Genomic DNA, 64,381 nt, shown 5'->3' on the forward strand with positions numbered 1-64,381 from the left:
AGATGAGGTGACTGATGGTGGAGAACAAGAGGAGAGAACTGATGGTGGAGAACAAGAGGAGATAACTGATGGTGGAGAACAAGATGAGGTGACTGATAGTGGAGAACAAGAGGAAAGGACTGATGGTGGAGAACAAATAGGAGACAACTGATGGTGGAGAACAAGAGGAGACAACTGATGGTGAGGAACAACAGCAGGTGACTGATGGTGGTGAATAATATGAGGTGACTGATGGTGGAGAACAGGAGGAGGTGACTGATGGTGGAGAATAAAAACACCTGATTCAACTTTTAAAAGGCTTGATAGAAGAAGGACAACTAGGAGAGAGAGAGATGTCTATTAAAATGTTGTAAATATACAGTTGAAGTCGGAAGTTTACATACACTTAGGTTGGATTCATTAAAACTAGTTTTTCAACCACTCCACAAATGTCTTGTTAACAAACTACAGTTTTGGCAAGTCGGTTAGGACATCTGCTTTGTGTATGACACAAGTCATTTTTCAAACAATTGTTTACAGACAGATTATTTCACATATAATTCACTGTATCACAATTCCAGTGGGTCGGAAGTTTACATACACTAAGTTGACTGTGCCTTTAAACACCTTGGAAAATACAAGATAATTATGTCATGGCTTTAGAATCTTCTGATAGGCTAATTGACATTATCTGAGTCAATTGGAGGTGTACCTGTGGATGTATTTCAAGGCCTACCTTCAAACTCAGTGCCTCTTTGCTTGACATCACGGGAAAATCAAAAGAAACCAGCCAAGACCTCAGAAACAAAAATGGTTGACTTCCACAAGTCTGGTTCATCCTTGGGAGCAATTTCCAAATGCCTGAAGGTACCACGTTCATCTGTACAAATAATAGTACGCAAGTATAAACACCATGGGACCACGCAGCTGACACACCGATCAGGAAGGAGACGCGTTCTGTCTCATAGAGATTAACGTACTTTGGTACGAAAAGTGCAAATCAATCCCAGAACAACAGCAAAGGACCTTGTGAAGATGCTGGAGGAATGAGGTACAAAAGTATCTATACCCACAGTAAAACAAGGCCTATATTGACATAACCTGAAAGGCCGCTCAGCAAGGAAGAAGCCACTGCTCCAAAACCGCCATAAAAAACCCAGACTAAGGTTTGAAACTGCACACGGGGACAAAGATCGTACTTTTTTGGAGAAATGTCCTCTGGTCTGATGAAGCAGAAATAGAACTGTTTGGCCATAATGACCATCGTTATGTTTGGAGGAAAAAGAGGGAGGCTTGCAAGCCGAAGAACACCACCCCAACCTTGAAGCACGGGGGTGGCAACATCATGTTGTTGGGGTTCTTTACTGCAGGAGTGACTGGTGCACTTCACAAAATAGACGGCATCATGAGGGAGGAAAATTACGTGGATATATTGAAGAAACATCTCAAGACATCAGTCAGGAAGTTAAAGCTTGGTCGCAAATGGGTCTTCCAAATGGACAATGACCCCAAGCATACTTCCAAAGTTGTGGCAAAAAAGCTTAAGGACAACAATGTCAAAGTATTGGAGTGGCCGTCACAAAGCCCTGACCTCAATCCTATAGACATTTTTGTGGGCAGAACAGAAAAAGCATTTGCGAGCAAGAAGGCCTACAAACCTGACTCAGTTACACCAGCTCTGTCAGGAGGAATGGGAAAAAATTCACCCAACTTATTGTGGGAAGCTTGTGGAAGGCTACCTGAAAAGTTTGACCCAAGTTAAACAATTGAAAGGCAATGCTACCAAATACTAATTGAGTGTATGTAAAATTCTGACCCACTGGGAATGTGATGAAAGAATTGAAAGCTGAAATAAATCATTCTCTCTACTATTATTCTGACATTTTAAATTCTTAAAATAAGGTGGTGATTCTTACTAACCTCAAACAGGAAGTTTTTACTGGGATTAAGTGTCAAGAATTGTGAAAAACTAAGTTTAAATGTATTTGGCTAAGGTGTATGTAAACTTCCGACTTCAACTGAATAAGTAGTGAGTCACAAACAAAACAGGTGTTGTGCAAATATAGAATGGCACTTTCAAATACAAATCACAGTCTGTAAATATGCCCATGTAGTTTGACCAACATATGTCATGATCCAAAAGCCAATGATCATTAACACAAACAAATGATGATTAACATATAAATGCAAGACAGGTTTTTTATGGTTAATAGAGCACATTTTACAAACATATTTCTTACTTTGCAAACATATTGGTCAAATATGTTTTTTAACTATGACAACATTTGTGACTCCACAGTTTACATTTGTGACCTGCATTTTACATATTTACATATTTGTGACTTGCATTACATTTGTGAGTTGACTCACACTTGTGAATTGCTCCCCTTATTCGTGAGTGTCATCACATATTTTTCAGTTGTGTTTTACAGATCACTTTGTACAGATTTTTCGATGCGGAATCCAGTTCTCGTAAAAATAAGATACAACTGAATATATCACAGTTACTTTTAGAAATGCATCTGTTTGGTATCCTAGCTTCCTTTCTTCCTTTCATATCTTAATTTCCTACTTTCCAAGCTTGCTTTCCTCGATGCCTTTCCTCCCCTCCTTTCCTACGGTAGGTCTCTTTCCTCCTATACTTTTCTAACTCCCTTTCCCTTCCTTCTTTCCTAGCTTCTGTTCCTTGATCCTTTCCCTTCCTTTCCTAGATCCATTTCTTCCTTTCCTTGCTTCCTTTCTTCATTTCTTTACCCACTTTCCTTCCCTAGATTCCTTTCCTAGATTAATTTCCTCATATTCCAGCTTCCTTTCCACCTACTACAGTAGTGACTTTGGGCCTTCTACATTGCTACTACTGTTATGATAATGTTCTGCCACTGGAGAAAAAAAAGCAAGTTTAGCTTTAAAAAACAAATAAAAAGCATATTGTGTCACAGTGGCTCACCTCTTTCAAAAGCTCTAATTTAACTTTACTGTATATAAGAATATGAATATGTAAATATGAATAGTGTGTAAATATTATTTTTGTTGTATCTTGGTTACTTTCCTATGTATATAACAAGGATCATGGATGTACTAAACGTATTAACACTGCCCTCATTTCATGAGTGATGACAACCTGTGCCTGGACTTTGCAGTGTCCCTGTTCAAGTCCCCCTTCAGAGACTGTTTACCTGCCTGCCAAGGACATGTGTCAGGCAGGTCACCTGTAGTACACACATGCTGTCTATATTAATAGGCCAGAACTGCAAGATACAAAGTCACTCACACCTTACTTTTGTCACTTCCCTCTATGTTTGAGTGTCCACTTAGTCAGCTATTGGTGTTTTACTTGTATTTTATTGTCTATTCAATTAAATAGTGGCCTTGGTTTCTCAAATGATTGCATCGCCTGGTTCAACAACTACTTCTCTGATAGAGTTCAGTGTGTCAAATCGGAGGGCCTGTTGTCCGGACCTCTGGCAGTCTCTATGGGGGTGCCACAGGGTTCAATTCTTGGGCTAACTCTTTTCTCTGTATACATCAATGATGTCGCTCTTGCTGCTGGTGAGTCTCTGATCCACCTCTACGCAGACGACACCATTCTGTATACTTCTGGCCCTTCTTTGGACACTGTGTTAACAGCCCTCCAGACGAGCTTCAATGCCATACATCTCTCCTTCCGTGGCCTCCAACTGCTCCTAAATACAAGTAAAACTAAATACATGCTCTTCAACCGATCGCTGCCTGCACCTGCCCACCCGTCCAGCATCACTACTCTGGACAGTTCTGACTTAGAACATGTGGACAACTACAAATACCTAGGTGTCTGGTTAGACTGTAAACTCTCCTTCCAGACTCACATCAAACATCTCCAATCCAAAGTTAAATCTAGAATTGGCTTCCTATTTCGCAACAAAGCATCCTTCACTCATGCTGCCAAACATACCCTCGTAAAACTGACCATCCTACTGATCCTCGACTTCAGCGATGTCATTTACAAAATAGCCTCCAATACCCTACTCACCAAACTAGATGCAGTCTATCACAGTGCCATCCGTTTTGTCACCAAAGCCCCATATACTACCCACCACTGCGACCTGTACGCTCTCGTTCGCTGGCCTTCGCTTCATAATCGTCGACAAACCCACTGGCTCCAGGTCATCTACAAGACCCTACTAGGGTCCGCTCTCTGGGCACCATAGCAGCACCCACCTGTAGCACGCGCTCCAGCAGGTTTATCTCTCTGGTCACCCCCAAAGCCAATTCCTCCTTTGGCCGTCTCTCCTTCCAGTTCTCTGTTGCCAATGACTGGAACGAACTACAAAAATCTCTGAAACTGGAAACACTTATCTCCCTCACTAGCTTTAAGCACCAACTGTCAGAGCAGCTCACAGATCACTGCACCTGTACATAGCCCATCTATAATTTAGCCCAAACAACTACCCCTTCCCTATTGTATTTATTTATTTTATTTATTTTTCTCCTTTGCACCCCATTATTTATTTCTACTTTGCACTTTCTTCTACTACAAATCTACCATTCCAGTGTTTTACTTGCTATATTGTATTTACTTTGCCACCATGGCCTTTTTTGCCTTTACCTCCCTTACCTCACATCATTTGCTCACATTGTATATAGACTTATTTTTCTACTGTATTATTGACTGTATGTTTGTTTTACTCCATGTGTAACTCTGTGTTGTTGTATGTTGTCGAACTACTTTGCTTTATCTTGGCCAGGTCGCAATTGTAAATGAGAACTTGTTCTCAACTTGCCTACCTGGTTAAATAAAGGTGAAATAAATAAAATAAATAAAAATGTTGAAATGTCTATTTACTGTTGTTTTATTTCTTTACTTACCTACACACACACACACAGACACATACACACACACACACACACACATACCTTTTTTCACACTATTGGTTAGAGCCTGTAAGTAAGCATTTCACTGTAATACCTGTTGTATTCGGCGCATGTGACAAATAAACTTTGATTTGATTTGACCTTGTTTCTCATGGTGTGAGAGTCTTTAGTTGCCTTTTGGCAAACTCCAAGTAGGCTGTCATGTGTATTTTACTGAGGAGTGGCTTCCGTCTGGCCACTCTACCAGAAATGCCTGATTGGTGGAGTGCTGCAGAGATGGTTGTCCTTCTGGAAGGTTCTCCCATCTCCACAGAAGAACTCTAGAGCTCTGTCAGAGTGACCCTTGGGTTCTTGGTCACATCCCTGACCAAGGCCCTTCTCCCCCGATTGCTACATAAAGAGAGACCTAAGACAACAGCTCTAGAAAGAGTCTTGGTGGTTCCAAACTTCTTGATGGAGTCCCCTGTGTTCTTGTAGACCGTCAATGCTGTAGAATTCTTTTGGCACCCTTTCCCAGATCTGTGCCTCGACACAATCCTGTCTCAGGGCTCTATGGACAATTCCAATTTCGAGTCCCATAGCAAATGGATGTGGCTGCTTTGTGTGATGTATTATTGTCTCTATCTTCTTGCCCTTCATGCTGTTGTCTGTGCCCAATAATGTTTGTACCCTGTTTTGTGCTGCTACCATGTTGTGTTGCTGCCATGTTGTCTTGCTACCATGTTTTGTTGTCATGTGTTTCTGCCATGCTATGTTGTTGTCTCAGGTCTCTCTTTATGTAGTGTTGTGTTGTCTCTTTTGTCGTGATGTGTGTTTTGTCACATATTTTTATTTAATTTATTTATATTTTTTATCCCAGCCCCCATCCCCGCAGGAGGCCTTTTGCCTTTTGGTAGGCCGTCATTGTAAATAAGAATTCGTTCTTAACTGACTTGTCTAGTTAAATAAAGGATAACAAAAAATAAATAAATTGGTCTTAATACTTATGTAAAACCTGTTTTCATTTTTTCATTGTTTGTATTGTTTGTAGATTTCTGAGGAATTTGTTTCCTTTAATCCATTTTAGAATAAGGCTGTAATGTAACAAAATGTGGAAAAAGTCAAGGGGTCTGAATACTTTCTGAAAGCACTCTATAGTAATAAAACAGGCAGATTTATTTACAGAGATTTAAAATGTAGTCTCTGCAAATAATTTGTATGACACCTGAGGATTACAATTTCCTACTGCAAAAGACTATTCCTTTTTTTCTTAAAGTAAGAAATGCTATCCAAGAATTTACTACATTTTTTATTTAAAAAAAATGCACTCAACAAATTACTGGATAAAAAATTACTATATAGAGATATCAGATCATTCTCCGGTATTATGCTTAATTACTCCAGAAAATACACTTATCACAAACATTTGGAGAATGAACAGAGTGTATCTTCAGGAACGGAATTTTATGAAATACTTAAACAATAATTTTTGGAACCTTCACCATTAAAAATGTAGACACAGAGGATAGAAAAAGCAGCACCCTGATACAGAGAAAGATAAATCACTGTGTTAGAAAAATACCAGAAAAAAATATGTTTACAAGGTAAAGAAGAAAATAAAAAATTTTACAATTTTACTTCTGAAGAGAGCCAACCATTACAGGTTAAACTCAAATAAAGCATGGTAGTTAATGGCAACTTAACCTGGTAAATATGTTGCATCTCTCAGAAAACACATACATTCTGAACCAGTTATAATTTTAAAAGATTAGTAATTAGAAACAACAATGCTATTAATGCCAATTTAAAACGTTTCTATGAAACTGTATATAAATCAGACTTTAAAAACAGTGGGACGGATCCTATAGCCTTTTACATTGAACAACTCTGAAGCAACTATCAGAAGACAAAATATGATCATTAAAAACAGAGAACAACCAGTGAAATCTTAGAAATGGTTGCATGTTGCGTTACTATTATTGTTCAGTATATTTACAACATTTATATAAAAATCTCTCTCCCTTCTCACTCTCTCTCTCACTCTCTCTCCCTTCTCTCTCTTCCTCCCTTCTCTCTCTCTCTCTCTCTCTCTCACTCGCTCTCTTTCTCACTCTCTTAGAAATGGTTGCATGTTGCGTTTATATTTTTGTTCAATATATTTACACAATTTTGATAGAAATCTCTCTCTCTTTCTCTCTCTGTCTGTCTCTCTCTCTCTCTCTCTCTCTCTCTGTCTGTCTGTCTCTGTCTCACTCATTCTCTCCTAGTGCTTCAGTTGAGTCCTTGACACATTGAATCAGGTGTTTTTGTCCTGGGATACAACAAAAATGTATGATGTCGGGGGTACTTGAGGACTGGAGTTGGGAAATTCTCTCTCTCCTAGTTGTCCGTCTTCCATCCTTCCCTTGCTGTGAGCCATGTCCTCCTCTCTCTCTCTCTCTTTGTCCTTGGGCCTGCTGCTGATGTGTGTCCTGGTAAGTCAAGGTGTATGGTCTCAGTGCCAGGAATCTTAAATGTGATTTATGGTCAACACAATCCTGTCTCAGAGCTCTACGGACAATTTCTTCTATCTTACGGCTTGATTTCTGCTCTGACATGTACTGTCAACTGTGGGACTTTATGTAGACAGGGGTGTGCTTTCCCAAATCATGTCCAATCAATTGAATTTACCACAGTTGGACTCCAATCAAGCTATAGAAACATTTCAAGGATGATCAATGGAAACAGAATGTACCTGAGCTCAATTTCGAGTCTCGAAGCAAAGAGTCTGAATACTTATGTAAATTAGGTATTTCTGTTTAATATTTTTAATACATTTGGTAAAATTTCAAAAAATCTGTTTCCACTTTGTCATTATGGGGTAATGTGTGTAGATTGGTACGATTTTTTTTTTTTTAATGAATTTAAGAATAAGGCCGTAAAGAAACAAAATGTAGAAAAAGTCAAGGGGTCTGAATACTTTCTGAATGCACTGTATATAATGATGAATGGTATTACTGATGAATTTTTTTACCATCTCCACCGTTAGCAATGCCCTCTCCCTTATCTAACTGTTTATTCACTGGGCTGGCCTTTTAACATTACCTGGAATACAATTTGTTCAATCAGCATTTCAGATAGTATCAGAATTTGTTGTTACACCTTATAGGCTTCCATACGTCTCGTGGTAATATAGGGTGTGCTCTCATTGGTTAAGTAGTCCTACATACCACCTGTGGGTCAACATACCACCTGGGGGGTAGGTGGGGGGGGGGGCTGAGATCTTTATAAACAGCTAGATGGCACAGTAAGGACCATCAGCAGTTGGGTGACTAGAGAAGACAGACGTCCAGCTCAAGAATATCCAGGTAAGACATGATCTGTTGTTCTGGTGCTGTTATTCTGTTCTTCTACCTCTCTCTCTCTCTTTGTTATGGCATCCATCTTACCGTTCTTATCTCTGTAGACTGTGGCTGGGATTCAGTCGATTTCAGACAGTGAGTGGCTTTCCAAAAAGCGCTTTTAGATGGGCAGAATAGCAGATATAGAAATTGTCAGTTTGGTTGAGTACACTGGATGACTTCTCAGCCAGGTTTGCTGTCAGAACTGAATGTGTAACACCATTACAGTTTCTATATCAAGTGTCATCTCCCTAAATCCAGGATATGCTTGTTTTTAAATGAAACACATTTCTGAAAAGCCACTATCTGCAATTGAATAAGAGCCTGTATGTCTGCTGATTCAGGATTTTTCTTGTGCATCTCTCTCTCTGTCAGTCTCTCTCTCTCTCTCTGTCTGTCTGTCTGTCTGTCTGTCTGTCTGTCTGTCTGTCTGTCTGTCTGTCTGTCTGTCTGTCTGTCTGTCTGTCTGTCTGTCTGTCTGTCTGTCTGTCTGTCTGTCTGTCTGTCTGTCTGTCTGTCTGTCTGTCTGTCTGTCTGTCTGTCTGTCTCTCTCTCTCTCTCTCTCTCTCTCTGTCCGTCTCTCTCTCTCTCTTCCTCCACTTACTAATCTCTTAACACTGATAATATATCCTGATCTTTCAACAAAATGTTGGACTCCTCTCAGAATACAGTTTGTAGTGTTAGTTTCAAGCTCTTATGACATGTTTATACCTTCCCCTCCATTCACCTCCCCTCCCCTCCTCTCTCTCAGACAGTGTACCATGGCCTCTCTCTCTCTGTCCCTGGGACTGCTGGTGCTATGCACCCTGGCTCTTGTACACTGTGACCTGCATGACGGCCCCATCAGGGTGTATGGTATTCGTGCCTCCAACCTGAAAGGACGCTTTTTCTCAAAACCAGACCCCTACGTCAGGGTGAATTTACTCATTTATTTCACCTTTATTTAACCCGAAGAGTCAGTTAACAAATCATTGTTATATAAAATGAGGGACGGGCAAGTGGGGTGATAAAACAGAAGAACTACAGAAGAAGTACAGTAATGTTACAGACAACACAGATATCATAAGACAAAAGGACAGAGACACAGAACTAATCAAACAGTAAACAGTAGACAGTCAGCAGTCATTTGTTTGGATATCAAGTAGGCTACAGCGACATGTGACCATGAAAATGTCAGTGATTGGCTTGTTACTTGTTAGGTGAAGAATTAGTCAAATAAAAATGAACGAACAATCAAATGAATGAATGAATGAATTATAAAATACATATACTGGTTCATCATTCATGTGAGCCATCTGTACATACATTAACAATAATTTACTATTTAATGGACAATAATCATTTGTAAAAAAGTTTAATAAAGTCTACTGACAACATTATCTTCCTCAGGTGTGGTGCGCTTCATCCTTTCATGGCAAGAGCAGCATTCTGAAGAAACAGGAAAACCCCACCTGGCCCGACGAGTTCAACTTCGCAAACATCATCCACAACTCTGTCCTGAAGCTGGAGGTGAGTTTCCCACCTTACTATGCAAAGAGCTTTGAGCACTGGAAAAGCACTATGTAAATCCCATCAATTATTATTATGATGATGAAGATGATAATGAAGAGGAGGAGGAGGAAGATTATTATGATTATTTTTACTATTATTATTATTAGGTGTGGGATGATGTCATCGGACCAGATCGCCGCCTGGGAACCTGCACCACCACCATCCGCCCAGGAACACACACTGAGATCTGCCATCTGAAGAAAAGCACCGTCTACTACACCTACAGCTATGGCTACAGTCACTAGAAGGAACAGTATGATGGTTAGATTGTAACCTATGACCTTTGTGACCTTTTGTCTAATTGGTTCTCTCACCCTTTCTCTCAATGTATTCACTTCCTTATAGAATAATAAAAAAATTGCTTTACAGCAAGATGGTCTCAGTCTGGCTTCATCATGTTTCTGAATTGTTTTAGGATTTCTCAGAAGATGCCTTAGAAGATGGTACACAGCTAATTAAAAGAGATCATCAATATTTCTACTAGATTTGAGATCTTATGTCAAAGCTTTTTACCATTCGACATTTACCTTTTACAGTGTCACAACGTGGCCCAAGAAGAAGCTTGTCCTGGAGTGGCATAGCCAGTCTCCAGACCTTAATCCCATAGAAAATCTGTGGAGGGAGCTGAAGGTTCGAGTTGCCAAACGTCAGCCTCTGACCTCTGACCTCTGTGATTGCCAACAAGGGTTTTGCCACCAAGTACTAAGTCATGTTTTGCAGAGGGGTCAAATACTTATTTCCCTCATTAAAATGCAAATCAATTTATAACATTTTTAACATGCATTTTCTGGATTTTTTTGTCGTTGTTCTGTCTCTCACTGTTCAAATAAACCTACCATTAAAATTATAGACTGATAATTTCTTTGTCAGTGGGCAAACGTACAAAATCAGCAGGGGATCAAAAACTTTTTTCCCTCACTGTATTATGATCGCTATGTTGCACTCATTGCTATGATATAATTCCTCCACGAACACGTAAGCCGTGCAAACTGTTTAGCCTACCGGACATTGTGACACTATTGTTATCTAGGCTACTTAGCTAGCCATGCTGGGTGTCGTGTGTGTGTGTGTCAGTGTGTGTGTTTTAGCTGGTGTTTTTGACTGACCTGGTCCCTTACTGGCGAACATGTCGCTTATTTTGCAGCATGCTGCGTCTGTGGCAAGGGCCTTTCTTTTTTTATTCTCTCCCTCTCCGCTCCACCTTTCCTTTTCTGACCGTCAATTTCACCGTGCGACTTGTCGGAAAAATGCTATGTGCAGAGAAGCAGGTAAATGGTTGCTATGTGCGTCGCGGAGAGACCTGATGTCATTCTATGCACAGGGACACTGCAGCGAGAAAGTGAGAGTCGCGCCTGAGGCGTGGCTTCTCCGTCAACTCATTCCTGCTTGCTATATTATTGCTGGTCAAGTTGACTATTCACGGCAGCCCAAAACGACCCTCAGGCCACCGGGAAATGTCCCGGTGCTCCCGACGGCCAGTCCGCCATTGATGCCCCCCCTCACTCTCTCTCCCACACCACGTTTTACAACGGTCATAAATTCCTGCTAGTAACTCTCTCTCTTCGCTGCCATGGAGTATGGAGGGAGAGAGCTTGTGGAGAACAGATATTCTTCTTCCCAAAACTCCTAATCCCCAAAATTGGAGAAGTAAACAATATTTATATTTTTGAGAATTTGGGAATGGTCCGTGGACACTTAAGGGACAGTGATGTTGAGTTTTTTTCATTTGGAGATCTCATGAAGGACAGGAAACACACATTACTGTGTCTTTGGTTGTGTGCACTTATCAACTATGGGGTTTACATCTAAATGTTGTGAACTGTATGTGATTAAATATGAAACTATTTGTGAAAAGATGAAATGTGATGTTAGCTTTCTAAACGAGAGAATGGATTTTCATATAAAGTTTAACTAGTCAGTGGCCACGCCCCAGTGATCAAGACATTACATCAGGTGTCATGGAACCACCCTTTTCTACACCAGAATAAAAGGACTCGTGATAAAATATGCATTTAGTCAAGTTAACGCCGGGACAGGGAGTTCCCACGTTGAAATAGCTGGATCTCTGAAACTTTCAACAGAGAAGTACTACTCGTGTCAAAGAGGGCCACGGTAAGCTGGACGTCTCGAATGGTGAAGAAGACCAGAAAAAAATGAAGCTGTCGCTACAATGTTGAAATGGTTGGCAATTCAAAAACTAGAGTCAGAGAACGCCAGGACAGAGTCCCCACGTTGAAATGGCTACAACTCTATAAAGTAAAGAATAATTATTCAGACTGCAGCTGTTTAAATACTTTAGTCTGGTAAACGCAGCCGATCTAAGAACAGTTCCGAATGGTACTCTGAAGTATCCATTATAACAACTGTGACAGACTGTGACTCCTGGGGAACGCAAATAGAGACTTTTCTGTCGACTCTCCAGCAGATGAACCAGAAACCACAGAGAGAGACAACCAGACATATGCTCGTAAATATGTAAATTGCAATTTATTTTCGAATGAGCCGTTGTTCATATTCAAAGTATTAACAATTTCTATGAGTGTAGTTATCAGCTATGAGTTTCCTGCTCTTGATCGGTCCCCATCCCCTTTCCTTTGTCTACCAAGCCGTCATATCGGTTTCATCCTGTAGGGACATTTCCTTTGTATCATGCAGTTAAACATGTGTGAACTAATTGTGTGAGTGTTTATGTAATTCTGTGATTTGATTAGTTAGTCAGTAAATAAATGATTAAACCAATTTCTATATTGCTGATTCATGATCTATGCTAGGGTTGGTGCAGACATCCAACGGTTTGCGACATTCAGAATATGACTGATGAGGTGATATTACATTAATAAGTGACTGTAATCGATAAGATATGAAAATATCTGAAGAGTTAATTCAGGAAATAGAGACACTTAAATATTTTCCCGTGGTGCCCCGACTTCCTAGTCAATTAAAGTTACATGATTAGTTTAATCGCGTAATAAAATTACACATAGAGAATTGATTTGATCATATACAGTCTTCACATTTAATGATAGTCAATGACACAACAGTATACAATTTTGTGCTTAAACCTGAGTGTAATATACCTTTTCGTTATTCTACGGTTTGGCCTTCTTTCATAATCAGCATTTCAGATAAATACAACATTTCCCCATGGTGATAATTAAGTCCTAATGCTATGTTATCTTAAGGACCCAACCTGGGATGACATGGTGGGAAGCTAAGCTGCAGCATCACCATCAGCATGGGAACCCACAACGTCAGAGAACCATCTGTTATACATGTGACCCCCCATGTGGAAATTAACTGAATAATAATTCAACATGGTATATTATCAACAACAACTAAAATATGACTTCATCACACCAGATGGGGGCGCTGTTGTATAGAGATCTGCTGGCTAGGATTCCTAAAGCTTCTCAGAGTAGGACTGATGAGATATATCGCCAGTGATGCCTTTCAGACGGTGGTGTAAAATACATTAGTAAAAAATAATTTAAAGTACTACTGAAGTCGTTTTTTGAGCATCTGTACTGTACTTCACTATTCCTATTTTTTTGACAACTTTCACTTAACTACAGTGAAATGGTCCACCCACACAGACAGCGTGGTGAAGAAGGCGCAACAGCACCTCTTCAACCTCAGGAGGCTGAAGAAATTCGACTTGTCACCAAAAACACTCACAAACTTTTACAGATGCACAATCGAGAGCATCCTGTCGGGCTGTATCACCACCTGGTACGGCAACTGCACCTCCCGCAACTGTAAGGCTCTCCAGAGGGTAGTGAGGTCTGCACAACGCATCACCGGGGCAAACTACCTGTCCTCCAGGACACCTACACCACCCGATGTCACAGGAAGGCCAAAAAGATCATCAAGGACAACAACCACCCGAGCCACTGCCTGTTCACCCTGCTATCATCCAGAAGGCGAGGTCAGCACAGGTGCATCAAAGCTGGGACCGAGAGACTGAAAAACAGCTTCTATCTCACGGCCACCAGACTGTTAAACAGCCATCACTAACATTGAGTGGCTGCTGCCAACATACTGACTCAAATCTCTAGCCACTTTAATAATTAATAATTGGATGTAATAAATGTATCACTAGCCACTTTAAACAATGCCACTTTACATAATGTTTACATACCCTACATTACTCATCTCATATGTATATACTGTACTCTATACAATCTACTGCATATTGCCTATGCCGTTCGGCCATCACTCATTCATATATTTATATGTACATATTCTTAATCATTCCTTTACACTTGTGTGTATATGGTAGTTGTTGTGAAATTGTTAGATTACTTGTTAGATATTACTGCACGGTCGGAACTAGAAGCACAAGCATTTCGCTACACTCGCATTAACATCTGCTAACCATGTGTAAGTGACCAATCAAATTTGATTTGATTTGATTCCTAAAGAAAATAATGTATTTTTTACTCTATGCATTTTCCCTGACACCCCAAAGTACTGATTAAATGTTGAATGCTTAGCAGCACAGGGAAATGGTCAAATTCACACACTTATAAAGAGAACTTATCCCCACTGCCTCTGCTCTGGTGTACTCACTAAAGACAAATGTTTATTTGTAAATGTAATCTTTTAGTTTTGGAGTGTGCCTCTGGCTATCCCAAAAAAAAAAAAAATGGTGCCGTCCGTCTGGTTGGCTTGATATAAGGAGTAAGAAATGATTTATAGTTTTGATACTTAAATATGTTTCTGAAATTACATTTACTTTTGATACATAAGTATATTTTAAACCAAATACCTTTAGACTTTTCCTCAAGTAGTATTTTACTGCATTCAGATCAGGGGAGACCTGTTCTAATCTGTGTCTCAGATTAGGAGTGCTGATCTAAGATCAGGTTTTCCCAGTCCAGAACAATCTGCTTCAATATGATCTAAAAAGTCAAACTGTTATGAACACGCTTCATGAATATGGGTCTAGATCAGGAACCGTGTCCACAAAGCACCTCAGAGTAGAGACTGCTTTCCAACATCAGGTGGTTTCTGTTGACTGTTTCTGTTGACTATCTAATGGAGGTTCTTGAACAGGAAAACATCTGAGAGCAGAGCATTACATTTACATTTTAGTCATTCAGCAGACGTTCTCATTCAGAAAGACTGACAGAGGAGGACAGAGGAGTCGAGGAAAAGACAGACTTTTGCCCAAATGTGAATCTCCCATTGAATAAAATGTATGTCAGTGACCGGGAAACTAATGAGTGGTCGAGAGGTCGAGGAGAGTGTTAATCGTTAGTAGGTAAATGAGTAGTCTGCTCTCCTCCTCCTTTACCTACTTCAGCAGAGGATTCACAAGAGTATCCTTGTTTATTTTGGGATTACGATGAGCCAATGAGGATGGTGTGATGTCTCCACATCCCTGACTGAGCAATGAGGTCATTCCTCAGGATCTTCCGTGTGTGTGTGTGTGTGTGTGTGTGTGTGTGTGTGTGTGTGTGTGTGCGCGGTGTGTGTGTGTGTGTGTGTGTGTGTGTGTGTGTGTGTGTGCGCGTGTTTGTCAATGGACTGATATCCAGGTTTGGTCTGCATTGCGTATCCCTGACCCTCTCCCACCCCTGCTTGTACCACGACACCACAGAGGCAGAAATTAACTTTTTTCAATCAAGTTAGTTATTGATGACAGATAGAGAATTGGTAAAAATGTGTGCGAAATTACTACAGTATCTCAAACTGATTAGGTGATGGAGCCTGGCCAACGGTGAGAAGATGATTTTTCACGGCATTGCTATCAGTAACAACAAGACAACCAATTGGACAATCACAATGTGGTCATTATTAACATTACAGCCCGTTGGATAATCGCAGTGTGGTCATTAATAATATTACAGCCCATTGGACAATCACAGTGTGATCATTAATAACACCAGAGCCCATTGGATAATCACAGTGTGGTCATTAATAACGTGACAGCCCATTGGATAATCACAGTGTGGTCATTAATAACGTGACAGCCCATTGGATAATCACAGTGTGGTCATTAATAACGTGACAGCCCATTGGATAATCACAGTGTGGTCACTAATAACGTGACAGCCCATTGGATAATCCCAGTGTGGTCATTAATAACACCAGAGCCCATTGGATAATCACAGTGTGGTCATTAATAACGTGACAGCCCATTGGATAATCCCAGTGTGGTCATTAATAACACCAGAGCCCATTGGATAATCACAGTGTGGTCATTAATATCGTGACAGCCCATTGGATAATCACAGTGTGGTCATTAATAATGTGACAGCCCATTGGATAATCACAGTGTGGTCATTAATAATGTGACAGCCCATAGGATAATCACTGTGTGGTCATTAATAATGTGACAGCCCATTGGATAATCACAGTGTGGTCATTAATAATGTGACAGCCCATTGGATAATCACTGTGTGGTCATTAATAATGTGACAGCCCATTGGATAATCACAGTGTGGTCATTAATAACGTGACAGCCCATTGGATAGTCACAGTGTGGTCACTAATAACGTGACAGCCCATTGGATAATCCCAGTGTGGTCACTAATAACATGACAGCCCATTGGATAATCCCAGTGTGGTCACTAATAACGTGACAGCCCATTGGATAATCACAGTGTGGTCATTAATATCGTGACAGCCCAGTGGATAATCACAGTGTGGTCATTAATAACGTGACAGCCCATTGGATAATCACAGTGTGGTCATTAATATCGTGACAGCCCAGTGGATAATCACAGTGTGGTCACTAATAAAATGACAGCCCATTGGATAATCACAGTGTGGTCACTAATAAAATGACAGCCCATTGGATAGTCACAGTGTGGTCATTAATAACGTGACAGCCCATTGGATAGTCACAGTGTGGTCATTAATAATGTGACAGCCCATTGGATAATCACACATAGCCCTTACACATCCTGGAGGTGTGTTTTGGGTCATTGTCCTGCTGAAAAACAAATTGTAGTCCCACTAAGTGCAAACCAGATGGGATGGCGTATCGCTACAGAATGATGTGGTAGCCATGCTGGTTATGTGTGCTTTGAATTCTAAATAAACCACTGTCACCAGCAAAGCACCCCCACACCATCACACCTCCTCCTCCATGCTTCACGGTGGGATCCACACATGCAGGGATCATCCGTTCACCTACTCTGCGTCTCACAAAGACAGGGCGGTTGGAACCAAAACTTCAAACTCAGTTTTACCCAATTCCTGACATTTAATACTACTAAAACTGCCCTGTCTTAGGTCAGTTAGGATCACCACTTTATTTTAAGAATGTGAAATGTCAGAATAATAGTAGAGAGAATTATTTAGTTCAGCTATTATTTCTTTCATCCCATTCCCAGTGTGTCAGAAGTTTACATACACTCAATTAGTATTTGGTAGCATTGCCATTAAATTGTTTAACTTGGGTCAAATGTTTTGGGTAGCCTCCCACAAGCTTCCCACAATAAGTTGGGTGAATTTTGGCCCATTCCTCCTGACAGAACTGGTGAAACTGAGTCAGGTTTGTAGGCCTCCTTGCTCGCACATACATTTTCAGTTCTGCCCACAAATATTCTATAGGATTGAGGTCAGGGCTTTGTGATGGCCACTCCAATACCTTGACTTTGTTGTCCTTAAGCCATTTTGCCTCAACTTTGGAAGAATGCTTGGGGTCATTGTGACCCCAAGCTTTAACTTCCTGACTGATGTCTTGAGATGTTGCTTCAATATATCCACATCATTTTTCTGCCTCATGATGCCATCTATTTTGTGAAGGGCACCAGTCCCTCCTGAATCAAAGCACCCCCACAACATGATGCTGCCACCCCCGTGCTTCACGGTTGGGATGGTGTTCTTCAGCTTGCAAGCCTCCCCCTTTTTCCTCCAAACATAACGATGGTCATTATGGCCAAAGAGTTATATTTTTGTTTCATCAGACCAGAGGACATTTCTCCAAAAAGTACGATCTTTGTCCCCATGTGCAGTTGCAAACCGTAGTCTGGCTGTTTTATGGCGGTTTTGGAGCAGTGGCTTCTTCCTTGCTGAGCGGCCTTTCAGGTTATGTCGATATAGGACACGTTTTACTGTGGATATAGATACTTTTGTACCTGTTTCCTCCAGCATCTTCACAAGGTCCTTTGCTGTTGTTCTGGGATTAATTTGCACTTTTCGTACCAAAGTACGTTCATCTCTAGGAGACAGAACACGTCTCCTTCCTGAGCGGTATGACGGCTGCGTGGTCCCATGGTGTTTAGACTTGCTTACTATTGTTTGTACAGATGAACGTGGTACCTTCAGGCGTTTGGAAATTGCTCCCAAGGATGAACCAGACTTGTGGAGGTCTACACGTTTTTTTTCTGAGGTCTTGGCTGATTTCTTTTGATTTTCCTATGCTGTCAAGCAAAGAGGCACTGAGATTGAAGGTAGGCCTTGTAATACATCCACAGGTACACCCCCAATTTACTCAAATTATGTCAATTAGCTTATCAGAAGCTTCTAAAGCCATGACATCATTTTCTGGAATTTTGCAAGCTGTTTAAATGCATAGTCAATTTAGTGTATGTAAACTTCTGGCCCACTGGAATTGTGATACAGTGAATTGTAAGTGAAATAATATGTCTGTAAACAATTGTTGGACAAATGACTTGTGTCATGCACACAGTAGATGTCCTAACCAACTTGCCAAAACTATAGTTTGTTAGTAAGAAATTTGTGGAGTGGTTGAAAAACAAGTGTTAATGACTCCAACTTAAGTGTATGTAAACTTCCGACTTCAACTGTTATATATATATATGTGTATATTTATACTACAGACACTGACATTGCTCGTCCTAATATTTACACATTTCTTCATTCAATTCTTTTACTTTTAGATTTGTATATTGTTAGATATTACTGCACTGTTAGAGTTAGGAACAAAAGCATTTCACTACAACTGCAGTATCATCTGCTAGTCTCATTGCAAAATGTGTAGAATAGAAGGAAATTGGCTTTAAAACTGCCAAAAAGTTTATTTCAGCCTGGCAAAATGTGTAGATTAGAATAACATGAGATAAGCTATAAAACTGCTAAGTTGGCTCTATTGTACACATGACAAAAGTAAATGTGTACAATTGGAGGAAATTAGGGTGAGGAGTCCATCTCCTGATTCTGTAGCATGAGGCAGCTTGATGTACAAATACAGCTCCTTTCTTCCGCTCCTTCGCTTTCCTAGCTCTCTTCGTTCCTATCTTAGTTTTATTTTCCTTCTCTCCTTCCCTAGCATCTTCTCCTCCTTTTTATTGCCCCTTTTCCTTCACTAGCTTCCTTTCCTCTTTACCTTTTCTAGATCCCGTTCCTAATTTCATTGCTTTCTTTCCTAATTTCCTTTACTCTTCTTCTTTCCTAGGTTCCTTTCCTCTTTTCCTAGCTTCCTTTCCTTGATATATGTCCTCCGTTCCTCATTCACTTTTCTAGCTCCCTTTCCTCCTATCCTTTCCTAACTACCTTTCCGTTCCTCCTTCCCTAGCTTCCTTTCCTCTCTTTTCCTAGCTCCCTTTCTTTCTTTCCCAGCTTCCTTTCCTCCGACTACAGTAGTGTCGTTGAGCCTTCTACACTACTAGTACTGCTTCTAAATTCAGCAAAAAAAGAAACGTCCCTTTTTAATTTTTTGGTTAATTCTTTCCAATGTGTCGAGTAATTATCTTATCGTTTTCTCATGATTCGGTTGGGTCTAATTGTGTTGCTGTTCTGAGCATTTTTCTCTCTCTCTTTCACTCTCTCTCACTCCCTCTCTCTCTCTCCATCTCTCTCTCTCTCTCTCTCTCTCTCTCTCTCTCTCTCTCCATCTCTCTCTCTCTCTCTCTCTCTCTCTCTCTCTCTTTATCTCTCTCACTCTCTCTCTCTCTCTTTATCTCTCTCATTCCTAGTTGTCCTTCTTCAATAGAGCCCTCGCTGTGAGCCATTTCCTCCTCTCTCTCTCAGTCCTTTTGCCTGCTGTTACTGTGTGCCCTGGCTACCCTCCATAGTGGGTAAGTCAAGGTGTACAGTCTTAAAAGCGATTCATAGTCCAAAGCCAATGGCTTCGTAAAGGTTTGTTGTTGAGCCATCACTCCTGGCAATAAAGAAATCATTAACAACAAATCTGACCCTGCCTGGAGTAACAAGTTCATCTGCAATGATGTTGAGGTCAATGACAACCTGAAGCTGGAGGTGTGGGACAATGATGTGTCAGCTGATGACCACCTGGGGACCTGTTCCACCACAGTTACAGATCAGCTGATGACCACCTGGGGACCTGTTCCACCACAGTTACAGATCAGCTGACGACCACCTGGGGACCTGTTCAACCACAGTTATAGATCAGCTGACGACCACCTGGGGACCTGTTCAACCACAGTTACAGATCAGCTGACGACCACCTGGGGACCTGTTCCACCACAGTTACAGATCAGCTGACGACCACCTGGGGACCTGTTCAACCATAGTTACAGATCAGCTGACGACCACCTGGGGACCTGTTCAACCACAGTTACAGATCAGCTGACGACCACCTGGGGACCTGTTCACCACAGTTACAGATCAGCTGACGACCACCTGGGGACCTGTTCCACCACAGTTACAGATCAGCTGACGACCACCTGGGGACCTGTTCAACCACAGTTACAGATCAGCTGCCTACTTCCTGTGGACCTGTTCAACCACAGTTATAGATGGAGCCCATAGTATGGAAAGTTTCCTGGGGCAGGGAACCCTCAACTGTCTTAATATTTGTCATTGATTATACATTTTTAGCTTTATTTATGCATTTCAGAAATTTTGAGAGACTTTACACACAGTCTCCACAAAATTACCATCTTTTAGCAAATATCTTTCTCCTGTTTCAGCACTTTTAGGTAAGTGACTAATCAATAACAGCCCGTTTTATAACTGCATCTCAAACCCCTCTCTGATAAGATGACAGAAAGCTGTAGTCTAGACCCACATGGGTGTACTTCAGCTGTGGGATGACATCACAATAACAACATTCTAAAGTGAATATTAACATAATTCAAACATTCAAAAAATCCTGTTGCAGATATGGCTAAGATCCTGTAGCACAGCCAGCCAGCCAGACAGACGGCTGCTGCTAAAAGATAAGAGTTCAGCCTGTGTTTGTGTGTGGCGCCACAGAGAGAAGAGAGAGAGGGGTATGTTCTGTAGTCAGTGTATATTGTCACTGTGGGAGTGACGAATATTATAACACCTTAATTAGCTCTGTTGACTTCTTGTCATGGCTGTCGTATGAACGAGACCAAGGCGCAGCGTGTGTATCGTTCCACATATTTATTTATCTGTGAAACTATGCAAAACATACAATAAACTATACAAGAAAGAAACAACAAACCATGACAAAGAGATGCAACATACACTAACTTAAAATAATCTCCCACAAACACTAGTGGGAAAAACAACAACTTAAATATGATCCCCAATTAGAGACAACGATGACCAGCGGCCTCTATTTGGGAATGATACGGATAAAACACCAACCTAGAAAAAGGCACCTAAAGCACAACATAGACATTTTAACTAGACAAAAACCCCAACATAGAAAAAAGAAACTAGAACCAAACATATAAATAAATAAACTAGACAAAACCCCTAACATAGAAAAAAGAAACTAGAACCAAAACATATAAATAAATAAACTAGACAAAACCCCCCAGTCACGCCCTGCCCTACTCTACCATAGAAAAATACAAGCTCTCTATGGTCAGGACGTGGCACTTCTGTACTTCTTTAATACAAAAAGTATATTAATTAGATCTTGGAATATTAACCACTAGTGGATTCATTGCATTCAAAGTCATTGAGGATAAAACCAAGAGGTTTTACAACTCATCCGGGTGATAGGGCCCTGGGATGAAGCTTCTGTTGAAGCCAGAGACAGTGTTTGTATGTGGCGCCACAGAGTGAGTGATATAACTGTAGTTTGTAAAGGGTTTGTCCCACATTACACCCTATTCATTTTATAGTGAACTACTTTTGACCAGTAGTGCACTAAATAGGGAATAGGGTGCCATTTGGGATGCACTCCTTATAATACCACTCCTACTGAAGCAGTGGGCTGTGTGGCACCTGTTGTCTTCCTATAGATAGTGATCAATGGTATTACTGATGAATTACAGATTCTATGCAGTACTATTTACCATGTCCACCCTTAGCAATGTCCTCTCCCTTACCTAACTGTTTATTCATTGGGCTGGCCTTTCGACATTATCTGGAATAGAATTTGTTCAATCAGCATTTCAAATAGTCTCAGAATTTGTTGTCACATCTTATAGGCTTCCATATGTCTCTTGGTAATATAGGGTGTGTTTTCATTGGTTATGTCATCACTAAGTTGTTCTATGTACCGCCTGTGGGTCATCATACCACCTGGGGAGGGTGGGGGGGGGCTGAGATCTTTATAAACAGCTAGATGGCACAGTAAGGACCATCAGCAGTTGGGTGACTAGAGAAAGACAGACGTCCAGCTCAAGAATATCCAGGTAAGAGCATGATCTGTTGTTCTGGTGCTGTTATTCTGTTCATCTCTCTCTCTCTCTCTCTCTCTCTCTCTCTCTCTCTCTCTCTCTCTCTCTCTCTCTCTCTCTCTCTCTCTCTCTCTCTCTCTCTCTATCTGGCTCTTTGCAAGTGAGTGGCTTTCCAAAAAGCTCTTTTAGATTTGTAAAATAACAGATATAGATATGAAGTGTCAGTTTGGTTGAGTACACTGGATGACTTCTCAGCCAGGTTTGCTCTCAGAACTGAATGTGTAACACCATGGCAGTTTCTATATCAAGTGACATCTCCCTCCATCCAGGATACGCTGTTGTGGAAATCAAACACACTTCTGAAATGCCACTATCTGCAATTGAATAAGAGCCTGTATTTCTGCTGATTCAGGATTGTTCTGGTGTCTTCCATTTATTTCTCTCTCTCTGTCTGTCTATCTTTCTCTCTTCTTCCACTGACTAATCTCTTAACACTGATAATATATCCTGATCTTTCAACTATATTTTTACTCCTGTCAGAATACAGTTTGTAGTGTTAGTTCCAAGCTCTTATGGACATGTTTATACCTTCCCCTCCCTTCCCTTCCCCTCCCCTCCTCTCCTCTCCTCTCCTCTCCTCTCCTCTCCTCTCCTCTCCTCTCCTCTCCTCTCCTCTCCTCTCCTCTCCTCTCCCCTCCCCTCCCCTCCCTTCCCCTCCTCTCTCTCTGACAGTGTACCATGGCCTCTCTCTCTCTGTCCCTGGGACTGCTGGTGCTATGCACTCTGGCTCTTGTACACTGTGACCTGTATGACGGCCACGTCAGGGTGTGGGGCCTTAGTGCCTCCAACCTGAAAGGAGACTTCCTCTCCCAGCCAGACCCCTACGTCAAGGTGAATTGATTCATTTATTTATTCTTTATTTAACCTGAACAGTCAGTTAACTTCTTTGGGATAGGGGGCAGTATTTTCACGGCCGGATAAAAAACATACCCGATTTAATCTGGTTACTACTCCTGCCCAGAAACTAGAATATGCATATAATTAGTAGATTTGGATAGAAAATACTCTAAAGTTTCTAAAACGGTTTGAATGGTGTCTGTGAGTATAACAGAACTCATACGGCAGGCCAAGACCTGAGAAGATTCCATACAGGAAGTGCCCTGTCTGACAATTTGTTGTCCTTCTGTTGCATCTCTATCGACATTACAGCATCTGTGCTGTAACGTTGACACTTTCTAAGGCTTCCATTGGCTCTCTAAAGCCGCCAGAAAGTGGAATGGGGTGTCTGCTGTCTCTGGGCAAAGTATAGGAGCAGAGTTTGTAAGTGGTCAGCCTGGGGACAGTGAGACTGGAGATGCGCGGTCACGAGAACTTGCCATGTTTTTCTTTCAGTCTTTGAATGAATACAACGTTGCCCGGTTGGAACATTATCGATATTTTATGAGAAAAATAGCATAACAATTGATTTTAAACAGCGTTTGACATGCTTCTAAGTACGGTAATGGAATATTTTGACATTTTTTGTCACGAAATGCACTCGCGCGTTACCCTTCGGATAGTGACCTGAACGCACGAACAAAACGGAGGTATTTGGATATAACTATGGATTATTTGGAACCAAAACAACATTTGTTGTTGAAGTAGAAGTCCTGGGAGTGCATTCAGACGAAGAACAGCAAAGGTAATCAAATTTTTCTAACAGTAATTCTGAGTTTAGTGAGCACCAAACTTGGTGGGTTGGCGGATGTCAAAATAGCTAGCCGTGATGGCTGAGCTATGTACTCAGAATATTGCAAAATGTGCTTTCGCTGAAAAGCAATTTTAAAATCGGACATAGCGATTGCATAAAGGAGTTCTGTATCTATAATTCTTAAAATATTTGTTATGTTTTTTGTCAACGTTTATCGTGAGTAATTTAGTAAATTCACTGGAAGTTTTCGGTGGGTATGCTAGTTCTGAACATCACATGCTAATGTAAAAAGCTGTTTTTTGATATAAATATGAACTTGATTGAACAAAACATGCATGTATTGTATAACATAATGTCCTAGGAGTGTCATCTGATGAAGATCATCAAAGGTTAGTGCTGCATTTAGCTTTGGTTTGGGTTTATGTGACATATATGCTTGCTTGGAAAATGGCTGTGTAATTATTTGTGTCTATGTACTCTCCTAACATAATCTAAGGTTTTGCTTTCGCTGTAAAGCCTTTTTGAAATTGGACAATGTGGTTAGATTAACGAGAGTCTTGTCTTTAAAATGGTGTAAAATAGTTGATTGTTTGAGAAAATTGAATTGTGGTATTTTAGTTGGTTTTGTATTTTGCGCCGTGCGATGCCATTGGCTGTTGGCTAGGGGTTCCGCAGGCGGAACGGGGTTCAGCTAGCGGAACGTCTGTCCTCAACAGGTTAACAAAACATTCTTATTTACAATGAGGGACTGGCAGGTGGGGTGATAAAACAGAAGAAGTACAGTAATGTTACAGACAACACAGACATCATAACACAAAAGGACAGAGACACAGAACTAATCAAACAGTAAACAGTAGACAGTCAGCTGTCATTTGTTTGGTTATCAAGTAGGCTACAGAGACGTGGGAACATGAAAATGTCAGTGATTGGCTTGTTATTTGTTAGGTGAACTAATAAAAAAAATGAATGAACAAATGAACAAACGAACATATTAATTCATTTTAAAATACTTATAAGAGGTTTCTCATTCAAGTGAGACAACTGTACATATATAAAAAATAATTCAGTATTAAAAGCACAATAATAACATTTAAAAAATGTTTAATAAATTCTACTGACAACATTCTCTTCCTTAGGTATGGTGCGGCCCAGCCTTCGGTGGCATGAGCAGCATTCTGAAGAACCAGGCCAACCCCACCTGGCCCGGCGAGTTCAACTTCGTAGACATCATCCACAATTCTGTCCTGAAGCTGGAGGTGAGTTTCTCCCCTTACTATGCAAAGAGCTTTGAGCACTGGAAAAGTACTATGTAAATCCCATCAATTATTATTATGAAGTTAAAGATGATAATGATGAGGAGGAGGATTATTAGGATTATTTTTACTATTATTATTATTATTATTATTAGGTGTGGGATAATAACGTCGGACCAGATCACCGCCTGGGAACCTGCAGCACCACCATCCGCCGAGGAACACACACTGAGACCTGCCACCTGAAGAAAGGCACCGTCTACTACACATACAGCTACGACTACAGTCACTAGAAAGAACAGAATGATGATTAGATTGTAACCTATGACCATTGTGACCTTGTGTCTGATTGGTTTTCTCACCCTTTCACTCATGTATTCACTTCCTTAGAGCATCAATTAAAAAAACTTGCTTTACAGCAAGATGGTCTAAGTCTGGCTTTATCATGTTTCTGAATTGTTTTATGATTTCTCAGAAGATGCCTTAGGAGATGGTCCATATCATATTAAAAGAGATGAATCAATATTTCTACTAGATTTGAAACCATTCGACATTTACCTTTTACAGTGTAACGACGTGGCCCTTTTGGGTATTTATCATGACCCCCCTTGCTCTCTCTTCCATCCCAGGTTTTACAACGGTCATAAATTCCTGCTAGAAACTCTCTCTCTTCACTTCCATTGTGTATGGAGGGAGAGAGCCTATGGAGAACAAAGACATTCTTCTTCCCAAAACTCTTTAACTTATTTGGGGTATCCCTCCTTCTTCTCAATTTCCGCCTGAAGACATACCCTAATCTAACTGCCTGTAGCTCAGGCCCAGAAACAAGGATATGCATATTCTTGGTATCATTTGAAAGGAGACACTCTGAATGTTGTGGAAATGTGAATTGAATGTAGGAGAATATAACACAATAGATCTGGTAGAAGATAATACAAGGAAAAAACATAAGTTTTCTGTTTTTTTATTGTTGTTGCATCATCTTTCAAATGACCAAAAACAGTCAAACATTCAGATAGGTAGCTGGGGATAATTTTAATGAAGAACATAAGAGGGCAGCAATAGTTTAGCAAAGTTTCAGACAGATAACTTCAAGAATGAGCGAGCTACATGACATGGAGCAGGAAGTCACCCAGGTGTCCCACACAAATGTACCCAAATGTACCCAAGTGCCGAATTGGTACAATGATACATTTTGAAGAAAATACAAAATACATAAATGCAATTCTAACACACCCCACCAAAAAATATATTTAAAAAAGATGTATATAGACATATTTATAAATAATTAATAATTAAATAAAAAATACCAAGGGTAACTATTTACACATTTTCTATTTACAATATTGTGAAGACCCTCAGTCCTCTACACGATATTGTGCTGCTGGTGCCACGGCCCATAGCAGTCTCTTTCTGCTGTAAAGCATAGGGTTACTGAACAAGTGGTGCAGGTGCTGGGGCATTTCCTGTGACAAAGGGCACAACGACGCCTCCCTACTGTGCTCTTATTGCCCTGAGGCACATTTATGCCTGCAGAGATGAATCTGGGCAGGTGAACACCACTGGTTGAAGGAGCAGAAGGGACAGAGATAGAGGGGACAGAGGTAGCGGGGACAGAGGTAGAGGGGACAGAAGGTGATGCAGTGGACTTGCTGTAGCTAGCAAGCTCCTGGATGAGCAGCTCTCTGAAGGCTAGCTGTGAGATTGGGGGGCTGTCCACAGCTCTTAGCCATTTCCTTCTGGAGGATGAAGGCATTCACCACAGCAATGTCGATGAAATGATAGAAAAATGTCTTGTACCATTTCATGGTCTTGTGGAGAACATTGTAGTAGCCTATCAGTGCGTCTGACAGGTCCACACCTCCCATGCCCTTGTTGTAGTCCTTTACAGCAGCTGGAATGGGGACATTTTTGTGGTCCATGCCTTGGTACCGTCCTTCACACGCCTGACGATGTGATCGCCACTGAAGGACTTGTGGATAGTTGTGCACATGACCACCTCTCTGGTATCCATACAAAGAGCAGGCCATCTTCACGAATCCATCGCATGGTACCCCGCTCATACCACTTAGGCATGTCGTTCACCTTTGTTTTTTGGAAAGCCCACTCTGTTGGTCCGAATGGTGCCACAAGCCCACACATCCCGCTTCCTCAGGTCTGTGAACAGGGTAGGGCTTGTGTAGAAGTTGTCCACAAACAGTTTGTAGCCCTTCCCCAGCAGTTGAAAATCCAATAACTCCATAACGGAATCATAACTAAGGCCATTACAGGTAGAAAAAACTGTTTTTCCCCCCATAAACAAAAAAATTGCTAGTGTAGGCACACACAGAATCAGCCAAAACAAACCGTTTGTAACCCCATTTTGTTGGTTTGTTCCGCATGTATTGTTTGAGTCCAATTCTGGCCTTTGAGGCTACCATCCTCTCATCTATGGACAGGTTCTGGGCGGGCTGAAAATAGGTATTGCAGGCCTCAATGATGTTGGGGTAGAGAGGTTTGATTTTGCAGAGCCTATCAAACCTTGCTGTGCCTCTCTTCTTGTCATTCTCCCCATCAACTTCTGAGTCACTGATGTGAAGCGCCCGTGAGATAGTCAGAAACCTTTTACAAGACATAACAGTGGTGGGGAAAGGCAGTTGATAGAGAGCTGACATTTTCCAGTAGTCCCTTAGAGTGTTCAACTTAACCAGCCCCATGTAAATGACCATTGAAAGGTAGCAGAAAAGGTCTGACATGGAAATGGGCTTCCGTGCCTCTTTCTTTCCTGCCTGCTTCTTTGCCCCGTACTTATTGGTGTTCGACACCAGGGAATCAACAACTGACGAGGTGAAAAACAGTTGAAAAAGTTGAAGGGAGCTGTACTTTGCAGTCATGTCTAGTTGAGGTCCTGGCTGCCTTTTGAGTCTAAAAACTGGTGGAATTGGTTCCACATCATCTTTTAACACAGAGTGCCAACGACCCTCTGACCCTCTGTCTGCAGGTTTCTCTCTTCCCCACCTCCGCTTCTTTGTCACTGACTTCACACCTCTAGATGGCCGGTTAGGTGTGGAGCCGGAGACAGCAGGGGTCCGGCTGGAATAACCAGCTTCAGAGGGAGATGGACACCTAGACATTGGCGGCTCATAATCAGAATCACTGCCACTCTGAAAGATAAAAAAAATCAGTAACAATACTTTCACGTATGAGCACTGTATCAACACGTAAAATAAACAGATATGTATTATATAGAGTACAGGGAACATAATCACTATGGTGAAGTGCTGTTCCATTCATTTACATTTTACATTTAAGTCATTTAGCAGACGCTCTTATCCAGAGCGACTTACAAATTGGTGCATTCACCTTATGATATCCAGTGGAACAACCACTTTACAATAGTGCATCTAAATCGTTTAAGGGGGGGGGGTTAGAAGGATTACTTTATCCTATCCTAGGTATTCCTTAAAGAGGTGGGGTTTCAGGTGTCTCCGGAAGGTGGTGATTGACTCCGCTGTCCTGGCGTCGTGAGGGAGCTTGTTCCACCATTGGGGTGCCAGAGCAGCGAACAGTTTTGACTGGGCTGAGCGGGAACTGTGCTTCCTCAGAGGTAGGGGGGCCAGCAGGCCAGAGGTGGATGAACGCAGTGCCCTTGTTTGGGTGTAGGGCCTGATCAGAGCCTGAAGGTATGGAGGTGCCGTTCCCTTCACAGCTCCGTAGGCAATCACCATGGTCTTGTAGCGGATGCGAGCTTCAACTGGAAGCCAGTGAGAGAGCAGAGGAGCGGGGTGACGTGAGAATGTTCATTCATTCATTCCATTCCATGTTTATGTAAAATACTTTTTTAAAATATATAACATTTTACATTTACATTTACATTTAAGTCATTTAGCAGACGCTCTTATCCAGAGCGACTTACAAATTGGTGCATTCACCTTATGATATCCAGTGGAACAACCACTTTACAATAGTGCATCTAAATCTTTTAGGGGGGGATTAGAAAGATTACTTTATCCTATCCTAGGTATTCCTTAACCTGTTGGGGGTAGGGGGCAGTATTTACACGGCCGGATAAAAAACATACCCGATTTAATCTGGTTATTACTACTGCCCAGAAACTAGAATATGCATATAATTATTGTCTTTGGATAGAAAACACCCTAAAGTTTATAAAACTGTTTGAATGGTGTCTGTGAGTATAACAGAACTCATATGGCAGGCAAAAACCTGAGAAGATTCCAAACAGGAAGTGCCCTCTCTGACCATTCCTTGAGCTTCTTGACTCTGTTTATTGAAGACTGAGGATCTTTGCTGTAACGTGACACTTCCTACGGCTCCCATAGGCTCTCAGAAGGCGGGAAAAAGCTGAATTATGTAATTCCAGCTCCAGGCTGAAACACATTAGCGCTTTTGGCAAGTGCTCTTTCAGAGGACAATGGGCTGAGGCGCGTGCACGAGGGGATCCCATGCTTTTATTTTCTTTCGTCTTTGAACCTAAACACAGATTCCCGGTCGGAATATTATCGCTTTTTTACGAGAAAAATTGCCTAAAAATTGATTTTAAACAGCGGTTGACATGCTTCGAAGTACGGTAATGGAATATTTAGAATAGTTTTGTCACGAAATGCGTCGTGCGCGTCACCCTTCTTTACCATTCGGATAGTGTCTTGAACGCACAAACAAAACAGAGGATATTTGGATATAACTATGGATTATTTTGAACCAAACCAACATTTGTTATTGAAGTAGAAGTCCTGGGAGTGCATTCTGACGAAGACAGCAAAGGTAATAACATTTTTCTTATAGTAAATCTGATTTTGGTGAGTGCTTAACCTCTCTAGGCTAGGCGGGACGAATTCGTCCCACCTACGTAACAGCCACGGCTATCCTGTGGCGCGATTTTCAAAACCTTAAAAATCCTATTACTTCAATTTCTCAAAAATATGACTATTTTACAGCCATTTAAAGATAAGACTCTCGTTAATCTAACCACACTGTCCGATTTCAAAAAGGCTTTACAACGAAAGCAAAACATTAGATTATGTCAGCAGAGTACCAAGCCAGAAATAATCAGACACCCATTTTTCAAGCCAGCATATAATGTCACCAAAACCCAGAAGACAGCTAAATGCAGCACTCACCTTTGATGATCTTCATCAGATGACAACCCTAGGACATTATGTTATACAATACATGCATGTTTTGTTCAATCAAGTTCATATTTATATCAAAAACCAGCTTTTTACATTAGCATGTGATGTTCAGAACGAGCATACCCACTGAAAACTTCCGGTGAATTTACTAAATTACTCACAATAAACGTTGACAAAAAACATAACAATTATTTTAAGAATTATAGATACAGAACTCCTTTATGCAATCGCAGTGTCAGATTTTAAAATAGCTTTTCGGCGAAAGCACATTTTGCAATATTCTGAGTAGATAGCTCGGCCATCACAGGCTAGCTAATATGACACCCACCAAGTTTGGGACAACCTAAACTCAGAATTACTATTAGAAAAATTGGATTACCTTTGCTGTTCCTCATCAGAATGCACTCCCAGGACTACTTCAACAACAAATGTTGTTTTGGTTCCAAATAATCCATAGTTATATTCAAATAGCTCTGTTTTGTTCGTGCGTTCAGGTCACTATCCGAAGGGTGACAATTCTAAATATTCCATTACCGTACTTAGAAGCATGTCAAACGCTGTTAAAAATCAATTTTTATGCTATTTTTCTCGTAAAATAGCGATAATATTCCAACCGGGAAACGTTGTATTCATTCAAATACTGAAAGAAAAACATGGCGAGTTCTCGTGAACGCGCATCTCCAGTCTCACTGTCCCCAGGCTGACCACTTACAAACTCTGCTCCTATACTTTGCCCAGAGACAGCAGACACCCCATTCCACTTTCTGGCGGCTTTAGAGAGCCAATGGAAGCCTTAGAAAACGTCATGTTACAGCACAGATGCTGTATTTTTGATAAAGATGCAACAGAATGACAACAAATTGTCAGACAGGGCACTTCCTGTATGGAATCTTCTCAGGTTTTGGCCTGCCATATGAGTTCTGTTATACTCACAGACACCATTCAAACAGTTTTAGAAACTTTAGAGTGTTTTCTATCCAAATCTACTAATTATATGCATATTCTAGTTTCTGGGCAGGAGTAGTAACCAGATTAAATCAGGTACGTTTTTTATCCGCCGTGAAAATACTGCCACCTATCCCAAAGAAGTTAAGTATATTTTAAACGAAATACTTTTAGACTTTTAGTCATGTAGTATTTTACTGGGTGACTTTCGCTTTTACTTCAGTCATTTTCTATTAAGGTATCTTTACTTTTGCTCAATTATGACATTTGAGTACTTTTTCCACCACTGCATTCAGATCAGGGGAGACCTGTTCTAATCTGTGTCTCAGATTAGGAGTGCTGATCTAAGATCAGGTTTTCCCAGTCCAGAACAATCTGCTTCAATATGATCTAAAAAGTCAAACTGTTATGAACACGCTTCATGAATACGGGTCTAGATCAGGAACCGTGTCCACAAAGCACCTCAGAGTAGAGACTGCTTTCCAACATCAGGTGGTTTCTGTTGACTGTTTCTGTTGACTATCTAATGGAGGTTCTTGAACAGGAAAACATCTGAGAGCAGAGCATTACATTTACATTTTAGTCATTCAGCAGACGTTCTCATTCAGACAGACTTACAGAGGAGGACAGAGGAGTCGAGGAAAAGACAGACTTTTGCCCAAATGAGAATCTCCCAGTGAATAAAATAGATCTCAGTAACCGGGAAACTAATGAGTGGTTGAGAGGTCGAGGAGAGTGTTAATTCATTAGTAGGTAAAGGAGGAGTCTGCTTTCCTCCTCGATGACATACTTCAGCAGAGGATTCACAAGAGTATCCTTTCATGTTCAAGCACGGAAGTGTTTTAAAATCCACCTCACCCCATTTGAATCAGCTGTTGTTTTCTGTAAGGAGAAAAGCATGCTACTTCTACTTTTATCTATAAAATGTCTTCCACAACTACTAGATACAAATAAATGTATCATTACGCAATTATTTTGGGATTACAATGAGCCAATGAGGATGGTATGATGGTATGTCTCCACATGCCTGACTGAGCAGTGAGGTCATTCCTCAGGATCTTCCGTGTGTGTGTGTGTGTGTGTGTGTGTGTGTGTGTGTGTGTGTGTGTGTGTGTGTGTGTGTGTGTGTGTGTGTGTGTGTGTGTGTGTGTGTGTGTGTGTGTGTGTGTGTGTGTGTGTGTGTGTGTGTGTGTGTGTGTGTGTGTGTGTGTGTGCGCGTGTGTGTGAGCATGTCTGTCAATGGACTGATATCTAGGTTGGGTCTGCCTTGGGTATCCCTAACCCTCTCCCACCCCTGCTTGGACCACGACACAACAAAGATAGAAATGTACTTTTTTAAAGCAAGGTAGTTATTGATGACCCACAGAGAATAGGTCATAATTGGTGGCAAATTACTACAGTATCTCAAACTGACTAAATAATGGAGCCTGGCCCATGGGGAGAAGATTATGTTTGACGGCATTGATATTAGTAACAACAAGACAAGCTGTTGGACAATCACAATGTGGTCATTAATAATGTGACAGCCCATTGGATAATCACAGTGTGGTCATTAATAACGTCACAGCCCATTGGATAATCACAGTGTGGTCATCAATAACATCACAGCCCATTGGACAGTCACAGTGTGGTCATTAATAACGTCACAGCCCATTGGATAATCACAGTGTGGTCATACATGACATCCCATTGGATAATCACAGTGTGGTCATTAATAACGTGACAGCGCATTGGATAATCACAGTGTGGTCATTAATAACGTGACAGCCCATGGTCTTTCCTAGCTCTCTTTCCTCATATCTTTTCCTAATTTTCTTTCCTTTCCTCCTTTCCTAGCTTAATCTCCTCCTTTTCTTGCTTCCTTTGCTTCCCTAGCTTCCTCTCTTCCTTTTCTTGATCCCATTCCTCATTTCCTAGCTTTTTTTCCTAAATTCCTTTTCTCTTTCCTACGTTACTTTCCTCATTTCCTTGATCTATTTCCTCGATCTATTTCATCCTCCACTTGTTGGCTGCTTTTCCTTCATTCTGTGGTCCAACTTATCCCAAACCATCTCAACTGGGTTGAGGTCGGGTTATTGTGGAGGCCAGGTCATCTGATGCAGCACTCCATCACTCTCCTTCTTGGTCAAATAGCCCTTACACATCCTGGAGGTGTGTTTTGGGTCATTGTCCTGCTGAAAAACAAATGATAGTCCCACTAAGTGCAAACCAGATGGGACGGCGTATCGCTGCAGAATGATGTGGTAGCCATGCTGGTTACGTGTGCTTTGAATTCTAAATAAACCGCTGTCACCAGCAAAGCACCCCCACACCATCACACCTCCTCCTCCATGCTACACGGTGGGATCCACACATGCAGAGATCATCCGTTCACCTACTCTGCGTCTCAGAGATTTTTGGAGACACAGTCTCCACAAAATTACCATATTTTAGTAAATATCTACCTCCTGTTTCAGCACTTTTAGGAAAGTGACTAATCAGTAACAACCCGTTTTATAACTGCATCTCAAACCCTTCTGTAAGGCGTCTGTGTGCAGCTGGTGCAGAGGAGTCAGGCGCAGGACAGCAGAGATGAGTAATAAAAGTAATTTTACTCAAATAATCAAAATACATTAAGTAAATACTAAGCACACACACAGGACCGAAATACATCAAACAGTCACTCACAAACAAACATGGGGGGAACAGAGGGTTAAATAATGAACAGGTAATTGGGGAATTGAAACCAGGTGTGTAAGACAAAGACAAAACAAATGAAAAATGAAAAGTGGATCGGCGATGGCTAGAAGGCCGGTGACGTCGACTGCCGAACGCCGCCCAAACAAGGAGAGGGACCGACTTCGGCAGAAGTCGTGACACCCTCTCTGATAAGATGACAGAAAGCTGTAGTCTAGACCCACATGGGTGTACTTCAGCTGTGGGATGACATCACAATAACAACATTCTAAAGTGAATATTAACATAATTCAAACAATCAAAAAATCCCGTGGCAGATATGGCTAAGATCCTGTAGGACAGACAGACAGACAGACAGACAGACAGACAGGTGGCTGCTGCTAAAAGATAAGAGTTCAGCCTGTGTTTGTGTGTAGCGCCACAGAGAGAGAGAGAGAGGGAGTATGTTCTGTAGTCAGTGTATGTTGTCGCTGTGGGAGTGACGCATATTATAACACCTTAATTAGCTCTGTAGTCTTCTGTACTTCTTTAATACAAAAAGTTTACTAATTAGATATTGGAATATTAACCACAAGTGGATTCACTGCATTCAAAGTGATTGAGGATAAAACCAAGAGGTTTTACAACTCATCCGGGTGATAGGGCCCTGGGATGAAGCTTCTATTGAAGCCAGAGACAGTGTTTGTATGTGGCGCCACAGAGTGAGTGATATAACTGTAGTGTGTAAAGATGTTGTCCCACATTACACCCTATTCACTTTATAGTGAACTACTTTTGACCTGTATTGCATTATATAGGGAATAGGGTGCCATTTGGGAATCAAAACATTGTCACTGTAGGAGTGGTCCTTATACACTGCTCAAAAAAATAAAGGGAACACTAAAATAACACATCCTAGATCTGAATGAATGAAATAATCTTATTAAATACTTTTTTCTTTACATAGTTGAATGTGCTGACAACAAAATCACAGAAAAATGATCAATGGAAATTCAATTTATCAACCCATGGAGGTCTGGATTTGGAGTCACACTCAAAATTAAAGTGGAAAACCACACTACAGGCTGATCCAACTTTGATGTAATGTCCTTAAAACAAGTCAAAATGAGGCTCAGTAGTGTGTGTGGCCTCCCTACAACGCCTGGGCATGCTCTTGATGAGGTGGCGGATGGTCTCCTGAGGGATCTCCTCCCAGACCTGGACTAAAGCATCCGCCAACTCCTGGACAGTCTGTGGTGCAACGTGGCGTTGGTGGATGGAGCGAGACATGATGTCCCAGAAGTGCTCAATTGGATTCAGGTCTGGGGAACGGGCGGGCCAGTCCATAGCATCAATACCTTCCTCTTACAGGAACTTCTGACACACTCCAGCCACATGAGGTCTAGCATTGTCTTACATTAGGAGGAACCCAGGGCCAACCACACCAGCATATGGTCTCACAAGGGGTCTGAGGATCTCATCTCGGTACCTAATGGCAGTCAGGCTACCTCTGGCGAGCACATGGAGGGCTGTGCGGCCCCCCAAAGAAATGCCACCCCACACCATGACTGACCCACCGCCAAACCGGTCATGCTGGAGGATGTTGCAGGCAGCAGAACGTTCTCCACGGCGTCTCCGGACTCTGTCACGTCTGTCACATGTGCTCAGTGTGAACCTGCTTTCATCTGTGAAGAGCACAGGGCGCCAGTGGCGAATTTGCCAATCTTGGTGTTCTCTGGCAAATGCCAAACGTCCTGCACGGTGTTGGGCTGTAAGCACAACCCCCACCTGTGGACGTCGGGCCCTCATACCACCCTCATGGAGTCTGTTTCTGACCGTTTGAGCAGACACATGCACATTTGTGGCCTGCTGGAGGTCATTTTGCAGGGCTCTGGCAGTGCTCCTCCTGCTCCTCCTTGCACAAAGGCGGAGGTAGCGGTCCTGCTGCTGGGTTGTTGCCCTCCTACGGCCTCCTCCACGTCTCCTGATGTACTGGCCTGTCTCCTGGTAGCGCCTCCTGAGCTGCACTACCTGAGCCACTTGTGTGGGTTGTAGACTCCGTCTCATGCTACCACTAGAGTGAAAGCACCGCCAGCATTCAAAAGTGACCAAAACATCAGCCAGGAAGCATAGGAACTGAGAAGTGGTCTGTGGTCACCACCTGCAGAACCACTCCTTTATTGGGGGTGTCTTGCTAATTGCCTATAATTTCCACCTGTTGTCTATTCCATTTGCACAACAGCATGTGAAATGTATTGTCAATCAGTGTTGCTTCCTAAGTGGACAGTTTGATTTCACAGAAGTGTGATTGACTTGGAGTTACATTGTGTTGTTTAAGTGTTCCCTTTATTTTTTTGAGCAGTGTAATATCACTCCTACTGAAGCAGTGGGCTGTGTGGCACCTGTTGTCTTCCTATAGATCGTGATCAATGGTATTACTGATGAATTACAGATTCTATGCAGTACTATTTACCATCTCCACCCTTAGCAATGTCCTCTCCCTTACCTAACTGTTTATTCACTGGGCTGGCCCTTTGACATTATCTGGAATAGAATTTGTTCAATCAGCATTTCAGATAGTATCAGAATTTGTTGTTACATCTTATAGGCTTCCATACGTCTCGTGGTAATATAGGGTGTTTTTTCATTGGTTTAGTCATCACTATGTAGTCCTACATACCACCTGTGGGTCATCATACCACCCGGGTGAGGGGGGGGGGCTGAGATCTTTATAAACAGCTAGATGGCACAGTAAGGACCATCAGCAGTTGGGTGACTAGAGAAAAACAGACTCAAGAATATCCAGTTAAGATATGATCTGTTGTTCTGGTGCTGTTCTTCCTTCTTGTGCTGTTATTCTGTTTCTCTCTCTCTCTCTCTCTCTCTCTCTCTCTCTCTCTCTCTCTCTCTCTCTCTCTCTGTGTGTGTGGGCATCCCTCCTACCTTTGTTATCTCTGTAGACTGTGGCTGGGATTCAGTTGATTGCAGTCAGTGAGTGGCTTTCCAAAAAGCGCTTGTAGATTGGCACAATAGCAGATATAGAAATTGATTGTCAGTTTGGTTGAGTACACTGAATGACTTCTCAGCCAGGTTTGCTGTCAGAACTGAATGTGTAACACCATGGGACTGACAGTTTCTATATCAAGTGTCACCTCCCTCCATCCAGGATACGCTGTTGTGGAAATCAAAGACACTTCTGGAAAGCCACTATCTGCAGTTGAATAAGAGCCTGTATTTCTGCTGATTCAGGATTGTTCTGGTGTCTTCCATTTATTTATCTCTCTCTCTGTCTGTCTGTCTCTGTCTCTGTCTCTGTCTCTGTCTCTGTCTCGCTCTGTCGCTGTCTGTCGATCTCTCTCTCTTCCTCCACTGACTAATCTCCTAACACTGATAATATGTCCTGGTCTTTCAACTCTATTTTTTACTCCACCTCTCTGAATACAGTTTGTAGTGTTGGTTTCAAGCTCTTATGGACATGTTTATACCCTCCCTTCCCCTCCCCTCTCTCAGACAGTGTACCATGGCCTCTCTCTCTCTGTCCCTGGGACTGCTGGTGATATGCACCCTGGCTCTTGTACACTGTGACCTGTATGATGGCCACATCAGGGTGTGGGTCCTTAGTGCCTCCAACCTGAAAGGAGAGTTCCTCTCCCAGCCAGACCCCTACGTCAAGGTGAATTGATTCATTTATTTCACCTTTAATTTATCAGAACAGTCAGTTAACAAAACATTCTTATTTTCAACAACAAACTGGTGGGTGGGGTGATAAAACAGAAGAACTACAGAAGAACTACAGTAATGTTACAAACAGGACAGACATCCTAACACAAAAGGACAGAGACACAGAACTAATCAAACAGTAAACAGTAGACAGTCAGCAGTCATTTGTTTGGATATCAAGTAGGCTACTAACTTACTTACTGACTTTATTGTCCCCATGGAGAAATTTTGTTGCAGTGTCATGTACACGTTTAAAGTGGCGTTTAAATACAAAACAAAATTGGCAACTCAACTTTCATAACAGTTACATACCAATAAAACATTTTTTTTTTAAAGACTAGCCTGCTGGTCTTACTGAGTCGATAGGAACATTAGCCCGAGCTATTTAGGAGGGATATCACACCTGGCACAAATGATTGTCTAGTTCTGTTTTTCCTGCTGAGGGGTGCCCTATACCTGCGCCCAGAGGGGAGTAGTTCAAAGTCCGGGTACAGGGGGAGGCTTGGGTCTAAAATGATTTTGTGAGTGTTGCGGAGGGCCCTGACCTTAAAGATCTCATCCAGGCCTGTATGTTTGACTCCAAGTACCTTGCTTGCTGTGTTGATAATCCTTCTCAGCATACAGTGACGTGTGAACATGAAAATGTCAGTGATTGTCTTGTTATTTGTTAGGTGAACAAATAAACAAATGAATGAATGAATAAACAAATGAAAAAACAAGCAAACAAATTAATTAATGGATTTTTAAATACGTATATAGGTGACTCTGCCAAGTGAGCCAGCTATACATAGATAATTTTTTTTAAATCAAAATGTTTATTATTATTACAAATTATTATTATTATTATATGTGGGATGATGACGCCTTGACCAGATCACCACCTGGGAACCTGCAGCACCACCATCCGCCGAGGAACACACACTGAGACCTGCCACCTGAAGAAAGGCACCGTCTACTACACCTACAGCTGTGACTACAGTCACTAGAAGGAACATAATGATGGTTAGATTGTAACCTATGACCTTTATGACCTTGTGACTTATTGGTTGTCTCACCCTGTCACTCATGTACTCACTTCCTATTAACATCAATTCAAAAACGTGCTTTATGCAAGATGTTCTCAGTCTGGCTTCATCATGTTTCTGTATTGTTTTATACTTCTCAGAAAACGTCTTAGATTGGTCCATAGATTATTAAAAGGGATTTATCAATATTTCTACTAGATTTTAGATTTTATCTCAAAGATTTTTATCATTTGACATTTACCTTTTACATTAGACAAATCTTGTGCTTAAACTTGAGCTTAATATAACTTGGTTTATTCAAAGGTTTGTCCTTATTTCATAATCAGCAGTTAAAAAACGTCAAAACTTTGTAATGTACATTACTGTATGTCACAAAACCCTATACTGTTTGCTTTAGAGACATTACTGAGAATGGACCAGCTGTGGGTCTTCATTGCCTCTTGTTGAATGTGTACGGGGGGTTGGTACGATATTTGTACAGGGTGCCGGGTAAGGTGCTTATAAGGGGAACATTTCCCATTGGTGATAACAAAGTCCAAATGTTATCTTATCTTAAAGTAAAGATTCACCCATTTAAAATGTTATATTGTTTTTGTGCATCTTTGAGCGAAGTTCTATGTGTATCTGAGCTACTGCCATTCAAGCAGGCAGAAATTCAGAAATAGCATTGCAATAAAGCCGCTCTCATCAGTGGTGATTGGTCATGTTTAAGATGAGGGAGGATGATTATTTTTTTTCATGAGCATGACCTTATTTCTATTACAGCATATTGGATGGCTGTCATTCATATTCCATTCACCCAGTTCAGTTTAACAGTGATAGGTTAAGGCTACTACATGATACTAACATTTTCCCTATGATGTTGCTACAACCTAGCATATGAATGAAAGTTTATAACGTAGGTGCACAGGTCGAAGAAAAAAACAAAGTGAGGTGACAGACAGTGACACATTCAATACCATCTTGCACACTCTTTCCTGCATCTAACTTATCTAGAGTGTAATCATTAGTCCAACAGTTGCAAAGGAGAGTTTCTTTTGGACAAATTCAGGTATGTTTATCCCCATTTTCTTCCGTTTGCTTCAGTTTAAGAAATGTTTTCAAAGAAAAGGTTTTCAACAGAATCGCCAGAATGAATACACCCTTGATCATACACAAACACACTTCACTTTCATAGCAGCCGCATACAACCAGCATGAACATTTTGCTTGTTGTAATTCCTTCTTGCATCTACTCGCTCTCCTCTCACCTTTTCCCTTCGCTTGTGGACTTCAGTGATGCTAACCACTACACACAGCCTACATCATTGTCACAATATTAGCTAACGCCATAGTCAACATAGCTACTAGAAGTAACGCGTTAGTAAACCAGCTACAATCATGAAGTACAGTGTACAGTCAGCAAGCAGTTTAGCATTTACACTGGTGGGCCTCGGTGGCAATAACTGAATAAAACCAAAAGCTCACCTTGACTTGGAAGAGTTCCAGTGTTGGATAGCCATAGCCAGCTAGCTAACATCTCTGTTTGAGCTGGGTGTTTATGCAGGGTAAACTAGTTAGCTGCATTCGCAAGCTAAGTGAAAGTGAGAAGAAGAAAAATCTATGAAATGTATCTAGCTGTCTTTCTTTCTCGCTCTCTCTCTCTCTCTCTCTCTCTCTTGCTTCTCCTTCATTTTTAAAGAAATTAATTTGTTAAAAATTGTTTGACTATTGTCTTTCTCTCACTTTGAGTCAACTACTCGCCACATTTTATGCACTGCAGTGCTTGCTAGCTGTAGCTTATGCTTTTAGTGCTAGATTCATTCTCTGATCCTTTGGTGGACAACATGTCAGTTCATGCTGCAAGGGGTCTTCTAGGTTGGAGGACGTCATAATTACTGTGTAAGTCTATGGAAGGTTTTGTATTGAAGTCAATGTGCCCAGAGGAGGATGGAAACTAGCTGTCCTCCAGGTACACCATTGTGCTAACCTAGAGTGCTGTTGAGACTAATGTAGATGTTCATTGCAAAATAGTGTGTTTAATTAATTATTTGGTGACGTGAATATATTTAGTACTGTTTTTTTAATGTTTCACTATTTTTATTTGTATGATATTCACTGAGAAGGATGGTCCTCCCCTTCCTCCTCTGACGAGCCTCCACTGTTTTAGAAATGTATCTGTTTGGTATCCTAGCTTCCTTTCTACCTTTCTTATCTTCATTTCTTCCTTTCCTAGCTTGCTTTCCTTGATCCCTTTCCTCCCTTTCCTCCTACTATAGTAGTGATTTTGGGCCTTCTACTGTACATTACTACTACTGTTACATTAATGTTGTGCCACCGGAGGTTAATCTCTTTATCTTTAAAAAACAGATATCACAGTGCCTCTCCTCTTTCTAAAGATCTAATGTAACTTTACTGTATATAAGAATATGAATATGTATATATGAATAGTGTGTAAATAATATTTTTGTTCTATCTCAAAAAATGTTTTAATTAAATTAAAAAGATGGTGGCCAGCTTCGGCACGGCATACCCAGGATACAAGGATCATGGATGAACTAAACGTATTAACACTGCCCTCATTTCATGAGTGATGACAACCTGTGCCTGGACTTTGCAGTGTCCCTGTTTAAGTCCCCCTTCAGAGACTGTTTACCTGCCTGCCAAGGACATGTGTCAGGCAAGTCACCTGTAGTATACACATGCTGTCTATATTAACAGGCCAGGACTGAAAGATACAAAGTCACCCACACCTTACTTTTGCCACTTCACTCTGTGTTTGAGTGTCCACTTAATCAACTCTTTAAGTATCTTCTAAAGTAAATGTCAAATGTGTTTTATGTGTATTTTAACTTGAATGTTTTATTGTCTATTCAATGCAATATCCATGTACGTATGAGGTTGTCACATTTTGCAGAGTCATCACTTGCCATTGACTATAATGCAATATGCAAATATGTATAAAACATATTAGAAACCACTCTAAAACACTCCACACCAGTAAATGGAGTAAGGAAAAGAGGAAAGGAAGCAAGGAAAGGAGGAGGAAAGGGAGCGAGGAAAGCAAAAGAGTGGAAGATAAAAGAAAAAAAGAGATCAAGGAAATTAAGCTAGGAAAGGAGGAAAGGAAATGAAACAAGGAAAGGATAAGTGTAAAGTTAGTTAGAGATATAAAGGGAACAAGCAAATTAGGAAAGAAAGCTAGGAAATGAGGAACAGGATCTAGAAAAGGAGGAGAGGAAATTAATCTAGGGAAGGAAAGGGAGAATAAAAGGAGGAGAGGAAATTAATCTAGGGAAGGAAAGGGAGCAAGAAAAGGAGGAGAGAGGCTAGAAAAGGAGGACAGGATAGAAAATGAGGAAAAGATAGGAGGAAAGAGAGTGAGGAAAACAAAGGAGTGGAGGAAGGGAAAGACAGGTCAAGAAACAGAAGATAAGAAAGAAGGAATGTAAAGAGGAATGACCAAGGAAAGGAAGCCAGGAAAGGATAGGATGAAAGGGAGCTAGGAAAGAAAAGGGAACTAAGAAAGGGGGAGATGAAGACAGTGAAGGAAAGTGAGCAAGGAAAGGAGGATATGAGAGGAAGCCAGGGAAGGAAAGGGAGCAAGGAAAAGGAGGAAAGGAAGCTAGGAAAAGAGGAAAGGAAAAGTAGTTAACCTCTATGGGCTAGGTGGGACGCTTGCGTCCCACCTACTCAACAGCCAGTGTAATCAGGGGTCTGTTCTAGGCCCTCTCCTATTCTCGCTATACACCAAGTCACTTGGCTCTGTCATATCCTCACATGGTCTCTCCTATCATTGCTATGCAGACGACACACAATTAATCTTCTCCTTTCCCCCTTCTGATAACCAGGCGGCGAATCGCATCTCTGCATGTCTGTCAGACATATCAGTGTGGATGACGGATCACCACCTCAAGCTGAACCTCGGCAAGACGGAGCTGCTCTTCCTCCCGGGGAAGGACTGCCCGTTCCATGATCTCGCCATCACGGTTGACAACTCCCTTGTGTCCTCCTCCCAGAGTGCTAAGAACCTTGGCGTGATCCTGGACAACACCCTGTCGTTCTCCACTAACATCAAGGCGGTGACCCGATCCTGTAGGTTCATGCTCTACAACATTCGCAGAGTACGACCCTGCCTCACACAGGAAGCGGCGCAGGTCCTAATCCAGGCACTTGTCATCTCCCGTCTGGATTACTGCAACTCGTTGTTGGCTGGGCTCCCTGCCTGTGCCATTAAACCCCTACAACTCATCCAGAACGCCGCAGCCCGTCTGGTGTTCAACCTTCCCAAGTTCTCTCACGTCACCCCGCTCCTCCGCTCTCTCCACTGGCTTCCAGTTGAAGCTCGCATCCGCTACAAGACCATGGTGATTGCCTACGGAGCTGTGAAGGGAACGGCACCTCCATACCTTCAGGCTCTGATCAGGCCCTACACCCAAACAAGGGCACTGCGTTCATCCACCTCTGGCCTGCTGGCCCCCCTACCTCTGAGGAAGCACAGTTCCCGCTCAGCCCAGTCAAAACTGTTCGCTGCTCTGGCACCCCAATGGTGGAACAAGCTCCCTCACGACGCCAGGACAGCGGAGTCAATCACCAACTTCCGGAGACACCTGAAACCCCACCTCTTTAAGGAATACCTAGGATAGGATAAAGTAATCCTTCTAACCCCCCCCCTTAAAAGATTTAGATGCACTATTGTAAAGTGGTTGTTCCACTGGATATCATAAGGTGAATGCACCAATTTGTAAGTCGCTCTGGATAAGAGCGTCTGCTAAATGACTTAAATGTAAATGTAATCCCGTGGCGCGTTATTCAAATTCCTCAAAAATGCAAAAACATATGACTATTTTACACCATTTTAAAGACAAGACTCTCGTTAATCTAACCACACTGTCCGATTTCAAAAAGGCTTTACAACGAAAGCAAAACATTAGATTATGTCAGCAGAGTACCCAGCCAGAAATAATCAAACACCCATTTTTCAAGCTAGCATATAATGTCACATAAACCCAAACCACAGCTAAATGTAGCACTAACCTTTGATGATCTTCATCAGATGACAACCCTAGGACATTATGTTATACAATACATGCATGTTTTGTTCAATCAAGTTCATATCTATATCAAAGACCAGCTTTTTACATTAGCATGTGACTAGCATGTGACTAGCATTCCCACCGAACACTGCCGGTGAATATACTAAATGACTCACGATAAACGTTCACAAAAAGCATAACAATTATTTTAAGAATTATAGATACAGAACTCCTCTATGCACTCGATATGTCCGATTTTAAAATTGCTTTTTGGTGAAAGCACATTTTGCAATATTCTCAGTAGATAGCCCGGCATCACAGGGCTAGCTATTTAGACACCCAGCAAGTTTAGCACTCACCAAAGTCAGATTTACTATAAGAAAAATTGTATTACCTTTGCTGTCTTCGTCAGAATGCACTCCCAGGATTTCTACTTCAATAACGAATGTTGGTTTGGTTCTAAATAATCCATAGTTATATCCAAATAGCGGCGTTTTGTTCGTGCGTTCAAGACACTATCCGAAAGGGTAAATAAGGGTGACGAGCATGGCGCAATTCGTGACAAAAAAATTCTAAATATTCCATTACCGTACTTCGAAGCATGTCAACCGCTGTTTAAAATCAATTTTTATGCCATTTTCTCATAAAAAAGCGATAATATTCCGACCGGGAATCTGCGTTTAGGTAAACAGACGAAAGAAAATAAAGCATGGGGTCGACTCGGGCATGCGCCTAAGCCCATAGTACTCTGATCGGCCACTTGCCAAACGCGATAAAGTGTTTCAGCCAGAGGCTGCCTCGATATTGTTCAGCTTTTTCCCGGGCTCTGAGAGCCTATGGGAGCCGTAGGAAGTGTCACGTTATAGCAAAGATCCTCAGTCTTCAATAAAAAGAGCCAAGATGAAACACAACTTGTCAGACAGGTCACTTCCTGCATGGAATCTTCTCAGGTTTTGGCCAGCCATATTAGTTCTGTTATACTCACAGACACCATTCAAACAGTTTTAGAAACTTTAGGGTGTTTTCTATCCAAAGCCAATTATATGCATATTCTAGTTACTGGGCAGGAGTAGTAACCAGATTAAATCGGGTACGTTTTTTATCCGGCCGTGTAAATACTGCCCCCTAGCCCTAATTAAGATGGAAAGAGAACAAGAAAAGCAAGCAAGGAAGGAATAAATTGAAGCTAGAAAAGGCAGAAAGGGAGCTAGGATATCAAACATGCATTTCAAAAAGCAATTGTGATATATACATTTGTACCTAATTTTTTTTAGAACTGAGGATGTCCTATCTGGATTCCGTATTGTTCAATGCATTCGGATTGTATTCGCACCCCTTGACTTTTACATTACAGCCTTATTTTAAAATTGATTAAATAGTTTTTCCCCTTATCAATCTACACACAATACCCCATGATTACAAGGCAAAAACAGGTTTAGACATTTTTTCAAATTTATAAAATTAAAAAAACTGAAATATCAGATTTACATAATTATTCAGACCCTTTACTCAGTACTTTGTTGAAGCACGTTTGGCAGCGATTACAGCCTCAAGTCTTCTTAGGTATGACGCAACAAGCTTGGCAAACCTGTATTTGGGAAGTTTCTCCCATTCTTCTCTGCAGATCATCTCAAGCTCTGTCAGGTTGGATGGGAGTGTCACTGCGTAGCTATTTCCAGGTCTCTCCAGAGATGTACCATCGGGTTCAAGTCCAGGCTCTGTCTGGGCCACTCAAGGACATTCTCAGACTTGTCCCGAAGCCACTCCTGCGTTCTCTTGCCTGTGTGCTGAGGGTTGTTTTCCTGTTGGAAGGTGAACCTACACCCCAGTCTGAGGTCCTGAGAGTTCTGGAGCAGGTTTTCATCAAGGTTCTCTCTGTACTTTGCTCCGTTCATCTTTCCCTTGATCATAACTAGTCTCCCAGTCCCTGCCACTGAAAAACATCCCCACAGCATGATGCTGCCACCACCATGCTTCACCGTAGGGATGGTGCCAGGTTTCCTCCAGACGTGACGCTTGGCATTCAGGCCAAAGAGTTCAATCTTGGTTTCATCAGACCAGATAATCTTATTTCTCATGGTCTGAGAGTCCTTTAGGTGCCTTTTGGCAAACTCCAAGCGGGCTGTCATGTACTTTTTACTGAGGAGTGGCTTCCGTCTGGCCACTCTACCATAAAGGCCTGGTTGGTGAAGTGCTGCAGAGTTGGTTGTCCTTCTGGAAGGTTCTCCCATATCCAAAGAGGAACTCTGGAGCTCTGTCAGAGTGAACATCCTGACCAAGGCCCTTCTCCCCCGATTGCTCAGTTTGGCTGGGCGGCCAGCACTAGGAAGAGTCTTGGTGGTTCCCAACTTCTTCCATTTAAGAATGATGGAGGCCACCGTGTTCTTGGGGACCTTCAATGCTGCAGAAATGTTTTGGTACCATTCCCCAGAACTGTGCCTCGACACAATCCTGTCTCAGAGCTCTACGGACAATTCCTTCGACCTCATTGCTTGGTTTTTGCTCTGACAAGCACTATCAACTGTGGGATCTTTATATAGACAGGTGTGTGCCTTTCCAAATCATGTCCAATCAATTGAATTTACCAAAGGTGGATTCCAATCAAGTTGTAGAAACATCTCAAGGATGATCAATGGAAACAGGAGGCACCTGAGCTCAATTTCGAGTCTCATAGCAAAGGGTCTGAACACTTATGTAAATAAGGTATTTCTGTTTTTTTGTAGTTTTTTTATACATTTGCAAACATTTCTGAAAACCTGTTTTCACTTTGTCATTATGGGGCAATGTGTGTAAATTGATGAGGAAATACATTTATTTAATCAATTTTGGAATAAGACTGTAACGTAACAAAATGTGAAAAAGGGAAGGGGTGTGAATACTTTCCAAATGCACTGTATGTGGAGCAACTCACAAATATGTAAAATACAGGTCACAAATGTAAACTGTGGAGTCACAAATGTTGTCATATTTCTAAAAACATATTTGACCACAGTGTTTGCAAAGTAAGAAATATGTTTATTATAGGTTCCCTGATGACGTTGTGGGTTCCCTTGCTGATGTTGGTGCTTCAGCTTCCCACCATGTCATCCCAGGTTAGATCCTTAACATAACATAACACAAGGACTTAATTATCACCATGGGGATATGTTGTATTCATCTGAATGCTGATTATGAAAGAAGGCCAAACCTTAGAATAACAAAAAGTTGTATAAAGTGTAGGTTTAAGCACAATAATGGTATACTGTAAAAGGCTTTGACAGAAAATCTAAAATCAAGTCAAAATATTAATTTATCACTTTCAATATTCTATGGACCAATCTAAGACCTCTTCTGAGAAAGTGTAAAACAATGTAGAAACATGATAAAGCCAGACTGAGACCGTCTTGCCGTAAAACACGTTTTTTTTATTGATGTTTTAAGCAAGTGAATACATGAGTGACAGTGTGAGAGAACCAATCAGACACAAGGTTATAAAGGTCATAGGTTACAATCTAACCATCATTCTGTTCCTTCTAGTGACTGTAGTCGTAGCTGTAGGTGTAGTAGACGGTGCCTTTCTTCAGGTGGCAGGTCTCAGTGTGTGTTCCTCGGCGGATGGTGGTGCTGCAGGTTCCCAGGCGGTGGTCTGGTCCGGCGTCATCATCCCACACCTAATAATAATAATAATTTATAGTCATAATAATAATAAATCATCTTTAAAATCAGAATAATAATAGTAATACTCTTCCTCCTCCTCTTCCTCCTACTCTTTCTCCTCCTACTCATGTTATTCATCATCATCATTGTAATAATAATTTATTTGATTTACATAGTGCTTTTGCAGTGCTCAAAGCGCTTTGCATAGTAAGGGGGGAAACTCACCTCCAGCTTCAGGACAGACTTGTGGATGATGTCTACGAAGTTGAATTCACCGGGCCAGGTGGGGTTGGCCTGGTTCTTCAGAATGCTGCTCATGCCACCGAAGGTGGGGCCGCACCACACCTAAAGAAGAGAATGTTGTCAGTAGAATTGATTAAGTATTGGTGGGACCCCTGCGAGACGGTTGAGCTAATGTAAGTAACAAGAACATTTCCCAGGACATAGACATATCTGATATTGGCGGAAAGTTTAAATTCTTGTTAATCTAACTGCACTGTCCAATTTACAGTAGCTATTACAGTGAAAAAATACCATGCTATTGTTTGAGGAGAGTGCACAATTTTGAACATCATAAGTTATTAATAAACAAATCAGGCACATTTGGGCAGTCTTGATACAAAATTCTGAACATAAATGCAATGGTTCATTGGATCAGTCTAAAACTTTGCACATACAATACAACTTTGCACATACAATCTATATTGCACCTGGGCTGGAAGAATACATTATGGCCTTTCTCTTGCATTTCAAAGATGATGGTACAAAAAAATACAAAAGAAAGGTTGGTTTTTTCTTTGTATTATGTTTTATCAGATCTATCGTGTTATATTCTCCTACATTCCTTTCACATTCCCACAAACTTCCGTGTTTCCTTTCAAATGGTACTAAGAATAGGCATATCCTTGCTTCAGAACCTGAGAACCCTATGTCATTACAGGCGAAAATGTAATCAATTCACCTTGACGTAGGGGTCTGGCTGGGAGAGGAGGTCTCCTTTCAGGTTGGAGGCACTAAGGCCCCACACCCTGACGTGGCCGTCATACAGGTCACAGTGTACAAGAGCCAGAGTGCATAGCACCAGCAGTCCCAGGGACAGAGAGAGAGAGGCCATGGTACACTGTCAGAGAGAGAAGATATAAACATGTCCATAAGAGCTTGAAACTAACACTACAAACTGTATTCAGAGAGGAGTAAAAATACAGTTCAGGACATATTATCAGCATTAAGAGACCAGTGAAGGAAGAGATAAAGAGAGACAGACAGCGACACAAAAGAGAGAAAGAGTGAGAGAGAGACAGCGACAGAGAGAAAGAGAGAGAGAGAGAGAGAGAGAGAGAGAGAGAGAGAGAGAGAGAGAGAGAGAGAGAGAGAGAGAGAGAGAGAGAGAGAGAGAGAGAGAGAGAGAGAGAGAGAGAGAGAGAGAGAGAGACAGTTAGAGAGAGAGGTGGAAGAACAGAAGAACAGCACCAGAACAACAGATCATGTTTTACCTGGATATTCTTGAGCTGGACGTCTGTCTTTCTCTAGTCACCCAACTGCTGATGGTCCTTACTGTGCAATCTAGCTGTTTATAAAGATCTCAGCCCCCCCCCCCCCACACACACAGGTGGTATGTAGGACTGCTTAACCAGTGAGAACACACCCTATATTACCAAGAGACATATGGAAGCCTATAAGGTGTGACAACAAATTCTGAGACTATTTGAAATGCTGATTGAACAAATTCTATTCCAGATAATGTCAAAAGGCCAGCCCAGTGAATAAACAGTTAGGTAAGGGAGAGGACATTGCTAAGGGTGGATATGGTAAATAGTATTGCATAGAATCTGTAATTCATCAGTAATACCATCGATCACTATCTGTAGGAGACAACAGGCGCCACATAGCCCACTGCTTCAGTAGGAGTGGTATTGTAAGGACCACTCCTACAGTGACAATTTTTGAGTCCCAAGTGGCACCCTATTCCCTATATAGTGCACTACTGGTCAAAAGTAGTTCACTATAAAGTGAATAGGGTGTAATGTGGGACAACATCTTTACACACTACAGTTATATCACTCACTCTGTGGCGCCACATACAAACACTGTCTCTGGCTTCAATAGAAGCTTCATCCCAGGGCCCTATCAACCGGATGAGTTGTAAAACCTCTTGGTTTTATCCTCAATCACTTTGAATGCAGTGAATCCACTAGTGGTTAATATTCCATGATCAAATTAATAAACTTTTTGTATTAAAGAAGTACAGAAGACTACAGAGCTAATTAAGTTATTATAATATGCGTCACTCCCACAGCGACAATATACACTGACTACAGAACATACCCCTCTCTCCTCTCTCTGTGGCGCCACACACAAATAGTATTTTTCTTGTCTCTTGGTTGACTTTCCTATATATAAATCTTATTTTATTTATGTAATATCTTATGCTGTTCTTGTCTATTACTGTTCTGTACTTTGTCATGTATTTGTTTTAGGTGGACCCCAGTAAGAGTAGCAGCTGCAAGAGCAGTAGCTAATGAGGATCCTAATAAACTAAACTAAACTGCTACTATGACAGTCACTGTACAAGTATCAGCAAATCAGTGGCCCTGTGTTAGAGTGTCCACCCTGAGATAGGAAGGGTGGGGGGATCTATCCCTGGTCGAGTCATACCAAACAAAGATTCTAAAAACATGGGGCCTGAAGCCTCTCTGCTTGGCCCTCAGCATTAAGAAGATGGATTGGTGGTAAGGCCTAACGCCAGACTAGCGTCCTGTCCAGGAGCTGTAATTGTACATCAAGCTGCCTTACCCCACAGAATCAGGAGATGGGCTCCTGCCCCTAATTTCCTCCAATTGTATACATTTGTCATGTGGCAGAGAGAAAAATGTGCATTTTTATAGTTTACGTCATGTTGTTCTAATCTACAAATCTTGCCATGAGGCTGATTTTTTATACACTGCTCAAAAAAATAAAGGGAACACTTAAACAACACAATGTAACTCCAAGTCAATCACACTTCTGTGAAATCAAACTGTCCACTTAGGAAGCAACACTGATTGACAATACATTTCACATGCTGTTGTGCAAATGGAATAGACAACAGGTAGAAATTATAGGCAATTAGCAAGACACCCCCAATAAAGGAGTGGTTCTGCAGGTGGTGACCATAGACCACTTCTCAGTTCCTATGCTTCCTGGCTGATGTTTTGGTCACTTTTGAATGCTGGCGGTGCTTTCACGCTAGTGGTAGCATGAGACGGAGTCTACAACCCACACGAGTGGCTCAGGTAGTGCAGCTCATCCAGGATGGCACATCAATGCGAGCTGTGGCAAGAAGGTTTGCTGTGTCTGTCAGCGTAGTGTCCAGAGCATGGAGGCGCTACCAGGAGACAGGCCAGTACATCAGGAGACGTGGAGGAGGCCGTAGGAGGGCAACAACCCAGCAGCAGGACCGCTACCTCCGCCTTTGTGCAAGGAGGAGCAGGAGGAACACTGCCAGAGCCCTGCAAAATGACCTCCAGCAGGCCACAAATGTGCATGTGTCTGCTCAAACGGTCAGAAACAGACTCCATGAGGGTGGTATGAGGGCCCGACGTCCACAGGTGGGGGTTGTGCTTTACAGCCCAACACCGTGCAGGACGTTTGGCATTTGTCAGAGAACACCAACATCGGCAAATTCGCCACTGGCGCCCTGTGCTCTTCACAGATGAAAGCAGGTTCACACTGAGCACGTGACAGACGTGACAGAGTCTGGAGACGCCATGGAGAACGTTCTGTTGCCTGCAACATCCTCCAGCATGACCGGTTTGGCGGTGGGTCAGTCATGGTGTGGGGTGGCATTTCTTTGGGGGGCCGCACAGCCCTCCATGGGTTAATAAATTGGATTTCCATTGATTATTTTTGTGTGATTTTGTTGTCAGCACATTCAACTATGTAAAGAAAAAAGTATTTAATAAGATTATTTCATTCATTCAGATCTAGGATGTGTTATTTTAGTGTTCCATTAATTTTTTTGAGCAGTGTATATTCTTGGAAATGTGTCTTTGCGCACGCCATGAAGACAGGACGCACCTGCTAAAATCGGTTTCCTATTGAACATACTTCTTTCCGTAAGAAATATTAGTTTGATTACATTTAACAGTTTCTGAGGAGTAAATAGAAATGTATTTTGACTAGTTGAAACAAAGATTAGGGGTAGATTTTTGGATTCCTTTCTCTACATGTTGAATGAGTGGATTACTCAAATTGATGGTGCCAACTAAACAGACTTTTTGGGATATAAAGATGGATTTTATCTAACAAAACGACACTACATGTTATAGCTGGGACCCTTTGGATGAAAAATCAGAGGGAGATGTTCAAAAAGTAAGTGAATATTTAGTCACTATTTGTGAATTTATGAAACCTGTGCCGGTGGAAAACTATTTTGATATGGGGCACCGTCCTCAACAATCACATGGCATGTTTTCGCTGTAATAGCTACTGTAAATCGGACAGTGCAGTTAGATTAACAAGAATTTAAGCTTTCAACCGATATAAGACACTAATATGTACCTAAATGTTTAATATCCATAATTTTTATGATTATTTATTTGAATTGTGCGCCCTCCAGTTTCACCGGAAGTTGTCTAGCCCCTTAGGAAGAATTCAGAAATCAATATTTGATGGAATAACCCTGATTTTCAATCACAGCTTTCAGGCATCTTGGCATGCTCTCCACCAGTCTTTCACAGTGATGTTGGGTGACTTTATGCCACTCCTGGTGCAAAAATTCAAGCAGCTCAGCTTTGTTTGATGGCTTGATCCGTCTTCCTCTTGATCACATTCCAGAGGTTTTCAATGGGGTTCAGGTCTGGAGATTGGGCTGGCCATGACAAGGTCTTGATCAGGTGGTCCTCCATCCACACCTTGATTGACCTGGCTGTGTGACATTGTCCTGCTGGAAAATCCAATCCTCAGAGTTGGGGAACATTGTCAGAGCAGAAGGAAGCAAGCTTTCTTCCAGGACAACCTTGTACGTGGCTGATTATGCATCCTTCGCAAAGACAAATCCGCCTGATTCCAGCCTTGTTGAAGCACTGGAGAGGCCTACAAGCTACAGTGTCTCAAACCCCAAAATTTGTTAAACAAATCTAAATATATTTCAGATTTTAGATTCTTCCAAGTAGCCACCGTTTGCCTTGATTACTGCTTTGCACACTCTTGGTATTCTCTCAACCAGCTTCATGAGGAATGCTTTTCCAACAGTCTTGAAGGTGTTCCCACATATGCTGAGCACTTGTTGGCTGCTTTTCCCTCACTATGCGGTCCAACTCATCCAAAACCATCTCAACTGGGTTGAGGTCTGGTTATTGTGGAGGCCAGGTCATCTGATGCTGCACTCCATCACTCTCTTTCTTTGTCAAATAGCCCATACACAGCCTGGATGTGTGTTTTAGGTCATTGTCCTGTTGAAAAACAAATGATAGTCCCACTAAGTGCAAACCAGAAGGGATGGTGTATTGCTGCAGAATGCTGTGGTAGCCATGCTGGTAAAGTGTGCCTCTAAATAAATCACAGACAGTGTCACCAGCAAACCACCAGCACACCTCCTCCTCCATGCTTCACTGTGGGAAACACACATGCGGAGATCATCCATTCAACTACTCTGCGTCTCACAACGACATGGCAGTTGGATCCAAAAATCTCAAATTTGGACTCATCAAACCTAAAGGACAGATTTATACCGGTCTAATGTCAATTGCTTGTGTTTCTTGGCCCAAGCAAGTCTCTTCTCTTATTGGAGTCCTTTAGTAATGGTTTCTTTGCAGCAATTCAACCATGAAGGCATGATTCACTCAGTCTTCTCTGAACAGTTTAGATGTTTCTGTTACTTTAACTCTGTGAAAAATAAAGGAGAGCCACACACCCTAGGAGCTCAGATGAAAAAATGTTATGTCCAACGTTTCGACAGACAAGCTGTTTTCATCAGGATATAATGACAAACACTGCGGGATGACTTGTTTATATAGTGTCAAAAGACACACACAGGTGTCTGTAATCATGGCCAGTTGTGGCCTGATATCATTGGTTAATTCTCATATATTAAAATAGCATACAAAAAACATAAATGGATAGCGTACGATCATAGATACAATTTGGCTACATAGGCCTACAAACATTTACACTAGCAAAATCACAATAATCACAAGAATTGCTTCAGATCAAAGTCTACTTGAACTCTGTGAAGCATTTATTTGGGCTGCAATCAGAGGCTGGTAACTCTAATGAACTTATCCTCTGCAGCAGATGTAACTTTGGGTCTACGTTTCCTGTGGCGGTCCTCATGAGAACCAGTTTCATCATAGCGCTTGATGGGTTTTGCGACTGCATTTGAAGACATGTTCTAAGTTTGTCACAACACAACAGATTGGCTCAAACGCATTAAGAAGGAAAGAAATTCCACAAATTAATTTTTAACAAGGCACATCTGTTAATTGAAATGCATTCCACGTGACTACGTCTTGAAGCTGGTTGAGAGAATGCCAAGAGTGTGAAAAGCTGTCATCAAGGCAAAGGATGGCTAAAATATATTTTGATTTGTTTAACACTTTTTTGGTTACTACGTGATTCCATTTGTGTTATTTCATAGTTTTGATGTCTTCACTATTATTCTACAATGTAGAAAATAGTTTAAAAAATAAAGAAAACACTTGAATGAGTAGGTGTTCTAAAACTTTTGACTGGTACTGTATATGATGTATATTATGTATGTGGCTGGCTGGAATATGTAGAATATCTGTAGTCAATGGTAGAATATCTGTAATCAATATCTAATATATCTGTAGTCTGTATGTAGTATATCTGTAGTCAATATGTAGTATATCTGTAGTCAATGGCAGTATATCTGTAGTCAATATATAGTATATCTTTAGTCAATATATACCATATCTGTAGTCAATGGCAGTATATCTGTAGTCAATATGTAGTATATCTGTAGTCAATATGTAGTATATGTAGTCAATGGCAGTATATCTGTAGTCAATATGTAGTATATCTGTAGTCAATATGTAGTATATCTGTAGTCAATGGCAATATATATGTAGTTAAAATGTAGTGTATCTGTAGTCAATATGTAGTATATATGTAGTCAATATGTAGTATGTCTGTAGTAAATGACAGTATATCTGTTGTCAATATGTAGTATATCTGTAGTCAATGGCAATATATATGTAGTCAATATATAGTATATCTTTAGTCAATATGTAGTATATCTGTAGTCAATGGCAATATATATGTAGTCAATATATAGTATATCTTTAGTCAATATATACCATATCTGTTTTGGGGATCAACAACAATCACAGAAAGAGTAAAAATAAGTCTACATGTAAAAATTGGTGAACTTCCCCTTTAATGCTCAGTGCCAAGCAGCAGGGCATCAGGTCACATTTTTTTTGAGTCTGTTTGGTTTGACTCGACCAGGGATTGAACCCTTCCAATCTCAGGGTGGACGTTCTACGACAGGGCCACTGACTTGCTGCTACTGTTATAGTGACTGTAATAGTAGCAGTACTAGTAGTGTAGAAGGCACAACGACACTACTGTAGTCGGAGGAAAGGAAGCCGGGAAAGGAAGAAAGGGAGCTAAGAAAAGAGATGAAAGGAAGCTAGGGAAGGAGGAACGGAAAGGTAGTTAGGAAAGAATAGGAGGAAAGGGAGCTAGGAAAGCGAATGAGGAAAGGAGGACAAGTATCATGGAAAGGAAGCTAGGAAAAAAAGGAAAGGAACCTAGGAAAGAAGAAGAGTAAAGTAAATTAGGAAAGAAAGCAAGGAAATTAGGAACGGGATCTGCATAAGGTGAAGCGGAAATTAAGCTAGTGAAGGAAAGGGGGCAAGAAAAGGGAGGAGAAGATGCTAGGAAAGGAGGGAAGGAAATTAGAAAAAGATAGGAGGAAGAGAGCTAGGATACCAAAGGAGCGGAAGAAAGGAAGGAAAAGGATCAAGGAACGGAAGCGAAGAAAGAAAGAATGGAAGACCAAGGAAAGACCATGGGCTGTGATTATCCAATGGGCTGTCACGTTTTTAATGACCACACTGTGATTATCCAATGGGCTGTCACGTTATTAATGAGCACACTGTGATTATCCAATGGGCTGTCACGTTTTTAATGACCACACTGTGATTATCGACTTGGCTGTCACGTTATTAATGACCACACTGTGACTATCCAATGGGCTGTCACGATATTAATGACAATACTGTAATTTTCCAATGGGTTGTCTTGTTGTTACTGATAGCAATGCCATGAAAAATCATCTTCTCACCGTTGGCCAGGCTCCATCACCTAATCAGTTTGAGATACTGTAGTAATTTGCCACCAATTTTTACCAATTCTCTATCTGTCATCAATAACTACCTTGATTGAATAAAGTCAAACATTTTATAGATGAAATACATTTTATAGATAAATATATGAATAAGTATCTATAAAGTATAAGTATAAGTAGCATGCTTTTCTCCTTCCAGAAAACTTGCTAGAACCTGAAAGGATACTCTTGTGAATTCTCTGCTGAAGTAGGTAAAGGAGGAGGAGAGCAGACTCCTCTACCTAATAATGAATTAACACTCTACTCAACCTCTCGACCACTCATTAGTTTCCCGCTTACTGAGATCTATTTCATTCACTGGGAGATTCTCATTTGGTCAAAAGTCTGTCCTCTCCTCGACTCCTCTGTCCTCCTCTGAATAAGAACGTCTGCTGAATGACTAAAATGTAAATGTATGGCTCTGCTCTCAGATGTTTTCCTGTTCAAGAACATCCATTAGATAGTCAACAGAAACCACTTGTTGTTGGAAAGCAGTCTCTCACCTCATATTCAAAACTCATCTCAAAGACAGATTAAGAGTGTTGGGCCAATATCCACAAATCATCTCTGAGTAAGAGTGCTGATCTACAACCTGTCCATACAATATTATTCATGATGATCTGAAGAGTAAAACTGATCCTAGATCAGCAACAGTTCTCTAAGGTGCTTTGTGGATACGGGCCCTGATCTAGTCCCGTATTCATAAAGCATCTACATGAAAGCTGATCTACGATTACTTTAGCTTTTTAGATCATAATGAATCTGGGGGGTATATGTAAGTATATCAGTGGGCTCCCTGACGATGTTGTGGGTTCATTTGCTGATGGTGTTGCTGCGGCTTCCCAGCATGTCATCCCAGGTTGGATCATAACGATAACATATTGTAATATAACATTAAAACTTAATTATCACCATGGGGAAATGTTCCCCTTCATAAGGACCTTACCCAGGCACACCGTCATTAACATAACAACCCCTCGTACAACTACTGTACCAACCCCTGTACCAATCCCACATTCGCCAAGAGGCAATGGAGACCCACAGCTGGTCCGTTCTCAGTAATGTCTCTAAACCAAACTGTATAGGGTTTTGTGATGTTCCGTACTGTCAAAAGTTTTGTTTTCATCTGATACGCTGATTATGAACGAAAGCTAAACCTTAGAAGAACAAAAAGTTATATTAAGCTCAAGTTTAAGCACAATAATGGTCTACTGTAAAAGGTAAACGTCGAATGGTAAAAATCTTTGAGATAAAATCTCAAATTAGTAGAAATATTGATTTATCACTTTAATATCCTATGGACCAATCTAAGACATCTTCTGAGAAATCATATAACAATACAGAAACATGATGAAGCCAGACTGAGACCATCTTGCCGTAAAGCACGTTGATTTTATTGATGCTATAAGGAAGAGAATATATGAGTGACAGGGTGAGAGAACCAATCAGACACGAGGTCACAAAGGTCATAGGTTACAATCTAATCATCATTCTATTGCTCCTGTTCCTTCTTGTAGCTGTAGGTGTAGTAGACGGTGCCTCTCTTCAGGTGGCAGGTCTCAGTGTGTGTTCCTGGGTAGACAGTGGTGGTGCAGGTTCCCAGGCGGTTATCTGGTCCGGCGTCCTGATCCCACACCTAATAATAATACCATTATTATAATAATAACAAAAACAATAGTAATAATTAATCATAATCATAACTATCATATTCATAATAATCATAATCATCATCATCATCATCATCCTCTTCCTCCATCTCTTTCTCTTCCTGTCCCTCTTCATCATTATCATCACAATAATAATAATTGATTGGATTTACATAGTGCTTTTCCAGTGCTCAAAGCGCTTTGCATAGTAATGGGGAAACTCACCTCCAGCTTCAGGACAGACTTGTGGATGATGTCTAGGAAGTTGAATTCGCCGGGCCAGGTGGGGTTGGCCTGGTTCTTCAAAATGCTGGTCATTCCACCAAAGGCTGGGCCGCACCACACCTAAGGAAGAGAATATTGTCAGTAGACTTGTATTATTAAACTTTTTTTTTTATTATTGTACTTCTAATACTAAATTATCTTTAATGGTAAGGGTAGGTAACAACACACCCGCCACGGTGATCCTCAACACAGGGGCCCCTCAGGAGTGTGTGTTCATTCCCTTCCTGTACTCCCTGTTCACTCATGACTGCACGGCCAGGCAATACTCCAACACCATCATTAAGTTTGCCGATGACACAACAGTGGTAGGCCTGATCACCTGGCCGTGTGGTGCCAGGACAACAACCTCTCCCTCAACATGATGAAGACAAAGGAGATGATTGTGGACTACAGGAAAAAGAGGGCCGAGCACACCCCCATTCTCATCGAAAGGGCTGTAGTTGAGCAGGTTAAGAGCTGTTGGTGATGTTTTGGTGATCAAATCCTACCAACAAAATAACATGGTCCTTGGTGTCCAAAATGGTCCAGCACACCAAGACAGTCATGAAGAGGGCACGACAAAACCTATTCCCCCTCAGGAGTCTGAAAAGATTTGGCATGGGTCCTCAGATCCTCAAAAGGTTCTACAGCTGCACCATCGAGAGCATCCTGACTGGTTGCATCACTGACTGGTATGGCAACTGCTCGGCCTCCGACCGCAAGGCACCACAGAGGGTAGTGCATACGACCCAGTACATCACTGGGGCCAAGCTTCCTGCCATCCAGGACCTCTATACCAGGCGGTGTCAGAGGAAGGCCCTAAAAGTTGTCAAAGACTTCAGCCACTCTAGCCATAGACTGTTCTCTCTGCTACCGCACGGCAAGTGGTACCGGAGCACCAAGTCTAGGTCCAAGAGGCTTCTAAACAGCTTCTACCCCCAAGCCATAAGACTCCTGAACATCTAATCAAATGGCTACCCAGACTATTTGCATTGCCCCCCTATTTTTACCCCCCTTTTTACACTGCTGCTACTCTTGTTATTATCTATGCATAGTCACTTTAATAACCCTGCCTACATATACATATTACCTCAATTACCTCGACTAACCAGTGGCCCCGCACATTGACTCTGTACCGGTACTCCCTGTATATAGTTTCGCTATTATTATTTTAGGGGCTCGTAAGTAAGCATTTCACTGTAAGGTCTACATCTGTTGTATTCGCCGCATGTGACTAATACAATTAGTTGGCTCACTTGTCTGAGGAACCTCTATTTGTATTTAAAAATGTATTCATTCGTTTGTTTGTTCATTCATTTTTTTCATTAGTTCACCTAACAAGTAACAAGCCAATCACTGACATTTTCACGGTCACACGTCACTGTATGCTGAGAAGGATTATCAACACAGCAAGCAAGGTACTTGGAGTCAAAATCATTTTAGACCCAAGCCTCCCCCTGTACCCGGACTTTGAACTACTCCCCTCTGGGCGCAGGTATAGGGCACCCCTCAGCAGGAAAAACAGAACTTGACAATCATTTGTGCCAGGTGTGATATCCCTCCTAAATAGCTCGGGCTAATGTTCCTATCAACTCAGTAAGACCAGCAGGCTAGTCTTTAAAAAAAAAATGTTTTATTGGTATGTAACTGTTATGAAAGTTGAGTTGCCAATTTTGTTTTGTATTTAAACGCCACTTTAAACGTGTACATGACACTGCAACAAAATTTCTCCATGGGGACAGTAAAGTCAGTAAGTAAGTTAGTAGCCTACTTGATATCCAAACAAATGACTGCTCACTGTCTACTGTTTACTGTTTGATTAGTTCTGTGTCTCTGTCCTTTTGTCTTATGATGTCTGTGTTGTCTGTAACATTACTGTACTTCTTCTGTTTTATCTCCCCACCTGCCCATCCCTCATTTTATATAACAATGATTTGTTAACTGACTGTTCTGGTTAATTAAAGGTAAAATAAATGAATAAATTCACCTTGACGTAGGGGTCTGGCTGGGAGAGGAGGTCTCCTTTCAGGTTGGAGGCACTAAGGCCCCACACCCTGACATGGCTGTCATCCAGGTCACAGTGTACAAGAGCCAGGGTGCATAGCACCAGCAGTCCCAGGGACAGAGAGAAAGAGGCCATGGTACACTGTCAGAGAGAGGGGAGAGGAGAGGAGAGGAGAGGAGAGGAGAGGAGAGGAGAGGAGAGGAGAGGAGAGGAGAGGAGAGGAGAGGAGAGGAGAGGAGAGGAGAGGAGAGGAGAGGAGAGGAGAGGAGAGGAGAGGAGAGGAGAGGAGAGGAGAGGAGGGGAAGATATAAACATGTCCATAAGAGCTTGAAACTAACATTACAGACATTCAAATGTAGTTGAAAGATCAGGACATATTTTCAGAATTAACAGATCAATGAAGGAAGAGAGAGACAGACAGGCAGCGACACAAAAGAGAGAAAGAGGGAGAGAGAGACAGCAACAGAGAGAGAGAGAGGGACAGCGACTGCGAGAGAAAGAGAGAAAGAGAGAGGGTTAGAGAGAGAGAGAGAGAGAGAGCTGTACTAGCTGTACTGTAGCTATAGCTATACAAATTCTGGAGAGAGAGAGAGAGAGAGAGAGAGAGAGAGAGAGAAGAATATAACAGCAGCAGAACAACAGATCATGATCTTACCTGGATATTCTTGAGATGGACGTCTGTCTTTCTCTAGTCACCCAACTGCTGATGGTCCTTACTGTGCCATCTAGCTGTTTATAAAGATCTCAGCCCCCCCCCCCCACCTACCCCCCAGGTGGTATGTTGACCCACAGGTGGTATGTAGGACTACTTAACCAATGAGAGCACACCCTATATTACCACGAGACGTATGGAAGCCTATAAGGTGTAACAACAAATTCTGATACTATTTGAAATGCTGATTGAACAAATTCTATTCCAGATAATGTCAAAAGGCCAGCCCGGTGAATAAACAGTTAGGTAAGGGAGAGGACATTGCTAAGGGTGGACATGGTAAATAGTATTGCATAGAATCTGTAATTCATCAGTAATACCATTGATCACTATCTGTAGGAGACAACAGGCGCCACACAGCCCACTGCTTCATTAGGAGTGGTATTGTAAGGACCACTCCTACAGCGACAATGTTTGAGTCCCAAATGGCACCCTATTCCCTATATAGTGCACTACTGGCCAAAAGTAGTTCACTATAAAGTAAATAGGGTGTAATATGGGACAAACACTTTACACACTACAGTTATATCACTCACTCTGTGGCGGCACATACAAACACTGTCTCTGGCTTCAACAGAAGCTTCATCCCAGGGCCCTATCAACCGGATGAGTTGTAAAACCTCTTGGTTTTATCCTCAATCACTTTGAATGCAGTGAATCCACTAGTGGTTAATATTCCAAGATCTATTTAATAAACTTTTTGTATTAAAGAAGTACAGAAGACTACAGAGCTATTTAAGGTGTTATAATATGCCCCACTCTCACAGTGTCAATATACACTGACTACAGAACATACCCCTCTCTCCTCTCTCTGTGGCGCCACACACAAACACAGGCTGAACTCTTATCTTTTAGCAGCAGCCACCTGTCTGTCTGTCTGTCTGTCTGTCTGTCTGTCTGTCTGTCTGTCTGTCTGTCTGTCTGTCTGTCTGTCTGTCTGTCTGTCTGTCTGTCTGTCTGTCTGTCTGTCTGTCTGTCTGGCTGGCTGGCTGGCTGGCTGGCTGGCTGGCTGGCTGGCTGGCTGGCTGGCTGGCTGGCTGGCTGTGCTACAGGATCTTAGCCATATCTGCAAATTGATTTTTTGAATGTTTGAATTACGTTAATATTCAATTTAGAATGTTGTTATTGTGATGTCATCCCACAGCTGAAGTACACCCATGTGGGTCTAGACTACAGCTTTCTGTCATCTTATCAGAGAGGGGTTTGAGATACAGTTATAAAATGGGCCGTTATTGATTCGTCACTTTCTTAAAAGCGATGAAACAGGAGAAAGATATTTGCTAAAAGATGGTAATGCTGTGGAGTGTTTATAAAAAAGAATCTCAAAATCTCTGAAATTCATAACTAAATCTAAAAATGTATAATCACTGACAAATATTAAGACAAAAACAGATGTGAAGCCTTAACTAACACTTTACAGTGATGACACAAAGAACCAGACTGAGAACATAATGCTGAGATGCAGGTGTCTTTATCGATGCCATACTGAAGTGAGGATTGTCATATCAGATGAGTGAGCCAATGACACACTAATATGACAGTAGGGTCAAAGGTTGAATGTTAAGGTTCATCCTCTTGGGACAGAGCTGCTGTCTAGCTGTACTGTAGCTATAGTTGATGGTTCCCTGCCCCAGGAAACTTTCCATACTATGGGCTCCATCTGTAACTGTGGTGGAACAGGTCCCCAGCTGGTCGTCAGCTGATCTGTAACTGTGGTGGAACAGGTCCCCAGGTGGTCGTCAGCTGATCTGTAACTGTGGTGGAACAGGTCCCCAGGTGGTCGTCAGCTGATCTGTAACTGTGGTGGAACAGGTCCCCAGGTGGTCGTCAGCTGATCTGTAACTGTGGTGGAACAGGTCCCCAGGAAGTAGTCAGCTGATCTTTAACTGTGGTGGAACAGGTTCCCAGGTGGTCGTCAGCTGATCTATAACTGTGGTGGAACAGGTCCCCAGGTGGTCGTCAGCTGATCTTTAACTGTGGTGGAACAGGTTCCCAGGTGGTCGTCAGCTGATCTATAACTGTGGTGGAACAGGTCCCCAGGTGGTCGTCAGCTGATCTTTAACTGTGGTGGAACAGGTCCCCAGGTGGTCGTCAGCTGATCTTTAACTGTGGTGGAACAGGTCCCCAGGTGGTCGTCAGGTGATCTTTAACTGTGGTGGAACAGGTCCCCAGGTGGTCGTCAGCTGATCTGTAATAAGCTGACATATGGAATTGTTTTAAGATGGTCATACTATGGATCATTTAGGTATTTGATTTTGAATTTTAGGACACCTTCAGGTAAAAAATGAAATATTGAATACAACCTTTACTACGATAGCCAATAGAAACGCTTTGAATAACACATTCATTAATGAGGAAAAAGACAGTATCTGTCCCTTATCGAGGAGATATAAGAAAGCTTTGGAAATATTGAGGTTTTTCTGGACACATATTTAACCACTTATTTTAGACAGCTCCCGCTATTATTTTGGTTGTGCACAAAAGCCTTGATATAGTCCACCTTAATATTATACTGGGAGACAAAAAGCCGTGATATAGTCCACATTAATATTATACTGAGAGACAAAAAGCCTTGATATAGTCCACCTTAATATTATACTGGGAGACAAAAAGCCTTGATATAGTCCACCTTAATATTATACTGGGAGACAAAAAGCCTTGATATAGTCCACATTAATATTATACTGGGAGACAAAAAGCCTTGATATAGTCCACATTAATATTATACTGAGAGACAAAAAGCCTTGATATAGTCCACCTTAATATTATACTAAGAGACAAAAAGCCTTGATATAGTCTACCTTAATATTATACTGAGAGTCAAAAGCCTTGACATAGTCCACCTTAATATTATACTGAGAGTCAAAAGCCTTGACTTAGTCCACCTTAATATTATACTGAGAGTCAAAAGCCTTGATATAGTCCACCTTAATATTATACTGAGAGTCAAAAGCCTTGATATAGTCTACCTTAATATTATACGCCCACTGAGAGCAAGTATGGTGCTTGTAACTGTATTTAAACATAGCCTATTTAAAACAAATTGTTGTTACGTTTTGATTAGAAGTGTATTATTCACTCTCATTCTTAGCTTTATCAATAGTGCGAATGGTATGTTTAGCAATATATTTCCATATTGAAGCCACGCATTTAGGCTTCTTACAATGTGCACTGCAAACATGTTAAAAATATTTAGCAAAGATGTTGTAGGTTTATATACTCTACATCTGTTTACTGTTGTTATTTAGTTTCTGTCGGTTATAACGGACTAACATTCCAATAGGAGTTGATGACAACGCAATTCATTAAATACCGTAAATACACAACTTGAAGCAACCACATATTTAGCAATTGAGCATGTTCTGATTGGCCAGTGAGGGGTCAAGCCTCAACACACCTAAAACTTGACACCCCCGCCCCCCGATTTTATAGCGCTACCGCCAGCACTAAAGTTTACCATAGAGTTAGGTTCTTAAAATAGAGCCCTATAGCTTACATTAACATAAACACTAGTGACACACTGGGTTAAAGAGGAATGCAAACACTTTAGGAAGTGTTTATATACACTGAACAAAAATATAAACGCAACAAGCAACAATTTCAACGATTTTACTTCAGTAATCATTATAAAATAGGAGACAGGGGCTGATGGGCACTTTTGACCAGCTTACCTCAGGAGAGAGAGCCAAGGTTTGACCATGCATTCCTCTACTGAACTTTAACCATACCACGTGGTTAAACTTTTAGACTATCGATACGGACAGAATAATAACAAGTCTTTGATATTAACCTGTTAGGGCTAGGGGGCAGTATTGACACGGCCGGATAAAAAACGTACCCGATTTAATCTGGTTACTACTCCTGCCCAGTAACTAGAATATGCATATAATTATTGGCTTTGGATAGACAACACCCTAAAGTTTCTAAAACTGTTTGAATGGTGTCTGTGAGTATAACAGAACTCACATGGCAGGCCAAAACCTGAGAAGATTCCATGCAGGAAGTGGCCTGTCTGACAAGTTGTGTTTCATCTTGGCTCTTTTTATTGAAGACTGAGGATCTTTGCTATAACGTGACACTTCCTACGGCTCCCATAGGCTCTCAGAGCCCGGGAAAAAGCTGAACGATATCGAGGC

General features: G+C 41.5%; 3 protein-coding genes across 6 annotated transcripts; 1 reads left to right on the top strand and 2 right to left on the bottom strand.

Annotated features, from left to right (window-relative positions):
- Positions 1 to 22,129: 22,129 nt before the first annotated feature.
- On the top strand, positions 22,130 to 38,612 carry LOC123727181 (calcium-dependent lipid-binding protein). Of its 3 annotated transcripts, XM_045695351.1 has the most exons (5): positions 22,138 to 22,234; positions 22,952 to 23,110; positions 25,046 to 25,165; positions 25,318 to 25,381; positions 38,524 to 38,612. In XM_045695351.1, exons 2-5 carry the CDS (start codon positions 22,958 to 22,960, stop codon positions 38,595 to 38,597), a joined length of 411 nt encoding a protein of 136 aa, XP_045551307.1. In that variant the 5' UTR covers positions 22,138 to 22,234; positions 22,952 to 22,957; the 3' UTR covers positions 38,598 to 38,612. The 3 variants fall into 3 exon arrangements, with proteins under 3 accessions (XP_045551306.1, XP_045551307.1, XP_045551305.1); XM_045695350.1 differs by lacking the exon at positions 38,524 to 38,612 and having other exon boundaries at positions 22,130 to 22,234; positions 22,948 to 23,110; positions 25,318 to 25,594; XM_045695349.1 differs by lacking the exon at positions 38,524 to 38,612 and having other exon boundaries at positions 25,318 to 25,594.
- An 8,421-nt stretch (positions 38,613 to 47,033) lies between these two features.
- On the bottom strand, positions 47,034 to 48,885 carry LOC123727182 (calcium-dependent lipid-binding protein-like). 2 transcript variants are annotated; one of them, XM_045695352.1, is made up of 4 exons: positions 48,780 to 48,885; positions 48,248 to 48,406; positions 47,512 to 47,631; positions 47,034 to 47,300 (listed from the first exon to the last, which is right to left on the bottom strand). In XM_045695352.1, exons 2-4 carry the CDS (start codon positions 48,398 to 48,400, stop codon positions 47,163 to 47,165), a joined length of 411 nt encoding a protein of 136 aa, XP_045551308.1. In that variant the 5' UTR covers positions 48,401 to 48,406; positions 48,780 to 48,885; the 3' UTR covers positions 47,034 to 47,162. The 2 variants fall into 2 exon arrangements, with proteins under 2 accessions (XP_045551308.1, XP_045551309.1); XM_045695353.1 differs by having other exon boundaries at positions 48,248 to 48,410; positions 48,780 to 48,884.
- An 8,105-nt stretch (positions 48,886 to 56,990) lies between these two features.
- Positions 56,991 to 60,286, bottom strand: LOC106570884 (perforin-1). The gene is made up of 4 exons (XM_014143450.2): positions 60,189 to 60,286; positions 59,516 to 59,674; positions 57,490 to 57,609; positions 56,991 to 57,254 (listed from the first exon to the last, which is right to left on the bottom strand). Exons 2-4 carry the CDS (start codon positions 59,666 to 59,668, stop codon positions 57,111 to 57,113), a joined length of 417 nt encoding a protein of 138 aa, XP_013998925.1. The 5' UTR covers positions 59,669 to 59,674; positions 60,189 to 60,286; the 3' UTR covers positions 56,991 to 57,110.
- Positions 60,287 to 64,381: the final 4,095 nt, after the last annotated feature.

This window comes from Salmo salar, chromosome ssa15 (assembly GCF_905237065.1).
Source record: "Salmo salar chromosome ssa15, Ssal_v3.1, whole genome shotgun sequence".
Classification (NCBI taxonomy): Eukaryota; Metazoa; Chordata; class Actinopteri; order Salmoniformes; family Salmonidae; genus Salmo; species Salmo salar.

Excerpts from the sequence above, each read along its gene's own strand:
- LOC123727181 (XM_045695350.1), top strand. The coding sequence starts at position 22,958 with ATGGCCTCTCTCTCTCTGTCCCTGGGACTGCTGGTGCTATGCACTCTG. Across the intron at positions 23,111-25,045 it reads AGCCAGACCCCTACGTCAAG|GTATGGTGCGGCCCAGCCTT; the intron begins GTGAATTGATTC and ends TCTCTTCCTTAG. Across the intron at positions 25,166-25,317 it reads ATTCTGTCCTGAAGCTGGAG|GTGTGGGATAATAACGTCGG; the intron begins GTGAGTTTCTCC and ends TATTATTATTAG.
- LOC106570884 (XM_014143450.2), bottom strand. The coding sequence starts at position 59,668 with ATGGCCTCTTTCTCTCTGTCCCTGGGACTGCTGGTGCTATGCACCCTG. Across the intron at positions 57,610-59,515 it reads AGCCAGACCCCTACGTCAAG|GTGTGGTGCGGCCCAGCCTT; the intron begins GTGAATTTATTC and ends TCTCTTCCTTAG. Across the intron at positions 57,255-57,489 it reads AGTCTGTCCTGAAGCTGGAG|GTGTGGGATCAGGACGCCGG; the intron begins GTGAGTTTCCCC and ends TATTATTATTAG.
- LOC123727182 (XM_045695352.1), bottom strand. The coding sequence starts at position 48,400 with ATGGCCTCTCTCTCTCTGTCCCTGGGACTGCTGGTGCTATGCACTCTG. Across the intron at positions 47,632-48,247 it reads AGCCAGACCCCTACGTCAAG|GTGTGGTGCGGCCCCACCTT; the intron begins GTGAATTGATTA and ends TCTCTTCTTTAG. Across the intron at positions 47,301-47,511 it reads AGTCTGTCCTGAAGCTGGAG|GTGTGGGATGATGACGCCGG; the intron begins GTGAGTTTCCCC and ends TATTATTATTAG.